Here is a 69,556-nt window from a genome sequence, read left to right on the forward strand (position 1 = left end):
CCCTGTGGTCTCCTTTGGCATGATAGATTTCCAGTTTGACGTCTTCAAAAGACGAGCTGGGAATTCGTAACTCCGCCAACCTCAGCTGAGTGCTGCTGGAGATAGACCTCATGTCAAAAGTCAGTTTCCAGCCATTCTTCCTTTCAATGCATCCTGGAGAAGACAAGAACAGCAGAGAAATCATGTTATGTCTTGGATGCAATCTGTCATTTACCTTCCACCTAAACATCACTTAGGATTTGAACTAAGGTTATGTTATATACTGTAAAATAGGTTATAAATAGCTGTCTGTAAAATGTATAAAGTATAGCCAGTGCTATCCATCTCATCTCTTGCACTACAATAGTTTATACCCGTGATCAACACTGAAGAGGCATACAGTACATCCTTAGCAATAACTATCTCTATAACAAAACCTAAATCATCTAAAGCATTCATACAATAAACATGAGATGGATCTGCCTTAGTAAGAGAATATTTATTTTTAGGTATATTCCCTTAATACTAAATAAATAGGAAGCTTATTTTAAAAAAGAGCATTAAGTTCATACTTTTTGGAATGAGACTCAGGACTGGATCCGATTCCCAGATGATGGAGCGTTCCAGTATTGGAAGGTCTCCATCGTTCCCTGTGATGAAAGTTTGGTAGAGCTGCATCATATAAAGTGCTGGTTTCATTGTCTGGGATGGATTGTTTCCATGAAGATAGGCTGAAGGTCTCAGATCCAGGATAGTTTCTGTAAGAGGAATATTCAGTTTCCCAAAGATCTCCTGGATGAGAGTGAGGAGCAAAATCATGTGCAGGAGGTCCATCTTTAAACAGGACCTGGACACTTATATCCAAGGAGATGACGCTTCTTCAGAAGCTCACCAGTAATGATCTCTTCCTTGAAGATCCTAGGACTTTATCTTGAGGTTGCGTCAAAGTCTGAAATGGTTCTTTACACCTATGGCTATTTAAAGATAATTTTTTACAGAAGCTTTGAAAGCCATGATCAGTTACTATTGTGTTATTGTGATGCTAATTAGAGTGATAACACATCTTTGTTATCTGGTATTTCAGAGTACTTCTGCTAAAGGGGAAGGGCACTGGAACAACCTTTCCTCCAACTGAGGTGGAAGGGGTGCCTGGATACTCTGCTCATTTGCGGAAATGGTCCAGGAGGCCTGGTTTACAGAGTTGATACCAGGGAGAAGTAGACAAAGAAAGAAGACAAAAGAAAGGAGACACAAGACAGTAGAACAAGAAGAGACACGAGAAAAAGCAAGGTTGCGGGAAACAAGACAGCTGGGCGGAAGGAGTCAGTGGATAGGGTAGGGAGACAATCACATGCAGTATTTTGACATCTGCAACTGATGATCTCCTGGGACACTGAAAGTACCGGAACAAGCTTCCAAGTCCCAGGACTGAAGTGTTTTGTAAGAGTTTTATGTTGTGTTTTGGTTTCCCCTTTAGAAAACTAACTAGTTGTACTCTAAGAACAGTTTGGATGAGTTAGGTAGATAATCCCCCATTTCTTGTTTCCCACTAAAGTATTTCGTTACTTTTAATGTGCGTGAGACAGTCTAATGCTGTTCTTGTCTTATCCAAGATGGACTGAAATAGATAATTGCTGGATATTCCTTTTAGACATGATGTCTACCTTCAGCAGCACTCAGATAAGGTTGGCAAAGCTACAAATCCTAGAAAACTATCATGCCAAGGGAGGCCAGAGAGGGGTCAGGAACTAGCTCCATCATGCTGAGAAGGACAGCATCTAAGAAGATAAGGAGGAAGATAAGGAGGCTAAGGATATGACAGGCAGAGGTGACGAGAGCAGCTGTATCGGAGAGGTTGCTAAAAGAGTGAGGCTCTTAGTGTTTGCCAAGGATAACTCTTCACCTGATGATGATGGGTCTCCGAGCCTCATCAAGACAGTGGAGGCCTCTAAATACACCGCATCGGTCAATGAGGTCTCCAGAAGAACTGTCAGTAGGAGTAGAACTAGGAATGCCCATAACCCCTCCATGCCGGTGGGAGATGAGAAGACTCTGTTCAGAAGGGTGGACATGTTTGGATGGTCACACCAGATCAACTCACCCAAAATATACAACTCATACAGATGTGAAGGAACTTGTCCTCTTCTAATAAGTCACACATTCAAGTCAATTAACCATGCTTAAGTACTTTTCATGTACTTTTAATTCCAATTTCATATGTTCTCAATTGATACAACTAGTCAGATATATAAATGTGTTTTAATGGTATAAAGAACAAGGGTTAATTCATTTTTTTTCTTCCAATTTCTTTGCAGAGTTTGGCCTAACTAAATGGAGTTGTCCATGTTACAGATCAAGGGGGGGGATATTTTGTTTGAAATTGCTAAATCTTCTATATTTTATTATATCGAATATATATCTATATTTCAAATAACTCAAAATGTATGTATCTTTTGAAAAAATATTTTATTACGCTAATTTTATATTGTATGTTGGTATGTGATTTGAGACCTTGCATGGGCTGTAATAGGCCTCTGAATGGCACAGAAACATTTTCCAATGTACTCGTTTGTGGTTAGTCTGGGAGCTTGTCATTACCGATCAGATGAGTCACTGGGAAAAATTTGCGTTTTATTTGCATAGTATGACTTGTAGGCGACAGTGTTCTTCAAGCTGTTATAAAATGGATTTTTCTGCACCCTAAAGTTTGAGAGAATGCCAGTTCGCAGTTCGGGTGAGTTTGCACAAGGAAACATGACCTAGGTGGAGAAAATTCTCACATTCACACTCAACTCAACCCATACTCGCTTCCCATGCTCCACTGCACCACCATCACAGTTTATGTCATCCACTAGATTGTTATTTCGTTTGGGGTGGGGCCCTCCTCACCTGTTATTTCTGTAAGTCGAATTGTTATTTTATATAATACTTGTTATGTCCTGTCTATCCATTGTACAGCGCTACGGAATATGATTGCGTTATTTAAAACAATAAATAATAATAATGAGAAAAATGACTTAATACTTTAAGAAATGGCTGCTGGTTGTGCTGGAGCCGACGACATCTAGTGGCTGAAATCTGAACTGCGTGTTCACTCACTGCTAAGAGTAAATGTTAAATTTAACATCTTCTCATAGGCTGCCCATTTCAGGTCCACTTACTAAATTATGATCTCTGGTGAGTTGCAGTAGCACAATCGCGCAAGTTGGCTGAAGCAAAAATAAAAAAAACTCATGTAGGAGATGCGAGTGCATGCGCGTTGAAAAAGAAAAACAAGACTAGACTTCCCACAAAGTGGATAAAAACAAAGAAAAAAGCTAAAAAAATTTGTCAGAAATTTGTCATTCACATTCTCACTTAGTCTATCACACTCTTGTTCACACTCTTTCTCACCCTGTTTCCATTACCTTCTCTGCCGAGCACGTCTCCTTTTGCTTCTGTTCCACTTCCGCATCTTCTTGTTCTTTATCTTTTATCTTTTATCTTCTACCTTTGTCCACATCCTCCACAGACATAACCTGGCACGAACTTCTGCCACAATGGCGGCATTTCCTTTGATGTCCTCTCATTCGATCCTCCAATTGAGGTGAGGACATCACCAAAACCAAAAGTTCACCTTAGGGCAAAATGCGGGGGCTCTTGGTAACATCCTCTCATTCATTGGATTGGACATAACCTGACCCCAAATCACGGTGTTTCCAGTGACATACTCTCCAGCAATTATTCAATCGTGGCAGAGGATTTAACCAAAAGTGCCACGATTTTGGTGGAAGGTCACCTTAAGGCGCTGCAGTTTTGGCAGAAATTCACGCCACATTATGTCCAATCCTCGTATCGTGGGAAATGTTTTCTCTTAGGTGAACTTACACCAAAATTACTGCACTTTGGTTGATGTCCTCCTCTCTGATTGGAGGATCGGGCGACAGGGTGTTGCCAGAATCGCCGTCATTTTGGCAGAAGTTCATTCCACTTTATGTCCGTGGAGATGCGGACGAAGAGACAAGATAAAAGAGACACGATACAAGAAGATGCGTTAGCGGCCGGTAGAAGTGGAAGTTGTTGGCAGAGAAGGTAGGGAAACATTTAGAGAGCGAGATAGAGAGAGGACATTAGAATGAGAGTTTGTCTGAATTCAAAATGCCAACCAATGACAGGGAATGTAATTTGTTGTCTGAAAACGAATGTGCCAAAACATACCGAAAAATTTGTCTAAATCGTTTTTGGCCCATTTGCACATTTCTACTGTAAACTTGTCATGTTTCACCAAACAACTCACAAATGTTCAATGAAGAATAAAATGACAGATCTCCTAAAGTTAATTTGCTTCAAACTGTATGATGTCAAATTAAGGTTTTGTCTAAATGGAACAGCACCTTCAATGTTATCCATGCCCTACCACTATGGGGACATCGTATTGTGAACTCGCTTGTTGTTTATTCAGTATCTCCTTATATACTTTATTTCAATTTTCTACTCACTTTTTAAACACAAAAACAAGGTTGTCATCTTAGTGGTTCTACAATCACAAAGCTGCCATGAATGGTGAAGAGTGTACTATGTACTGTGTGGGTTATTTATTATTTTATTTGTTCATGATTAATGTTACAACCCCGTATACCAACGGGTACTGGGTAAAAATAATTTCAAAAAACCTATAAAACAACAATTCATGCCCTCACCTGTAACTTACAAAATGTAAAGTTGCAGCCATTTGCAAGCCAGTCGTGAACAACTCTCCAGTTACTGAATCTTTGAGTTGTTTTATGAGTTATCGCATGTGAGGGGACTCTAAATACATCCTTTATTAATAACAAGTGCAACACCTGTATTTTAAAATATAAATTTTAAGTGCTTCATGGAAAATATAAATTGTTATGCACAGAATCATTACAGAAAGGTTTTTATAAATATCCAAGGAGATGTTTCTTGTTCAGAAGCTCTCCAGTAATGATCTCTTTCTTGAAGATCCAATGACTTTATATTGGGGTTGTGTAAAAATCTGAAATGGTTCTTCACACCTATGGCTGTTTCAAGATCATTTTGACCCAAACTTCAAAGGCCATGATCAGTTATTGTTGAGATATTGTGATGCTAATTAGAATTATAACAGGTGTCTGTTTATGATGACTTTCTGTTTTTTGTAGAATAAGAATTAATACCATCAAAGAATCTTCAATAAAGTTATTGATGTAGAAAATACTTCAAATGTATAAACACACATACACATTCATGATAACACACAAATACTTAAACATACACATTATGCTCGCACACCTAAACATAACATACATATTGATGTTCACACACACTTACAGATTGTTTGCTTTCCAAAAATATGTACTATGTGGGTTATTTATTGTTTTATTTGTTCATGATTACAGTTACAAACCCATATAAAAAATGTAAACACAATTTAAAAAAATACTAATGCATGCCCTCACCTGTAACTCACAAAATGGAAAGTTGGAGCCGCTCGCAAGCCCATCGTGAGCAACTTACCAATTACATGTTTGTGTTGATTTGTAAGTAATTGTGTGTGATGTGACTTTACTTACATTATACATCAGGACATAATGATCTCTTCCTTGAGGATCCCAGGACTTTACATTGGGGTTGTGTCAAAATCTGAAATGGTTCTTCACACTTGTGGCTGTTTAAAGATCAGTTTGACCCAAACTTCAAAGGCCATGATCAGTTATTGAGTTATTGCGATGCTAATTAGAATTATAACAGGTGTCTGTTTATGGTGCGTTTCTGTTTTCTGTAGAATGGGAATTAATACCATCAAAGAATCTTCAATAAAGTAATTGATGTAGAAAATACTTCAAAGTAACTCATGATAAATGTCATGTTACCAGAAACCCATTTTGCTTCCTTCCAGTGACTTTGTGTATTGTATACCAGGTGCTCTTGTTTGTGATACATTTTGTTTAAAATCTCCCCCATCATCGACACTTCAACTTCAATTGTTGACATCATATGGCCATTGATGACTTCATTTAAACTTTTTGTCTGATTCAGGTTTTGTCTAAATGGAACAGCACCTTCAATGTTATCCATGCCCTACCACTATGGGGACATCGTATTGTGAACTCGCTTGTTGTTTATTCAGTATCTCCTTATATACTTTATTTCAATTTTCTACTCACTTTTTAAACACAAAAACAAGGTTGTCATCTTAGTGGTTCTACAATCACAAAGGTGCCATGAATGGTGAAGAGTGTACTATGTACTGTGTGGGTTATTTATTATTTTATTTGTTCATGATTAATGTTACAACCCCGTATACTAACGGGTACTGGGTAAAAATAATTTCAAAAAGGTGCCATGAATGGTGAAGAGTGTACTATGTACTGTGTGGGTTATTTATTATTTTATTTGTTCATGATTAATGTTACAACCCCGTATACTAACGGGTACTGGGTAAAAATAATTTCAAAAAACCTATAAAACAACAATTCATGCCCTCACCTGTAACTTACAAAATGTAAAGTTGCAGCCATTTGCAAGCCAGTCGTGAACAACTCTCCAGTTACTGAATCTTTGAGTTGTTTTATGAGTTATCGCATGTGAGGGGACTCTAAATAATCACCTGTGCAACACCTGTATTTTAAAATATATATTTTAAGTGCTTCATGGAAAATATAAATTGTTATGCACAGAATCATTACAGAAAGGTTTTATAAATATCCAAGGAGATGTTTCTTGTTCAGAAGCTCTCCAGTAATGATCTCTTTCTTGAAGATCCAATGACTTTATATTGGGGTTGTGTCAAAATCTGAAATGGTTCTTCACACCTATGGCTGTTTCAAGATCATTTTGACCCAAACTTCAAAGGCCATGATCAGTTATTGAGTTATTGTGATGCTAATTAGAATTATAACAGGTGTTTGTTTATGGTGAGTTTCTGTTTTCTGTAGAATGGGAATTAATACCATCAAAGAATCTTCAATAAAGTAATTGATGTAGAAAATACTTCAAAGTAACTCATGATAAATGTCATGTTACCAGAAACCCATTTTGCTTCCTTCCAGTGACTTTGTTTATTGTATACCAGGTGCTCTTGTTTGTGATACATTTTGTTTAAAATCTCCCCATCATCGACACTTCAACTTCAATTGTTGACATCATATGGCCATTGATGACTTCATTTAAACTTTTTGTCTGATTCAGGACATGGTGAACCTAATTTAAAGATGGATCCACACATTGACAAAGAGATTGGGGGAGTATTAGAAGACAGCATTTACCGTCTACTGAATTACCTGTTAAAGGTTCTGTTCTGAAATCATGGAAAATTTTGCCTTGTTCATAATTTTGATGAGAAAAACATAATCATCACTTGACACAAAAATGGAAATACAAAGTTTCTGAAAAGCTTCTGTGTTGTTTTCATGCAATGAGATCTTCAGAGGGAGAAATACAATGACAGATCTGCTAACGGTTATTTACTTAACATACTAGAGATCCCAATTAATATTTTGTCGAAGTGGAACAGCTCCTTTAATATTTTCTATGTCCCAGCACTATGATTGCATCTTATTGTGATGGTTCTCTGTCTCCAGTCCTGTCTTACAGAGACATTTGAAACATGTGACCCAGTCCCTGACAGGCCACTGCTAACAATTTATGAAAATATTTAATTATATTCTCATTTATGTCCATTTACTATTAAGGATGTAAAATATGTATATTTATAAAAATTAGCTTAAACATTTTACGTATTCAATATAATCTTACATATCTTATTTTGAACTTTATATTATTTGACTCCTTAATAAAATAAAAAGATTGTCACCTCCTTGGTTGTTTGATGAAAAAGGTCGAGAGCCAACCCTCACATAAACGGGTAAAAGTGTAAAATAAAAAATGCAAAACATAATGTACATTACATCAAGATATTAAAACTGATTTAATATTTCTAATGGGTTTGTATAATTTCAGATTTTTTAAATTAAGTTTAACCCAAATACAGATAAAACCTTACAGTTTTACAAGATTAGATGGAAATATAACAGACATAAGTACGAAGTTAAGCATTTTGGTTTATTTAATTAAATGCAGTTCAGAGTTTCAGAGACATAACATCAGTATTTCTCTAATTAATATATATATATATATATATATATATATAGTATATTCTAATGATTTTTATTACTATATTAATATATGTTTGCAGATCTCTTTGAAGATTCTCTGATAGAATTATTCATAGTTCAGAATAAACATTGACACCCGTTGGCGTTAATAGTGTGAAAATGAAGTGTCAATGACTGGACTTTTGATCTGTCCCCTTTAATAAAACTTCAAACAGCCACAAGTGTGAAACACAATTCAGTTTATTCATCAACCCCAATATAAAGTCCTGGGATCCTCAAGGAAGAGATCATTACTGGACAGCTTCTGAATAAGAAACATCTCCTTGGATAGAAGAGGCCAGGTCCACAGCAGAAGACCTTTTTAAGGATGGACCTCCTGCACATGATTTTGCTCCTCGCTCTCATCCCGGAGATCTTTGGGAAGCTGAATATTCCTCTTACAGGAACTAACCTGGGACTGAGACCTTCAGCCGATCTTCATGGACACAATCCTTCCCAGACAATGAAACCAGCCCTTTATATAATGCAGCTCTACCAAACTCTCATCACAGGGAATGATGGAGACCTTCCAATCCTGGAACGCTCCATCATCTGGGAATCGGATCCAGTCCTGAGTCTCATTCCAAAAAGTAAGTAAGCTTTCTGTTTAAATAATCTGTTATATTACATAATTCTTAATGTACGATACATTAATTGTTATGTTAAATGTCCGAGAGCCTAATGCTAATGGGATGATGTTCTTGTCTTCTCCAGGTTGCACTGAAAAGGAAAATGACTGGAAATTGACATTTGACATGACATCTATCTCCAGCAGCACTCAACTGAGGTTGGCGGAGTTACGAATCCCCAGCTCATCCTTCAAATATGCCAAACTCGAAATCTATCATGCCAAGGGAGGCCAGGTCTTCGTAGGATCCTTAAATCATTTATCTTCTCACGATGTGGAGTCCTCCTCAATGGTTTTCAATGTCACCAAGATGCTCCAGAACTATCTCCATCATGCTGAGAAGAACAACATCCAAGAAGATACAAAGGATGTGCCGGAGAGAGGAGACAAGAGCAGCTGTATGGGAGAGACAGCTAAAAGAGTGAGGCTCTTAGTGTTTGCCAAGGATAACTCCTCTCCTGATGATGACGGGTCTCCAAGCCTTATCAAGACAGTAGAGACCTCTAAATACACCAGATCAGTGAATGAGGCCTCCAGAAAAGCTGTCAGTCAGAGGAGAACTAGGAATGTCCATAACCCCTCCATGCCGGTGGGAGTTGTGAAGACTCTGTGCAGAAGGGTGGACATGTTTGTGGACTTTGAGAACATTGGATGGGGAAACCAGATCATCTCTCCCAAGCGATACAACGCATACAGGTGTGAAGGAGCTTGTCCTCTTCCCTTAAATGACAACTTCAAGCCAACCAACCATGCCTATGTACAGGTGAGTTTATTATATATAATATTTATTGTGTAGATTTGGCTGACAAGCGACAAAACTATTAATTCTAATCATGTTCACGTAGTCTCAGTTCCAACATTTTGTTTAGAATTGCTAAAACTTCTTTAGTTGGATCATTTTAAATATATGAGTTTTGATTTATTTTGATTTATACTGTAAAGAATGAGCATTAATTTTTGTGTTTTTCTCATTTTTTGCAGAGTTTGGCCCATCTGAATGCCCCCCACACAGTGAGTTGTCCTTCCTGTCTCCCCGTGAAGTTGAGCCCCATGTCCATGTTACAGATCGAGGGGGGAAGAATTGTTTTACACAAACATGAAGATATGGTGGTTGAGGAATGTGGCTGCAGATGACGACGAGTCCTATTATTTTAAAAAACTTTTCTGTAAATATATTTTATATTTAAAAAGCTGTACGTGTTGCACTTGTAATTAATAAAGGATTTAAATAACATTTTGATTTGTGATTTTTTCAGTGCTAACGTGTAACGTAATTAAAGTCCCCTCATGTGGGATTACTTGCCAAATAATGAGATGGGAAACCATCTTTTTATTTATTTTGCATTTGAAAGATTAATTTACTGTGTATATAACTACTTTATAACTGTGATTTGTACAGTAACATTTTCCTGCGTTAGTGGTTTGGGTTAGGGAGCTTGGCATTAGCGGCCAGATTCTAGGCAGGGTCATTGGGTCATACCGAAAGCAATGCTCAAGTCATGGGGAGTGAGTGGTGCTAAAATAAATACATATATAAAAAAACATTGATGCCTAAAGGCAGCGATCAGTGCATGGAGGAGGCAGCTTACAGTGGCTGCCTGCTACCGTGTCATCAGAAGTTTTATTAAAAAAAAGTGTGCGAACGGAAGTCTCATGCGATGACGTGATCGCACCATACTTCCTTAGTGAATGGAAGCCTCGCATTCACACTAAAGGTGATGGTCCATTCATGAGGAGTAAGCACTGCTGATTGGTCAGAGACTGATCAGCAGACTTTATAACAAACAGACCAAATAAAATAAAAAATAGAAAGATTGATGCATAAAAGCAGTGATAAATACGTGGAGCAGGCAGCTTACTATGACTGGTTCTGGCTGACAGAATGAAAAAACTGTCTGATCCCTGCTGTCATTCAAGGACAGGGCTGGACTGGGAATTAAAATCAGCCCTGGAAGAAATTGAATACCAGCCTGGTATTTCATGGTGCCATTAATGCGCATGTGGCACACGTGTGCGGTCTCATCCCAGATCATGGGAGTTGTAGTCCGCAAAAGCACATGCTCCAGAAAAGCAAAAAGGTGGGCATATTACGGAATGCTGGCACCTTCTGGCCTGGGGGCAGGGAAAGACAGATGACCCCATCAGTAACTCACATAGGCACTGTCACACATATTTACATACACTCCAACATTTACATAACCCTACATTTCTTTTAATGATCACACTTTGTTCACGATTACAGTTACAAAAATGTTTAGGTATACTGTAAAAATAATTTAATTTAAATAATAAAAAAGCAATGCATGCCCTCACCTGTTACTCACAAAAAGTAGAGTTGCAGCCGCCCGCAATCCCGTCATGAATAACTGACCAATTATTACATGTTCATGCTGTTATGTGAGTTACTGAATGCGAGGCGGCTCTAATTGCATTAAAAGTTTAGACTGACAAAATCACAGACCAAAATATTATTTCAATCTTTTATTAATAACAAGTGCAACACATCCAGTTTTTAAATATATTATAAGTGCTTCGGGGAACATGTCAATTACAAAAAAAGAATTATGAATAATAGGATGTGTCGTCATCTGCAGCCGCATTCCTCAACCACCATATCTTCATGTTTGTCAGCTACATCTACAGAAAAAGTGAGAAATCTATATTATATTTATTATATTATATAATAAGCTCACCTGTACGTAGGCATGGTTGGTTGGCTTGAAGTTGTCATTTAGGGGAAGAGGACAAGCTCCTTCACACCTGTATGCGTTGTATCGCTTGGGAGAGATGATCTGGTTTCCCCATCCAATCTTCTCAAAGTCCACAAACATGTCCACCCTTCTGCACAGAGTCTTCCCGTCTCCCACCGCCATGAAGGGGTTATGGGCATTCCTAGTTCTCCTCCTACTGAAAGCTTTTCTGGAGGCATCATTCACTGATCTGGTGTATTTAGAGGTCTCCACTGTCTTGATGAGGCTGGAAGACCCATCAGCATCAGGAGAAGAGTTGTCCTTGGCAAACACTAAGAGCCTCACTCTTTTAGCTGTCTTTCCAACACAGCTACTCTCGTTTCCTCTCTCTGGCACATCCTTTGTTGTTCTCATTATTATGGAGATAGTTCTGGAGCATCTTGGTGACATTGAAAACCTTCGAGGAGGACTCCCAATTGTGAGAAGATAAGTGATTTAAGGATCCAATAAAGACCCCCCTCTGGCCTCCCTTGGCATGATAGATTTCGAGCTTGGCATATTTGAAGGATGAGCTGGGGATTCGTAACTCCCCCAACCTCAGTTGAGTGCTGCTGGAGATAGACGTCATGTCAAATGTCAATTTCCAGTCATTATTCTTTTCAGTGCAACCTGGAGAAGACAAGAACGTCAATGTTAGGGTCCCATTAGGCTCTCGGACATTTAACATTACAATTAATGTATCGTACATTAAGAATTATGTAATATAACAGATTATTCAAACAGAAAGCTTACTTACTTTTTGGAATGAGACTCAGGACGGGATCCGATTCCCAGATGATGGAGCGTTCCAGTATTGGAAGGTCTCCATCATTCCCTGTGATTAGAGTTTGGTAGAGCTGCATCATATAAAGGGCTGGTTTCATTGTCTGGGATGGATTGTGTCCATGAAGATCGGCTGAAGGTCTCAGACCCAGGTTAGTTCCTGTAAGAGGGATATTCAGTTTTCCAAAGATCTCTAGGATGAGAGTGAGGAGCAAGACCATGAGCAAGAGGTCCATCTTTAAACAGATCTTCTGCTCTGTTCCTGCCCTCTTCTATCCAAGGAGATGTGTCTTTTTCAGAAGCTCTCCAGTAATGATCTCTTCCTTGAGGATCCCAGGACTTTATATTGTCAAAATCTGAAATGGTTCTTCACACCTATGGCTGTTTGAAGTTTGGGTCAAAAATAATCTTCAAAGGTCATGATCAGTTATTGAGATATCGTGATGCTAATTAGAATTATAACAGGTGTTTGTTTATGGTGAGCTTCTGTTTTCTGTAGAATGGGAATTAATACCATCAAAGAATCTTCAATAAAGTAATTGATGTAGAAAATACTTCAAAGTAACTCATGATAAATGTCATGTTACCAGAAACCCATTTTGCTTCCTTCCAGTGACTTTGTTTATTGTATACCAGGTGCTCTAGTTTGTGATACATTTTGTCTAATATCTCCCCCATCATCGACACTTCAATAACTGTTGACATCATACGGCCATTGATGACTTCATTGAAACTTTTTGTCTGATTCAGCACACGGTGAACCTAATTTAAAGATGGACTGTACATTGACAAAGAGATTGCAGATATTTAGAAGACAGCATTTACCGTCTACTGAATTACCTGTTAAAGGTTCTGTTCTGAAATCATGGAAAATTTTGCCTTGTTCATAATTTTGACGAGAAAAACATAATCATCACTTGACACAAAAATGGAAATACAAAGTTTCTGAAAAGCTTCTGTGTTGTTTTCATGCAATGAGATCTTCAGAGGGAGAAATACAATGACAGATCTGCTAACGGTTATTTACTTAACATACTAGAGATCCCAATTAATATTTTGTCTAAGTGGAACCGCTCCTTTAATATTTTCTATGTCCCAGCACTATGAGGGCATCTTATTGTGATGGTTCTCTGTTTCCAGTCCTGTCTTACAGAGACATTTGAAACATGTGACCCAGTCCCTGACAGGCCACTGCTAAGAATTTATGAAAATATTTAAGTATATTCTCATTTATGTCCATTTACTATTAAGGATGTAAAATATGTATATTTATAAAAATTAGCTTAAACATTTTACGTATTCGATATCATCTTACATACTTTATTTTGAACTTTATATTATTTGACTCCTTCATAAAATGAAAAGATTGATCACAAAAGTCGAGAGCCAACCCTCGAGAGCCAATGTGAACAGTGCAACGAACGGGTAAAAGTGTAAAATAAAAATGCAAAACATAATGTACATTACATCAAGATATTAAAACTGATTAAATATTTATTTTGTTGGTTTTTTATTTCAAATTAATAAAATTTATGTTAACTCAAATACGGATCAAACCTTCCAGCTTTAGAAGATCAGATTGAAAATATAACAGACATAAGTACAAAGTTAAGCATTTGGGGTTATTTATTAAGTGCAGTTCAGAGTTTCAGAGACATAACATCAGTATTTCTCTAATTATTATATATATATATAGTATATTCTAATGATTTTTTATTATCCCGTCCTGAGTCTCATTCCAAAAAGTACGAACCTTTTTTTTTCCTTAAAATATGAATATTTTGTTATATGTTTATCTGAAAATAAATATTCTCTTATTTCAGATTTTTAAAATTAAGTTTAACCCAAATACAGATAAAACCTTCCAGTTTTACAAGATTAGATGGAAATATAACAGACATAAGTAAAGCATTTTAGCTTATTTTATTAAATGCAGTTCAGAGTTTCAGAGACATAACATCAGTATTTCTCTAATTAAGATATAAATATATATACCGTATTTGCTCGATTATAAGACGACCCTGATTATAAGACGACCCCCCAAAATCTGAATATTAACTTAGGAAAAAAAGAAAAAGCCTGAATATAAGACGACCCTAAAGGAAAAAAGTTTTACCAGTAAATGTTAATTCATGTAAACTATTTTTTTTAATAAAAGCTATGATTGAGAAAAATATTTTTTTTGTTTTTATTTCTTGTATTTTCCAACCTGTCCCCCAGTTACGCACATCTGCCCCCAGGCTTGCCGCTCCAATATGGCACTGTGGCCCATGATATGCCTTTTAACCCTCTATATGCCACTGTGCCCCATGGTATGCCTTTTGACCCCCTATGTGCCACTCTGCCTCCAGAAATGCCTTATACCCCTATATGCCACTCTGCCTCCAGAAATGCCTTATACCCCTATATCCCATTCTGGCATTTAGGGGGTTAAAATGCATATTATGGGGCAGAGTGGCATATAGGGAGGTATAAGGCATTTCAGGAGGCAGAGTGGCATTAAGGGAGTTAAAAGGCATTGTATAGAGCACTCTGCCTCCAGAAATGCCTTATACCCCTATATGCCACTCTGGCATTTAGGGGGTTAAAATGCATATTATGGGGCAGAGTGGCATATAGGTGTATAAGGCATTTCAGGAGGCAGAGTGCTCTATTAAATGCCCCCTTAACGCCACTCCAGAAATGCCCTATGCCCCCATTTAACACACACACACACACACACACACACACCCTATACCCCCATTTAACTAACACACACACACACACTCTCCCCTCCCCTCCCCTCTCAGCCCTCTCTTACCGGTGCTTCCAGCCGGGGCAGCGGGTTGACGTCGCCTTCTGCTGCAGCCGGAAGGAGGTGGAGTTGGCAGCGGGGGTTTGTCTGCGTCCGTCGCGTATACTTTCCCCGGCTGTCAGAGATCAGAGTTCCCCGCACCGGTGCGGGGAACTCTGATCTCTGACAGTCGGGGAAGGTTTGCGCGACGGACGCAGACAACCCCCGCTGCTAGCCACACCTCCTTCCGGCTGCAGCGGACGTTGTCTACGCGGATCGCGTAGACGTCAACCCGCTGCCCCGGCAATACAGCAGGAAGCACCGGTAAGTGTGTGTATGATGGGGGGGGGGTGAGACAGGAGGATCCAGGTCCCCTGCAGCGGTGCGGGGGATCTGGATCTTAGTCTCCTAATCAGACTCTATTTGAGGTCTGATTAGAAGACGACCCCGATTAGAAGACGAGGGGTATTTTTCAGAGCATTTGCTCTGAAAAAAACCTCGTCTTATAATCGAGCAAATACGGTATATATATAGTATATTCTAATGCTTTTTGATTATTAGATTAATAGATGTTTGAAGATCTCTTTGAAGATTCTAAGATAGAATTATTCATAGTTCAGAATAAACATTGACACTCGTTGGCGTTAATAGTGTGAAAATGAAGTGTCAATGACTGGACTTTTGATCTGTCCCCTTTAATAAAACTTCAAACAGCCACAAGTGTGAAACACAATTCAGTTTATTCATCAACCCCAATATAAAGTCCTGGGATCCTCAAGGAAGAGATCATTACTGGAGAGCTTCTGAACAAGAAACATCTCCTTGGGCAGAAGAGACCAGATTCACAGCAGAAGACCTGTTTAAAGATGGACCTCCTGCACATGATTTTGCTCCTCACTCTCATCCCGGAGATCTTTGGGAAGCTGAATATTCCTCTTACAGGAACTAACCTGGGACTGAGACCTTCAGCCGATCTTCATGGACACAATCCATCCCAGACAATGAAACCAGCCCTTTATATGATGCAGCTCTACCAAACTCTAATCACAGGGAATGATGGAGACCTTCCAATCCTGGAGCGCTCCATCATCTGGGAATCGGATTCCGTCCTGAGTCTCATTCCAAAAAGTAAGTAAGCTTTCTGTATGAATAATCTGTTATATTACATAATTCTTAAAGTACGATGTTCTTGTCTTCTCCAGGTTGCACTGAAAAGGATAATGACTGGAAATTGGCATTTGACATCACCTCTATCTCCAGCAGCACTCAACTGAGGTTGGCGGAGTTACGAATCCCCAGCTCATCCTTCAAAAACGCCAAGCTCAAATCTATCATGCCAAGGGAGGCCATCTATCAAAGTTCCTCGGGTCTTTATTGGATCCTTAAATCACTTATCTTCTCACAATGTGGAGTCCTCCTCAATGGTTTTCAATGTCACCAAGATGCTCCAGAACTATCTCCATCATGCTGAGAAGAACAACATCCAGGGAGATACAAAGGATGTGCTGGAGAGAGGAGACGAGAGCAGCTGTATGGGAGAGACAGCTAAAAGAGTGAGGCTCTTAGTGTTTGCCAAGGACAACTCCTCTCCTGATGATGATGGGTCTCCGAGCCTCATCAAGACAGTGGAAGCCTCTAAGTACACCAGATCAGTCAATGAGGTCTCCGGAAAAGCCGTCAGTAGAAGGAGAACTAGGAATGCCCATAACCCCTCCATGCCGCTGGGAGACGGGAAGACTCTGTGCAGAAGGGTGGACATGTTTGTGGACTTTGAGAAGATTGGATGGGGAAATCAGATCATCTCACCCAAAAGATACAACGCATACAGGTGTGAAGGAGCTTGTCCTCTTCCACTAAATGACTCCTTCAAGCCAACCAACCATGCCTACGTACAGGTGAGTTTATTATATAATATAATAAATATTAACAAAAATAGATTTCTCATTTATTGTGTAGATTTTGCTGACAAACGAGAAAAAATATTAATTCTAATCATGTCCACGTAGTCTCAGTTCCAATGTTTTGTTTAGAATAATTTTAACTATATGAATTTTGATTTATTTTGATTTAGAGTATAAAGAATGAATGTTAATTTGTGTATTTTCCTCATTTTTTGCAGAGTTTGGCCCATCTGAATGCCCCCCACACAGTGAGTTGTCCTTCCTGTCTCCCCGTGAAGTTGAGCCCCATGTCCATGTTACAGATCGAAGGGGGAAGAATTGTTTTACACAAACATGAAGATATGGTGGTTTAGGAATGTGGCTGCAGATGAAAAGTCCTATTATTTATATAAACGTTATTGTAAATATACAATATATTTAAAAAGCTGTATGTGTTGCACTTGTAATTAATAAAGGATTTAAATAACAATTTGGTTTGTGAGTTCTTCAGCGCTAATGTGTCATGTAATTAAAGTACCCTCACATGTGATTACATACCAAATAACACAAACATGTAATAATTGGTGAGTTGTTCACGTTGCTATTGAGAGTGACTGCAACTTTACATTTTGTGAGTTACAGGTGAGGGCATGCATTACTGTTTCAAAATATTTTTTTTTAAAGATCTTTACACTTATTATATGGGTTTGTAACTCTAATCATAAACAAATAAAACAATAAATAACCCACATAGTTCATAGTTTTGGAAATTAGACAATCCATAATTGTGTGTATGAGTAGATATGTATTGTATGCTAAGCTGTGTGAGCATGAATGTTTATGTGTAAGTATATCTGATCATGAATGCGTATGTGTGTTTGTGAGTTAGTGTGTATGCTTGTGTAAATGTTGGGGTGAGTGTAAGTATGTTTGCCAGTGCCTATGTGGATTGCTGTGTGTGTTTGTGTGGGGAAGGGGTCGATGGGGCCACTTGGCTTTACAGAAGGTACCAGCCCTCCATTGGATGCCAGCATTTTGCTCTACTGGTGCACCCACTTTTGGGGCCCATTTTGGTGCAATATGGGGTGATAATCATATGGGATGGAAATGATGGTGGGGAGGTGTGCAATGATGGAGGTATGAATTTGCTTATTGGGGGCATGAATTATGATGTGGGTGTGATGATGGTCAGGGTCAGCTCTACACTTAAACATTCATACACACACAGACACCCTAGGGTTTGCATGTGTTATCTAGTTGGTCTCTGCAGCTCTGCTGCTGCCTTGGTACCGTAGAATGCAGTGTTCCTGCTTTAAACTAGGGGGCTACATGACAGTAGGCATCAGACTTGTTGGCATACTACTTTGTTTTACTTCTGATGGCATGGTTGCAGGGAGCCATAGTAAGCTGCTTGCTCCACGCATTGATCGCTACCTTCAGCCATCAGTCTTTTTTTGACTTTTTTTTAGGCTGGTGAGCCATATCTGACCGATCAGCAGGACTCGCTCCCCATAAGTATTTCATTCTGTGAAATATAAACGCAAGACTTCCATGGATAATGCGGGACTTTTGGTGTGGGGAAGGTGAAGGTCCCCTACACTAGGAACTATTGGACAGTGGTGTGTATAGAAGTGCACAGCTCTACTCCATTAATGACGTACATTAACTGCAAACTGACATTCACTTCACCTTTACTGTGGAAGGGTTTTCAATCACTTTTACCAACCATAACTTATGTAACGGTATTTCTTTATGACAACCTCATGCTGATGAGTCCCATTAAGGATGAAACAGCTGTCCATGAGCGGTGATCTGGCTACTGCACCTCTTACCTGAGTCTTGTCTATAAGCTGTCCTGTACAGCGGGTGATTACTTTCAAGGGATCCATGTATAAAGTGGATATAGAGGTAAAAGGTGATCATTATTTGCATGCGCCTACCCAGAATCCCTTTTGCTCTGGCAGCACCATGAGATTTCTGAGGGAGAAACAAGCCTTCTGGCTTGTCTGGTGTCTGTAGATGAGTGTATAATAATGCTTATACTACCCCCTTATTTTTAAGTGGAAGGGTTTCCCATCACTTTTACCCACCATAACTTATGCAATGGGATTTCTCATACTACCTCAAGTATTAAGCAGGTATCACAAACTCATGCATTAAGGATAAAGTGAGTCTTTGATGTTATTTTTTTTTGGCTCACGGAATTTGCACTTTGTACGAGCATTCCGCCCTGGCAGTGGGACTGGGCTTTTTTGTCCTGGCAGGTAGAGGTAGTGCGATGCCTTGTGGCACCCTATCTTTTCCGTGCAGTGATTCTCGTTTTTGGAGGTGACCCAGAAGATCTGACCCTCCTGCAGGTCTTATGGCTGGGGAGGGAAGGAATTGTGTCTGACATATTCCAACGGGGAATGTCAGACGAAGACTTGAAAAAGTATCAGGCTTCTGCTGCTCCTATGCACAGACGCACGCACCTGTGAAGCACAACACCTTGGGCTTCCAAAAAAAAAAAATTAAGGATGAAACAGCTGTCCATGAGCGGTAATCTGGGTATTCCATCTCCACACATTGATCGATACCTTTAGCCGTCAGTCTTTTTTGTTATATATGTATTTATATATATATATATTTTTTTTTTAGGCTGGTGGTCCATATCTGACCGATCAACAGGACTCGCTCCCCATAAGTATTGCATTCATAATGCAAGACTTCCATTCATAATGCGGGACTTCTGGTGTGGGGAAGGTGAAGGTCCCTTCACCCGAGTTTTGTCTAAAGGCTGTCCTGTACAGCGGGCAATTACTTTCAAGGGATCCATGTATAAAGTGGACATAGAGGCAAAAGGTGATTATTGTTGACCTTATTTGCATGCGCCTACCCAGAATCCCTTGTGGTTGTGGCAGCACCATGAGATTTCTGAGGGAAAAACAAGCCGTCTGGTGTCTTTAGATGAGTGTTTAATAATTCTTCTACTACCCCCTCAATTTTAAATGGAAGGGTTTTCCATCACCTTTACCCACCCTAACTTATGTAATGGTATTTCTCATACTATCCCAAGCCCCAAGCATTAACCCAGTATTGTAACCTCATGCTGACAAGTTCCGTTAAGGATGAAACAGCTGTCAATTAGTGCTGATTGCTTCTCTGTCTTTTGGTTAAGATCAAGTGAGTGCCTCTGAGAGAGGGAAAATTTGGTGCTCTGTCCCTAGGGCTGGGAAAGCATGAAGCCCTGAGGTTGTTTTTAGGTAGTCTGTCCTTGGTCCCAGATTGGGGGCTGTGCACCGGGTGTTTGTGGGCTGTGGATATGCCTGCAGTAGTCACGGACTGTTACCTGCTCTCTCCTCAAGCCTAGGCGGTTCCTGGCAAACCATACAACCAGAAAAAAAACAGCTGTCCATTAGATATTATATCACAGCCAGCCAACCCCAGCTACACATTGCAAATTCAATCTCAAATAATACAAATAGTGTTAAGACCCTGCATCTATATTTTCTAATGATATACATATATTTTTTAACAGATGGGCTGATGACCATTTGTTAATTACTACTTTCATCACCCTCAGTCATGCTAATGGTGTAGAACTGTAGATCCTGGTAGTTGTATTCTGCAAAAGTGTTTGTGCCAGAAGTGCAAAAGGCTGGAATACAGGGGAGGGCTAGCACCTTCTGGTCTGGGGGAAGTAAATCTGGCAAGTCCCATCTGCTCACACCACCATAAATCACAAAGGCAGGGGCACACATATTTCCACACACTCCAACATTTATACACAGCTATACACTAACGCATAAACACACATACACATTCATGATAACACACAAATACTTAAACATACACATTTATGCTCACACACCTCAACACACAGTACAGCAGATTGTCTGATTTCCAAAAATATGTACTATGTGGGTTATTTATTGTTTTATTTGTTCATGATTGCAGTTATAAACCCATATAAGAAATGTAAACACAATTTAAAAAAATACTTTTAATGCATGCCTGTTACAGAGTCACCGTACCCAAGGCTGGGTACCCCTGTTTGAGGGCTGAGGAATCACCAGTCAGTCCCTCATACGGATAGCACTCAGCTATCCACGGATCATCCAGACCACCATTCGTAGCAAACCAAGAAGAACTCTCTTTATTACAAACACACAGAACTTATATACAATCTCAATGCAATGTGTACCGAACCCAACCCCCAATCCCATCAGCCACATCCCATCACAAATCCCATCAGTATACAGGGGATGTATCAGGTGAGGGGATTACAGAATACAATGGGTTCCCCCACCTGTGTTATCCCCCCTGTAGTGCGGGTGCCGTCTGGGCAGACAGGGCTGTGTTGGCTGATTAAGAGCCCCAAAAAGACACTAGGGGGCGCTCGTGTATACCGGTTGTAAAGAATGAGAGAATAAAAAAGAAAAAATATAATTGTGTAATATCCAACACAGGTGATTTCGCTGTAAGTCTATATAATGCACTTACAGTGTTCACTTGTATTCAGGCTTCAATAGATCATCCTGTCTTCCGGATGTGTATGCAATAGATATATGTAAGAAAACAGAGAGACAGGTAGGGACCCCAATGGTGTATTATCATGCACTGTTTGTAGCGCGCAAATACATAAATGCACTTACACTTTTGGAGGGGTTTATTAACCCTTACACGTCAGGTGCCTTTTCCTCTGCTCCTCTTGTAGCACTTTTCAAAGTTCTGTGTGTATGGGGCTGGGTCCCAAAATGGAATCAGGCTAAAACCACTTTTTGTATGTAATAAAAGCTATTTATTTAAGGCTGACGTGCCAAAATACTAAAAGTGTTCACATACATCCACCAAGGGATGCTATGAAAGTAAATAAAAATTCTAAATAAAAAGAAGTAGAGCTCTGTAAAATCCTCAACGCGTTTCGCCAGTTCCGTGGCTTCATCAGGAGTAGTTTTCACTATTGATGCGAGGTCCTTTTAAATTGTGTGCGGCGCCATCTTTTTCGCCGGCGTCCGACGTCAGTGCGTTCCTCGTCATCATCACGTCCGTCGCGCTGCCTTCCCATCTATCTTCTCCTCCTCTGACGTTTCGTGGGATCCAGGAGCGATCGGTAAGTACAAAAGACATGTATTAATGGTTCCGTATACAAACGATCGGATCTACCGATCAAAGAAAATCCCGATCCGTGCTCATCTAGTGTACGTGATGGGTACCTATAGATGTCGCCCATACTATTTATTTGGTGATCCGGAAACGGACATTATGTGGGGAGAAGGGAACGGAGAAAGAAGGTGGCTAATAAAGTGTAGTACACAGTGACGTTAATGTTTTAAAGAAACATGTGAACAGAGAGGTAAAGAAGAAAAGCTGTAATCCAAATATGTGTTTAGTGAGGCATGGTTGGAGTTATTATTAAGGTCTATTCTTTTATAGGGGTCATGGACACGAGGGATGGAGGATCGGGGACAATCTGCAGAAATGCCATTCATCCATGAGGAACGGATAGAAAAAATCCTACACTATTGGTAATAGGGAGTCAAAATGTTGGGGATCAAACATATGTATATGTAAATAAACAGTATGTGTGTCATCCTTAATAGCATATAACTAATGATGTGAAAGAGAAAATATATATAAAAAATAAATAAATACATAATAAAACATATATATACAAAAAATTGTGTCCTGTTTTATCTTAAGGATAGGTACCTAGCTAAAAAAAGAATTTATTTAAAAAAATAAAAAATAAGAATGGTGGATAAAAAATGGTATATGTAGCATTGGATATTTCTACTAGGATACTTCCATAGTGATCTTAAGTTACCCCTTACATGTACTCACATATAAGTAAATATGTCTAATTCCATGTTGAGGCCACCTTTTTTAAAGGTTTTTAATTTAAACAGCGAAATCACCTGTGTTGGATATTACACAATTATATTTTTTCTTTTTTATTCTCTCATTCTTTACAACCGGTATACACGAGCGCCCCCTAGTGTCTTTTTGTTCTTGTTTCTAAACACCTGGAGAGTGTTTTTGTACGGGCTGCAGCCGAGTATCCGGGAAATTCAAACAACATAAAGGGAAGTATTCTTTATTGTTTTTTTCTCTATATACCCATTCCACACTGGTTTTCATCACTTCTTTTTTCACATATGATTAAGAGCCCCAGCCAGATTATAGGATCGTCTCTTTGAAGGCTGGGGCTGAATCCACATCAGTCTCTGGGCCGGTTACACAATAAACACAATATAATATATTACCGGGTCACAGTATACAGAACCGGACACAAAAGTGCTCCGTGACCCGGCTAAACTTCATATGACACATGAGCCAGCTAGCCTGGCCCTGTCACAATGCCCTCACCTGTAACTCACAAAATGGAATGTTGGAGCTGCTTGCAAGCCCATGGTGAGCAACTTTCCAATTATTACATGTTTGTGATTTTTTCAGTCCTGATATGTAATGTAATTAAAGTCACATTACACACAATTACTTACAAATCAACAAAAACTAAAATCTTACTTAAATCCTTTATTAATAACAAGTGCAACACATACAGTTTTTAAATATATTTAAGTGCTTCAGGGAAAATGGTAATTTTTATGTACAGAATAATTTCAGAAAAGTTTTTATAAATAATAGGACTTGTCGTCATCTGCAGCCACATTCTTCAACCACCATATCTTCATGTTTGTGTAAAACAATTCTTCCCCCCTCGATCTGTAACATGGACATGGGGCTCAGCTTCACGGGGAGACAGGAAGGACAACTCACTGTGTGGGGGGCATTGAGATGGGCCAAACTCTGCAAACAATGAGGAAAATACACAAATTAACATTCATTCTTTATACTCTAAATCAAAATAAATCAAAATTCATAATTTAAAATTATTCTAAACAAAACATTGGAACTGAGACTACGTGGACATGATTAGAATTAATATTTTTTCTCGTTTGTCAGCAAAATCTACACAATAAATGAGAAATCTATTTTTTTTTATATTTATTATATTATATAATAAACTCACCTGTACGTAGGCATGGTTGGTTGGCTTGAAGTTGTCATTTAATGGAAGAGGACAAGCTCCTTCACACCTGTACGCGTTGTATCTTTTGGGTGAGATGATCTGGTTTCCCCATCCAATCGTCTCAAAGTCCACAAACATGTCCACCCTTCTGCACAGAGTCTTCACGTCTCCCACTGGCATGGAGGGGTTATGGGCATTCCTAGTCCTTCTCCTACTGACAGATATTCTGGAGACCTCATTGACCGATCTGGTGTATTTAGAGGCCTCCGCTGTCTTGATGAGGCTCGGAGACCCGTCATCATCAGGAGAGGAGTTGTCCTTGGCAAACACTAAGAGCCTCACTCTTTTAGCTGTCTCTCCCATACAGTTGCTCTCGTCTCCTCTCTCCGGCACATCCTTTGTATCTTCTTGGATGTTGTTCTTCTCAGGATGATGGAGATAGTTCTGGAGCATCTTGGTGACATTGAAAACCATTGAGGAGCACTCCATATTGTGAGAAGATAAATGATTTAAGGATCCAATAAAGACCCCCCTCTGGCCTCCCTTGGCATGATAGATTTCGAACTTAGCGTTTTTGAAGGATGAGCTGGGCATTCGTAACTCCGCCAACCTCAGTTGAGTGCTGCTGGAGATAGACGTCATGTCAAATGTCAATTTCCAGTCATTATGCTTTTCAGTGCAACCTGGAGAAGACAAGAACATCAATGTTAGGGTCCCATTAGGCTCTCGGACATTTAACATAAAAATGTATATATTGTACATTAAGAATTATGTAATATAACAGATTATTCATACAGAAAGCTTACTTACTTTTTGGAATGAGACTCAGGACGGGATCCGATTCCCAGATGATGGAGCGTTCCAGGATTGGAAGGTTTCCGTTATTCCCTGTGATGAGAGTTTGGTAGAGCTGCATCATATAAAGGGCTGGTTTCATTGTCTGGGATGGATTGTGTCCATGAAGATCGGCTGAAGGTCTCTGTCCCAGGTTAGTTCCTGTAAGAGGAATATTCAGCTTCCCAAAGATCTCCGGGATGAGAGTGAGGAGCAAAATCATGAGCAGGAGGTCCATCTTTAAACAGATCTTCTGCTGTGGACCTGGCCTCTTCTATCCAAGGAGATGTTTCTTGTTCAGAAGCTCTCCAGTAATGATCTCTTCCTTGAGGATCCCAGGACTTTATCTTGAGGTTGTGTCAAAATCTGAAATGGTTCTTCACACCTGTGGCTGTTTGAAGATTATTTTTGACCCAAACTTCAAAGGCCATGATCAGTTATTCAGTTATTGTGATGCTAATTAGAATTATAACAGGTGTTTGTTTATGGTGAGTTTCTGTTTTCTGTAGAATGGGAATTAATACCATCAAAGAATCTTCAATAAAGTAATTAATGTAGAAAATACTTCAAAGTAACTCATGATAAATGTCATGTTACCAGAAACCAATTTTGCTTCCTTCCAGTGACTTAGTTTTTGTATATCAGGTGCTCTAGTTTGTGATTGGCATACTGCCATTGGTGACTTCATTTTAACTTTTTGCCTGATTCAGGACATGGTGAACCTAATTTAAAGATGGATCCGCACATTGACAAAGAGTATTAGAAGACAACATTTACCGTTTACTGAATTACCTGTTAAAGGTTCTGTTCTGTTATCATGGAAAATTTTGCCTTGTTCATAATTTTGACAAGAAAAACATAATCATCACTTGACACAAAAATGGAAAAACAAAGCTTCTTAAAAAAAGCTTCTGTGTTGTTTTCAAGCAATAAGATCTTCAGAGGGCAGAATAAAATGACATTTCTGCTAACAGTTATTTTCTTAACAGTTAAGGATGTAAAATGTATATTTATAAAAATCCGCTTAATCGTGTTATGTATTCAATATAATCTTACATATTTTATTTTGAACTTTGTATTATTTGACTCCTTCAGAAATTAAAAAGATTGTCTCCTCCTTGGTTGTTTGATCACAAAGGTTGAGTGCCAACCCTCAAATAAGTGAACAGTGCAACGAACAGGTAAAAGTGTAAAATAAAAAATGCAAAACATAATGTACATTACATCAAGATATTAAAACTGATTAAATATTTATTTTGTTGGTTTTTTATTTCAAATTAATAAAATTTATGTTAACTCAAATACGGATCAAACCTTCCAGCTTTAGAAGATCAGATTGAAAATATAACAGACATAAGTACAAAGTTAAGCATTTGGGGTTATTTATTAATTGCAGTTCAGAGTTTCAGAGACATAACATCAGTATTTCTCTAATTATTATATATATATAGTATATTCTAATGATTTTTTATTATTATATCAATAGATGTTTGAAGATCTCTTTGAAGATTTTCTAATAGAATTATTCATAGTTCAGAATAAACATTGACACTCGTTGGCGTTAATAGTGTGAAAATGAGGTGTAAACGACTGGACTTTTGATCTGTCCCCTTTAATAAAACTTCAAACAGCCACAAGTGTGAAACACAATTCAGTTTATTCATCAACCCCAATATAAAGTCCTCGGATCCTCAAGGAAGAGATCATTACTGGAGAACTTCTGAACAAGAAACATCTCCTTGGATAGAAGAGGCCAGGTCCACAGCAGAAGACCTGTTTAAAGATGGACCTCCTGCACATGATTTTGCTCCTCGCTCTCATCCCGGAGATCTTTGGGAAACTGAATATTCCTCTTACAGGAACTAAACTGGGTCTGAGACCTTCAGCTGATCTTCATGGACACAATCCATCCCAGACAATGAAACCAGCCCTTTATATAATGCAACTCTACCAAACTCTCATCACGGGGAACGATGGAGACCTTCCAATCCTGGAACGCGCCATCATCTGGGAATCAGATCCCGTCCTGAGTCTCATTCCAAAAAGTACAAACCTTTTTTTTTCCCTTAAAATATGAATATTTTGTTATATGTTTATCTGAAAAGAAATATTCTCTTAGTGAATGTAAGTCAATGCCATGTTTATTTTATGGATGTTTTAGATGTTTTATTGCAAACTAAGAACAGTTTAGATGAACAATGTAGATAATGTCTTATTTTTTATTGATTGGTAAACATTTCCAAAAAGCTCTGTTGTTTCATCTTACGAACCGAATGTGACCCTAACATTGCTGTTCTTGTCTTCTCCAGGTTGCACTGAAAGAGATAATGGCTGGAAATTTACTTTTGACATGACATCTATCTCAAGCAGCACTCAGCTGAGGTTGGCGGAGTTACGAATCCCCAGTTCGTCTTTTGAGAATGTCAAAGTGGAAATCTATCATTCCAAGGAAGACCAGAAGGGGGTTTTCATAGGATCTTTAAATCATTTTTCTCCTCATGATCTAGAGTCGTCCTGGAAGGTTTTCAATGTCACCAAGATGCTCCAGAACTATCTCCATCATGCTGAGAAGAACAACATCCAAGAAGATACAAAGGATTTGTCAGAGAGAGGAGACGAGAGCAGCTGTATGGAAGAGACAGCTAAAAGAGTGAGGCTGTTAGTGTTTGCCAAGGACAACTCCTCTCCTGATGCTGATGGGTCTCCGAGCCTCATCAAGACAGTGGAGGCCTCTAAATACACCCGATCGGTGAATGAGGCCTCCAGAAAAGCTGTCAGAAGGAGGAGAACTAGGAATGCCCATAACCTCTCCATGCCTGTGGGAGACGGGAAGACTCTGTGCAGAAGGGTGGACATGTTTGTGGACTTTGAGAAGATTGGATGGGGAAAGCAGATCATCTCTCCCAAGCGATTCAACGCATACAGGTGTGAAGGAGCTTGTCCTCTTCCATTAAATGACTCCTTCAAGCCAACCAACCATGCCTACGTACAGGTGAGTGTAATATTTAATAAATACAATAAGGTATAGAGTTTCCATTTTTATCTAGATTTTGACAAATGATAAACACATTAAGTCTATTAATTTCCATGATGTCTTGATCCCAAATGTGTGTGTGTTCAAATTAGTCAAATTTCACAAATTTCAATTTATACATTTGTTTTTTGATTTAGAGTATAGAGAATGAATGTTAATTTGTGTATTTCTTTCATTTTTCCAGAGTCTGGCCCATCTGAATGCCCCCCACACAGTGAGTTGTCCTTCCTGTCTCCCCGTGAAGCTGAGCCCCATGTCCATGTTACAGATCAAAGGGGGAAGAATTGTTTTACACAAACATGAAGATATGGTGGTTGAAGAATGTGGCTGCAGATGACAAGTCCTATTATTTATAAAAACTTTTTCTGAAATTATTCTGTACATAAAAATTGCCATTTTCCCTGAAGCACTATATATGAAAACTGTATGTGTTGCACGTGTTATTAATTAAGGATTTAAGTAAGTATTTGGATTGTGATTTTTTCAGTCCTAATGTGTAATGTAATTAAAGTCACATCACACACAATTACTTACAAATCAACACAAACATGTAATAATTGGTAAGCTGCTCACGATGGGCTTGCGAGCGGCTCCAACTTTCCATTTTGTGAGTTACAGGCGAGGGCATGCATTACTGTTAAGTAATTTTTTAAATTGTGTTTACATTTTTTATATGGGTTTGTAACTGCAATCATGAACAAATAAAACAATAAATAACCCACATTGTACATATTTTTGGAAAGCAGACAATCTGTAAGTGTGTGTGAACATCAATCTGTACTGTATGTTGAGGTGTGTGAGCATAAATGTGTATGTTTAAGTATTTGTGTTATGTGTTAGCGTGTAGCTTTGTATAAATGTTGGAGTGTGTGGAAATATGTGTGCCCCTGCCTTTGTGATTTACTGGGGGTGTGAGCAAGGGGCAGATGGGACTTGCCAGATTTACTTGCCCCCAGGCCAGAAGGTGCTAGCCCTCCCCTGTATTCCAGTCTTTTGCACTTCTGGCGCAAACACTTTTGTAGAATACAACTACCAGGATCTACAGTTCTACACCATTAGCATGACTGAGGGTGATGCAGGGGGGCAATTGCCCCCCAGGCCGCCCTAAATGCGGGCCGGCAGGCTGGCCGGGCGGCCGGCAGACGACCATTCATGGCAGCTGCAAAGTTAAAAACTAAGCGGCTGCCACCGGGACTGGCCGCCGTGCCTGGTGGGGGGCGGTCCGCCTGGAGTCCGCTCACTGAGGGGTGCTGGCACGCCTCCGAAAACGAGGCATGCGGCAACTGTGGCTGTGCGTCAGAACTTGATGTCAAATCCCGGCGCACAACACTGAAGCCACGCCCACCGTCTTCCGCACACCGGAAGGACAGGACACAGAAGAGGAGGAGGAGGAGGAGGAGGAGGAAAAGTGACAGTGCCAGAGGAAAGGTAGGAAAATATTAGTGTGTGAGAGTGATGGGTGTTATGCTGTAGTTTATGATGAATGTTTGTGAATGAGGGTTTCAGATTGCATGGAAGTGTGGGGGGATAGCATGGCATAGGGAGGCTGTCTAGGCATGATAGGAGTGTGATTGCTGTTATCAATTTTTTATTTTTTTTCGTCCAATAATTCAATAACAGTATTAATAGATATATATGGTTGCAAACAGCAATCACACGCCTATAATGCTAAGTCAGCCAGTACATGCTAGAACCTGGGCATGATAGGATTGTGATTGCTGTTAATTATATGTGTATATATATATATGTATATATATATTAATATTGTTATTGATTTTTTTTTGTCTAATTTTGGTGTGTTACTTTTAATAAAGTATTTTAAACGGTTTTTTTTCGGTTTTGGCCAAATGAATGCTGAATTTTCAATTTTAATTTCGGTGCATCCCTACTATATACTAAGCCAGTCACTGAAGTGGTAGGCCTACACCACATCAATGTTTGGCTTAGTATATAGTGATAGGGGGTTGTAGTGCAGTATTGTCAGTGTCTGGTGGTACAGCGTAATCCCTAAGTATATAATGATAACAGTTATGCTGTACCACCGTCAATGTGTGCCTCAGTATATAATGATAACAATTTTGCTGTACCCCTGTCAATGTTTGCCTAACCATAGAAACTATGCAGTGTTATGCTGTACCACCGTCAGTGTCTGCGCCGGTATATAATGGTAGAAGCTATGCAGTTTTAAAGTGTGTGTGGGGGGGGGTGCCACATACAGGATCTGCCACAGGTGCCAAATACTCTAGGTACACCCCTGCATCATTCCTCAGCTCTTCATCCCACGTCTTAAAAGGGGTGGGATAAACGGGGTGTCTGACATATCCCCGTTGGAATATGCCAGACACAATTTTTTCCCTCAGATCTTCTGGTCCACCTCTGAAAACGAGGACCGCTGTAGGAAGAAGTAGGGAGCCACAAAGCATCGCGCTACTTCTACTCGCCAGAAGAAAAAAGTCCAGTTCCACTGCTGAGATGTACTGCTCATACAAAGTGCAAAGTCTGTTACCCATAAAGAATCAAATTCACATCTTTGCCTATCTATCTTTGCCTATCTTTGCCTATCTTTGCCTATCTTTGCCTATCTTTGCCTATCTTTGCCTTGCCTTGCCTTGCCATGAGTAAAAGTGATGGAAACCCCTTCCACTGATAAATAAGGGGGTAGTAGAAGCATTATTATTAAACACTCATCTACAGACACCAGACAAGTCAGGATGCTTGTTTTTCCCTCAGAAATCTCATGGTGTTGCCACAACCACAAGGGATTCTGGGTAGGCGCATGCAAATAAGGTCAACAATGATCACCTTTCGCCTCTATATCCACTTTATACACGGATCCCTTGAAAGTAATCGCCCGCTGTACAGGACAGCCTTTGGACAAAACTCAGGTGAAGGGACCTTCACCTTCCCCACACCAGAAGTCCCGCATTATGAATGGAAGTCTTGCATTATGAATGCAATACTTATGGGGAGCGAGTCCTGTTGATCGGTCAGATATGGACCACCAGCCTAAAAAAAAAATATATATATATATAAATACATATATAACAAAAAAGACTGACGGCTAAAGGTATCGATCAATGTGTGGAGCAAGCAGCTTACTATGGCTCCCTGCTACCATGCCATCAGAAGTAAAACAAAGTAGTATGCCAACAAGTCTGATGCCTACTGTCATGTAGCCCCCTAGTTCAAGGCAGGAACACTGCATACCAGGGCAGCAGCAGAGCTGCAGAGACCAACTAGATAACACATGCAAACCCAAGGGTGTCTGTGTGTGTGTGTAGAGCTGACCCTGACCATCATCACACCCACATCATAATTCATGTCCCCCAACCAGCAAATTCATACCTCCATCATCGCACACCTCCCCACTATCATTTCCATCCCATATGACTATCACCCAATATTGCACAAAAAATGGTCCCCAAAAGTGGGTGCATCAGAAGAGCAAAATGCTGGCATCCAATGGAGGGCTGGGGCCTGGGAGCAGGTAAAGCCAAGTGGCCCCATCGACCCCTTGCCCACACAAACACACGCGGTAATCCACATAGGCACTGGCAAACATATTTACACTCACCTCAACATTTACACAAGCATACACACTAACTCACAAAGACACATTTGCATTCATGATCGCATAAACTTACACATAAACATTCATGTTCACACAGCTCACCATACAGTAAAGCTCTGCGCGGGACGGCTTTTTTAATCCCGCTCCGGCCCGCTCCCGCTGATTTTTTGCCCAATCCCGCCCGCTCCAGCAATGTGGGTGTTCCACTCCCGTCCGCTCCCGCCAATCACGCCCACCTCCTTACCTGAACTGCAGTGTTCCCGCGCAGTCCCACAAGGCTGCCTTCTTGCTGCTCCCTCACAGTGTCTCTTCTCTTGCTCCGCCCAGGAACAAGGCGGAGCCACGGGAAGTGATGTCACATCACGTGACTCCGTTTTGTTCCTGGGCGGAGCAAAAGAGGAGACACTGTAAGGGAGCAGCGAGAAGGCAGCCTTGCAGGACTGCGCGGGATTATCGGGACCCGCAGGTACAGTACCTGACCGCCCGCAGCACCAGCAAGACCTCCCGCGCCCGCAAGTTTGTTGGCGGGACACGCCTCCCTCTAGCATACAGTACATATTCATGTTCATACACACACTTATGGATTGTCTACTTTCCAAAACTATGTGGGTTATTTATTGTTTTATTTGTTTATGTTTACCGTTACAACCCCATATAATAACTGTAAAGATCATTTCAAAAAATACTTTAAAAAAAACAGTAATGCATGCCCTCACCTGTAACTGTAAAATTTAAAGTTGCAGTCACACTCAATAGCAACGTGAACAACTCACCAATTATTACATGTTTGTGTTATTTGGTATGTAATAACATGTGAGGGTACTTTAATTACATGACACATTAGCGCTGAAGAACTCACAAACCAAATTGTTATTTAAATCCTTTATTAATTAAAAGTGCAACATATACAGCTTTTTAAATATATTGTATATTTACAATAACGTTTATATAAATAATAGGACTTTTCATCTGCAGCCACATTCCTCAACCACCATATCTTCATGTTTGTGTAAAACAATTCTTCCCCCCTCGATCTGTAACATGGACATGGGGCTCAACTTCACGGGGAGACAGGAAGGACAACTCACTGTGTGGGGGGCATTCAGATGGGCCAAACTCTGCAAACAATGAGAAAAACACAAAAATTAATGCTTATTCTTTACAGTATAAATCAAAATAAATCAAAACTCATATATTTAAAATGATCCAACTATAGAAGTTTTAGCAATTCTAAACAAAATGTTGGAACTGAGACTACGTGAACATGATTAGAATTAATAGTTTTCTAGTTTGTCAGTAAAATCTACAAAATAAATAAGAAATCTATTTATTATATTATATAATAAACTCACCTGTACGTAGGCATGGTTGGTTGGCTTGAAGGAGTCATTTAGTGGAAGAGGACAAGCACCTTCACACCTGTATGCGTTGTATCGCTTGGGAGAGATGATCTGGTTTCCCCATCCAATCTTCTCAAAGTCCACAAACATGTCCACCCTTCTGCACAGAGTCTTCACAACTCCCACTGGCATGGAGGGGTTATGGGCATTCCTAGTTCTCCTCCTACTGACAGCTTTTCTGGACACCTCATTGACAGATCTGGTGTATTTAGAGGCTTCCACTGTCTTGATGAGGCTCGGAGACCCGTCATCATCAGGAGAGGAGTTGTCCTTGGCAAACACTAAGAGCCTCACTCTTTTAGCTGTCTCTCCCATACAGTTGCTCTCGTCTCCTCTCTCCGGCACATCCTTTGTATCTTCTTGGATGTTGTTCTTCTCATTATGATGGAGATAGTTCTGGAGCATCTTGGTGACATTGAAAACCATTGAGGAGGACTCCACATTGTGAGAAGATAAATGATTTAAGGAACCTATGAAGACCCCCTTCTGGCCTCCCTTGGCATGATAGATTTCGAGCTTGGCGTTTTTGAAGGATGAGCTGGGAATTCGTAACTCCGCCAACCTCAGTTGAGTGCTGCTGGAGATAGATGTCATGTCAAATGTCAATTTCCAGTCACTATCCTTTTCAGTACAACCTGCAGAAGACAAGAACATCAATGTTAGGGTCACATTAGGCTCTCCGACATTTAACATAACAATTAATGTATCGTACATTAAGAATGATGTAATATAACAGATTATTCAAACAGAAAGCTTACTTACTTTTTGGAAGGAGACTCAGGACGGGATCCGATTCCCAGATGATGGAGCGTTCCAGTATTGGAAGGTCTCCATCATTCCCTGTGATGAGAGTTTGGTAGAGCTGCATTATATAAAGGGCTGGTTTCATTGTCTGGGATGGATTGTGTCCATGAAGATTCGCTGAAAGTCTCAGACCCAGGTTAGTTCCTGTAAGAGGAATATTCAGCTTCCCAAAGATCTCCGGGATGAGAGCGAGGAGCAAAATCATGTGCAGGAGGTCCATCTTTAAACAGGTTTTCTGCTGTGAATCTGGTCTCTTCTGCCCAAGGAGATGTTTCTTGTTCAGAAGTTCTCCAGTAATGATCTCTTCCTTGAGGAGCCCAGGACTTTATATTGGGGTTGATGAATAAACTGAATTGTGTTTCACACGTATGGCTGTTTGAAGTTTTATTAAAGGGGACAGATCAAAAGTCCAGTCATTGACAGTTCATTTTCACACTATTAACGCCAACGAGTGTCAATGTTTATTCTGAACTATGAATAATTCTATCAGAGAATCTTCAAAGAGATCTTCAAACATCTATTGATATAATAATAAAAAATCATTAGAATATACTATATATATATATATATATATATATTAATTAGAGAAATACTGATGTTATGTCTGTATGTCTCTGAAACTCTGAACTGCATTTAATAAATAACCCCAAATGCTTAACTTCGTACTTATGTCTGTTATATTTCCATCTAATCTTGTAAAACCGGAAGGTTTTATCTGTATTTGGGTTAAACTTAATTTTAAAAATCTGAAATTATAAAAACTCATCAGAAATATTAAATCAGTTTTAATGTCTTGATGTAATGTACATTATGTTTTGCATTTTTTATTTTACACTTTTACCCGTTTATGTGAGGGTTGGCTCTCGACCTTTGTGATCAAACAACCAAGGAGGTGACAATCTTTTTATTTTCTTAAGGAGTCAAATAATACAAAGTTCAAAATAAGATATGTAAGATTATATTGCATACGTAAATAGTTTAAGCTAATTTTTATAAATATACATATTTTACATCCTTAATAGTAAATGTACATAAATGAGAATATAATTAAATATTTTCATAAATTGTTAGCAGTGGCCTGTCAGGGACTGGGTCACATGTTTCAAATTTCTCTGTTACACAGGACTGGAGACAGAGAACCATCACAATAAGATGCCCTCATAGTGCTGGGACATGGAAAATATTAAAGGAGCTGTTGCACTTAGACAAAATGTTCATTGGGATCTCTAGTATGTTAAGTAAACAACTTTTAGAAGATCTGTCATTGTATTTCTCCCTCTGAAGATCTCATTGCATGAAAACAACACAGAAGCTTTTCAGAAGCTTTGTATTTTCATTTTTGTGTCAAGTGATGATTATGTTTTTCTCGTCAACATTATTATTATATATGATTTCAGAACAGAACAGGAAATTCAGTAGACGGTAAATGCTGTCTTCTAATACTCCCCAATCTCTTTGTCAATGTGCGGATCCATCTTTAAATTAGGTTCACCATGTCCTGAATCAGACAAAAAGTTTCAATGAAGTCATCAATGGCCGTATGATGTCAACAGTTATTGAAGTGTCGATGATGGGGGAGATATTAGACAAAATGTATCACAAACTAGAGCACCTGGTATACAATAAACAAAGTCACTGGAAGGAAGCAAAATGGGTTTCTGGTAACATGACATTTATCATGAGTTACTTTGAAGTATTTTCTACATCAATTACTTTATTGAAGATTCTTTGATGGTATTAATTCCCATTCTACAGAAAACAGAAGCTCACCATAAACAAACACCTGTTATAATTCTAATTAGCATCACAATAACTGGACGATAACTGATCATGGCCTTTGAAGTTTGGGTCAAAAATAATCTTCAAACAGCCACAGGTGTGAAGAACCATTTCAGATTTTCACACAACCTCAAGATAAAGTCCTGGGATCCTCAAGGAAGAGATCATTACTGGAGAGCTTCTGAACAAGAAACATCTCCTTGGATAGAAAAGGCCAGATCCACAGCAAAAGATCTGTTTAAAGATGGACCTCTTGCTCATGGTCTTGCTCCTCACTCTCATCCCAGAGATCTTTGGGAAGCTGAATATTCCTCTTACAGGAACTAACCTGGGTCTGAGACCTTCAGCGGATCTTCATGGACACAATCCATCCCAGACAATGAAACCAGCCCTTTATATAATGCAGCTCTACCAAACTCTCATCACAGGGAATGACGGAGACCTTCCAGTCCTGGAACGCTCCATCATCTGGGAATCGGATCCCGTCCTGAGTCTCATTCCAAAAAGTAAGTAAGCTTTCTGTTTGAATAATCTGTTATTATTTACATAATTCTTAATGTACGATACATTAATTGTTATGTTAAATGTGTGTGAGAGCCTAATGGGACCCTAACATTACTGTTTGTGTCTTCTCCAGGTTGCACTGAAAAGGAAAATGACTGGAAATTGACATTTGACATGACGTCTATCTCCAGCAGCACTCAGTTAAGGTTGGCGGAGTTACGAATCCCCAGCTCATCTTCAGAAAACGTCAAACTTGAAATTTATCATGCCAAGGGAGGCCAGAGGGGGGTCTTCATAGGATCCTTAAATCATTTATCTTCTCACAATGTGGAGTCCTCCTCAATGGTTTTCAATGTCACCAAGATGCTCCAGAACTATCTCCATCATGCTGAGAAGAACAACATCCAAGAAGATACAAAGGATGTGCCGAAGAGAGGAGACGAGAGCAGCTGTATGGGAGAGACAGCTACAAGAGTGAGGCTCTTAGTGTTTGCCAAGGACAACTCCTCTCCTGATGCTGATGGGTCTCCGAGCCTCATCAAGACAGTGGAAGCCTCTAAATACACCAGATCAGTGAATGAGATCTCCGGAAAAGCTGTCAGTAGAAGGAGAACTAGGAATGCCCATAACCCCTCCATGCCGGTGGGAGACGGGAAGACTCTGTGCAGAAGGGTGGACATGTTTGTGGACTTTGAGAAGATTGGATGGGGAAACCAGATCATCTCTCCCAAGCGATACAACGCATACAGATGCGAAGGAGCTTGTCCTCTTCCACTAAATGACAGCTTCAAGCCAACCAACCATGCCTACGTACAGGTGAGTTTATTATATAATATAATAAATGTTTAAAAAAATAGATTTCTTATTTATTGTGTAGATTTTGATGACAAGTGACAAAAATATTATTTCTAATCATGTCCACATAGTCTCAGTTCCAATATTTTGTTTGGAATTGCTAAAACTTCTATAGTTAGATCATTTTAAGTATATGAATTTTGATTTATACTGTAAAGAATGAATGTTAATTTGTGTGTTTTTCTCATTTTTTTGCAGAGTTTGGCCCATCTGAATGCCCCCCACACAGTGAGTTGTCCTTCCTGTCTCCCCGTGAAGTTGAGTCCCATGTCCATGTTACAGATCGAGGGGGGAAGAATTGTTTTACACAAACATGAAGATATGGTGGTTGAGGAATGTGGCTGCAGATGACGACTAAAAACTTTTCTGAAATTATTCCGTACATAAAAATTACCATTTTCCTTGAAGCACTTAAATATATATGAAAACTGTATGTGTTGCACTTGTTATTAATAAAGGATTTAAGTAAGGTTGTGGATTGTGATTTTTTCAGTCCTGATGTGTAATTTAATTAAAGTCACATAACACACAATTACTTTCAAACCAACACAAACATCTAATAATTGGTAAGCTCACGATGGGCTTGCGAGTGGCTCCAACTTTCCATTTTGTGAGTTACAGGCGAGGGCATGCATTACTGTTTCAAAGTATTTTTTTAAATTGTGTTTACATTTTTTATATGGGTTTATAACTGCAATCATGAACAAATAAAACAATAAATAACCCACATAGTACATAATTTTGGAAAGCAGACAATCTGTAAGTGTGTGTGAACATCAATCTGTACTGTATGTTGAGGTGTGTGAGCATAAATGTGTATGTTTAAGTATTTGTGTTATGTGTTAGTGTGTAGCTTTGTATAAATGTTGGAGTGTGTGGAAATATGTGTGCCCCTGCCTTTGTGATTTACTGGTGGTGTGAGCAAGGGGCAGATGGGACTTGCCAGATTTACTTGCCCCCAGGCCAAAAGGTGCTAGCCCTCCCCTGTATTCCAGCCTTTTGCACTTCTGGCGCAAACACTTTTGCAGAATACAACTACCAGGATGTACAGTTCTACACCATTAGCATAACTTAGGGTGATGAAAGTAGCAATTAACAAACGGTCATCACCCATCTGTTAAGAAATATATGTATATCATTAGAAAATATAGATGCAGGGTATTAACATTATTTGTATTATTTGTGATTGAACTTGCAATGTATAGCTGGGGGCTGGTCGGCTTTGACATAATATCTAATGGACAGCTGTTTCACCCTCAATTGAAATCTTCAGCGTAAGATTGTAATAATGGTTTACTAACACTTGAGGCTTGGGGTAGTATGAGAAATCCCGTTACGTTATGGTGGGTAACAGTGATGGAAAACCATTCTACTTAAAATTAAGGGGGTAGTAGAAGCATTATTAAACACTCATCTACAGACACCAGACAAGCCAGAAGGCTTGTTTTTCCCTCAGAAATCTCATGGCTGCCACAACCATAAGGGATTCTGGGTAGGCGCATGCAAATAAGGTTTTTGCATAAATATAACAGACATAAGTACAAAGTTAAGCATTTGGGGTTATTTATTAAATGCAGTTCAGAGTTTCAGAGACATAACATCAGTATTTCTCTAATTAATATATATATATATATATATATATATATATATATATATATATATATATATAGTATATTCTAATGATTTTTTGGGGGACAGCTGTTTCATCCTTAATGGGACTCGTCAGCATGAGGTTGTCATAAAGAAATACCGTTACATAAGTTATGATTGGTAAAGGTGAAGTTATGGTTGGTAAAGGTGATGGAAAACCCTTCCACAGTAAAGGTGGAGTGAATGTCAGTTTGCAGTTAATATACATCATTAATGGAGTAGAGCTGTGCACTTCTATACACACCACTCTCCAATAGTTCCTAGTGTAGGGGACCTTCACCTTCCCCACACCAGAAGTCCCGCATTATGAATGGAGGTCTTGCGTTTATATTTAACAGAATGCCATACTTATGGGGAGCGAGTCCTGTTAATCGGTCAGATATTGATCACCTGCCTAAAAAAAAAAAATATATATATATATATATAACAAAAAAGACTGATGTTTGAAGGTAGCGATCAATGTGTGGAGCAAGCAGCTTACTATGGCTCCCTGCTACCATGCCATCAGAAGTAAAACAAAGTAGTATGCCAACAAGTCTGATGCTGTCTGTCATGTAAGGGTAGAGCCCTAGAAATAATTGATTAGCCTCAAAAGAAATGAATACCAGCCCCCTAGTTTCCAGGGCAGCAGCAGAGCTGCAGAGACAATCTAGACAACACATACAAACCCTAGGGTGTCTGTGTGTGTATGTCTACAGCATCCCGTCCACTCCCGCAATGTGGGTGTTCCACTCCCGCCCACTCCCGCCAATCACCTGAACCTGAACTGCAGATTTCCCGCGCAGTCCCGCAAGGCTGCCTTCTTGCTGCTTCTTCACAGTGTCTCTCCTCTTGCTCCGCCCAGGAACAAGGCGGAGTCACGGGAAGTGATCTCACATCACATGACTCCGTTTTGTCCCTGGGCCGAGCAAGAGAGGAAACACTGTAAGGGAGCAGCGAGAAGGCAGCCTCGCGGGACCGCCCGCTCCCACCCGCAACCCCAGCAAGACCGCCCGCAAGTTTTTGGCGGGACCCACCTTCCAATGCAGTCCTCTAGCATACAGTACATATTCATGTTCATACACACACTTATAAATTGTCTACTTTTCAAAACTATGAACTATGTTATTTATTGTTTTATTTGTTTATGATTACAGTTACAAACCCGTATAATAACTGTAAAGATCTTTAAAAAAAATACTTTAAAAAAAACAGTAATGCATGCCCTCACCTTTAACTCGCAAATTGTAAAGTTGCACTCACTCTCAATAGCAACGTGAACAACTCACCAATTATTACATGTTTGTGTTATTTGGTATGTAATCACCCATGAGGGGACTTTAATTATTTTACGTGTTAGGACTGCAAAAATCACAAATCAAAATGTTATTCAAATCCTTTATTATTTATGCAACACATACAGCTTTTTAGATATATTTTATATTTACAGAAAAGTTTTTTTTAAAAATAATAGGACTCGTCGTCATCTGCAGCCACATTCCTCAACCACCATATCTTCATGTTTGTGTAAAACAATTCTTCTCCCCTCGATCTGTAACATGGACATGGGGCTCAGCTTCACGGGGAGACAGGAAGGACAACTCACTGTGTGGGGGGCATTCAGATGGGCCAAACTCTGCAAAAAATGAGAAAAATACACAAATTAACATTCACTCTTTTACGGTATAACTCAAAAAACAAATTCATATATTTAAAATTAACTAACTATAGATGTTTTAACAATTCTAAACAAAATATTGGAACTGGGACTGCATGCACATAATTAGAATAAATATTTTTCTCATTTGTCAGCAAAATCTACAGAATAAGAAAGAAATCTATATTATATTTAGTATATTATATAATAAACTCACCTGTACTTAGGGATGGTTGGTTGGCTTGAAGTTGTCATTTAATGGAAGAGGACAAGCTCCTTCACACCTGTATGCGTTGTATCGCTTGGGAGAGATGATCTGGTTTCCCCATCCAATCTTCTCAAAGTCCACAAACATGTCCACCCTTCTGCACAGAGTCTTCCCGTCTCCCACCGTCATGGAGAGGTTATGGGCATTCCTAGTTCTCCTCCTTCTGACAGCTTTTCTGGAGGCCTCATTCACTGATCGGGTGTATTTAGAGGTCTCCACTGACTTGATGAGGCTGGAAGACCCGTCAGCATCAGGAGAGGAGTTGTCCTTGGCAAACACTAAGAGCCTCACTCTTTTAGCTGTCTCTCCCATACAGTTGCTCTCGTCTCCTCTCTTCGGCACATCCTTTGTATCTTCTTGGATGTTGTTCTTCTCAGCATGATGGAGATAGTTCTGGAGCATCTTGGTGACATTGAAAACCATTGAGGAGGACTCCACATTGTGAGAAGACCCCCCTCTGGCCTCCCTTGGCATGATAAATTTCGAGCTTGGCGTTTTTGGATGAGCTGGGAATTCGTAACTCTGCCAACCTCAGTTGAATGCTGCTGGAGATAGATGTCATGTCAAATGTCAATTTCCAGTCATTATTCTTTTCAGTGCAACCTGGAGAAGACAAGAACATCAATGTTAGGGTCCCATTAGGCATAATTAAGAATTATGTAATATAACAGATTATTCATACAGAAAGCTTACTTACTTTTTGGAATGAGACTCAGGACGGGATCCGATTCCCAGATGATGGAGCGTTCCAGGATTGGAAGGTCTCCATCATTCCCTGTGATTAGAGTTTGGTAGAGCTGCATCATATAAAGGGCTGGTTTCATTGTCTGGGATGGATTGTGTCCATAAAGATCGGCTGAAGGTCTCAGTCCCAGGTTAGTTCCTGTAAGAGGAATATTCAGCTTCCCAAAGATCTCCAAGAGTGAGGAGCAAAATCATGTGCAGGAGGTCCATCTTTAAAAAGGTCTTCTGCTGTGAATCTGGACTCTTCTGCCCAAGGAGATGTTTCTTGTTCAGAAGCTCTCCAGTAATGATCTCTTCCTTGAGGATCCCAGGACTTTATATTGGGGTTGATGAATAAACTGAATTGTGTTTCACACTTGAGGCTGTTTGAAGTTTTATTAAAGGGGACAGATCAAAACTCCAGTCATTGACACTTCATTTTCACACTATTAACGCCAACGAGTGTCAATGTTTATTCTGAACTATGAATAATTCTATCTTAGAATCTTCAAAGAGATCTTCAAACATTTATTAATAAAATAATCAAAAAGCTTTACACTATATTATATATGTACATATATATCTATATTAATTAGAGAAATTACAGTTTTGTGTCTCTGAAAGTCTGAATTGCATTCATTAAAATAACCAAAAACGCTTAACTTTGTATTTATGTCTGTTATTTTTTCAATGTGGTTTTCAAAAGCTGAAAGGTTTTATCTGTATTTGAGTTAAACTTAATATCAAAAAGTAAGTTTTGTTAATGTCATATAAAGTATATTATGTTTTGCATTTTATATTTTACCTTTATTAACATTAAAGGTGCTGTTCCACATAATCAATAAATTCATTGGACTCTCCAGTATGTGAAGTAAATAACCCTTAGCAGATTATTTATTTTCCCTCTTCAATGACCTATCAGTGGCTGTTTTTGTATCACAGGATTATTATATTTTCCAGGTAAGAGTCAAACATGGAAAGGCACCCTAAACAGGTAATTCAGTAGACGGTAAATGCTGTGATCTAAAACTCCACAATCCCTTTCTCAATGTGCGGATCCATCTTTAAATTAGGTTCACCATGTCCTGAACCAGACAAAAAGTTGAAATGAAGTCACCAATGGTCTTATGATGTCAACAGGTAATGAAGTGTCAATGGTAGGGGAGATAATATTTTACCAGAATTTAAATATTATAGAATAGACAAAACATAACACAAACTAGAACACCTGGTATAAAATGAATTAAGTCACTGGAAGGAAACAAAATGGGTTTCTGGTAACATGACATTTATCATGAGTTACTTTGAAGTATTTTCTACATCAATTACTTTATTGAAGATTCTTTGATGGTATTAATTCCCATTCTACAGAAAACAGAAACTCACCATAAACAAACACCTGTTATAATTCTAATTAGCAGCACGATATCTCAATAACTGATCATGACCTTTGACGTTTGGGTCAAAAATAATCTTCAAACAGCCACAGGTGTGAAGAACCATTTCAGATTTTGACACAACCCCAATATAAAGTCCTGGGATCCTCAAGGAAGAGATCATTACTGGAGAGCTTCTGAACAAGAAACATCTCCTTGGATAGAGGCCAGATCTACAGCAGAAGAGCTGTTTCACCCCTTGATGACAATTGCCGGTCCGGGCACGTCACGGAAATTCAAGTCGATAACGACAAATGACGTGCCAGGACCGGCACGTCATTAAACGGGTGCAGAAAGCGATCTATTTTCGCTTTCTGCACCGAAACGGCGTTGCTGTAATGCCTCGACCTCGAGGCATTCAGCAACGCCATTATCGGCACAAAGGGGCCATCTCTGGCCCCTCCCCAGGGCGTCAACATCCGCCATACTTTGTATGGTGGCGGACGCCCGTTTTAAAAGCGTTACATTTAAACTTAAATGGTGTCGCTGGAATGCCTCGATCAGGAGGCATCCAGCGACACCAAACACTTACCTGGGGATGGACTGTGACCGCTCCGGAGAGCGGTCACAGCCGCAGCTGCCGGTGATCTTCACCATCAGCAAGATGGCGGCGGTCCGGGAAAATTCAATAAAGAAAAACAATAAAGTCTAAAAAGTTTGCTAGACGGTCTCCAGACCCTCTAGAGAACTCTGGCTCCACTTGCAGGTTGAATATAGGTACTGCATTCAACCATGCAAGTCAATGGAGCTCAGCTTTCTAATCACAGTGTGATTAGAAAAAATAAATTAAAAATAAAATAAAATTAATAATAATTAGAAAAAAAATAGTAAAAAACCAGTAAAATGTAAAAACAATTTCCCACTGATGTCACTATCAGGGGAACCTTCAAGTTGAAAAAAAATGTTAAAAAAATTTTAAAAAGGCAAAAAAACAAAATATATATATAAAAAATATATTTTTGTGAGCAAGTCCTAAAATTAGCATATTAGCTTAAAACAATTCTCGCATGGAAAGAGTTAAAATACTGGCATATTAAATGCCCATGGGGTGTCTACTTTTAAAAAATGTATGATTTGATGGGGTAAATTGAAGTGGCCGGGTTCAACAAGGTCCCAATTAACACGGGGGGAAGGATGGCCACACATCTAATTTCCAATTAGAAAAATGCACACGTACCAAATGTGGCCTTTTAGTTCCCCCCAAAAATGACAAACCCATGCATGTGGGGTACCACTGTACTCAGGAGATGGTGCTGAACACATATTGGGGTGTCGTGTGACAGCGGCATATACCAGGAGCTGTAAATTCATACATAAAGTAGGTGTGTGTGGGAAAAATACACACACAAAAATACTACTGCAAACTTTGAAAAATTGCTGGTGGTAAAATGTGTGCATGCAAAGAGTTAAAATACCAGCATTTAAAATACCCTGGGGTGTCTAGTTTTCAAAAATATATGGTTTTGTTGGGCACACTGAAATGGCCCGGCTCAAAGATGTACCAAATAGGGCATGGGCAGTGGATCCCCAAATGCCAAAGTTCAACATTGAAAAATGTGCATGCCCCAAATGTGGCCCTTTTGCCCCCGAACAGCCAGGCAAAATCATTCATCTGGGGTATCACTGCGCTCAGGAGATGTTGCTGAACACATATTGGGGTGTTTTGTGATAGTGACATATACGAGAACTTTTTAATTCATACCTGAAGTAAAATGTGTGTGACAAAACAAATGCAAAAAAATGACTATCACAAAGTTTGACAAAGACTGGTGGTAGATATGGTGCATGGAAAGAGTTCAAATACTAGCATTTGAAATACCCTGGGGTGTCTAGTTTTCAAAAATATATAGCTTTATTGGGCACACTGAAATGGCCCGGCTCAAAGATGTACCAAATAGGGCATAGGCAGTGGATCCCCAAATGCCAAAGTTCAACATTGAAAAATGCGCATGCCCCAAATGTGGCCCTTTTGCCCCCAAACAGCCAGGCAAAATCATTCATGTGAGGTATCGCTGTACTCAGGAGATGTTGCTAAACACATATTGGGGTGTTTTTTGATAGTGACATATACCAGAACCTGTTTATTCATACCTAAAGTAAAATGTGTGTGAAAAAACAAATGCAAAAAAATTACTACCATAAAGTTTGACAAAGGCTGATGGTAGAATAAGTGCTTGGAAAGGGTTGCTTGGAAAGGGTTAAAATACCAGCATTTGCCCCCCCCCGGTCCTGTCCGTAAATTGGTTGTCCATTTTTTTATAGCTGTAAAGCTATGTATTGCACGCTCGTGGAAATCTGCCGCCCCTCCGCTTTTATCTGAGGTTTTGACTGTCTTGGATAGGCACTGCTCCCCAGAAAAAATGTCACATCAATCCTCTCTTTCCTGTGAACTTTATCAAAAAATTTGGTCTCCCTGGCTCAATAATCGTGATAATATTTCCCTTGATGATTGAGTCACGCATTTATTTACATTAAGTCCATTACTGTGATTATTGCTTACAGTCCCGCCCGATTTTCCTATGTTTTGTATTACCTTTTTATTTACTCTTTTTACTTACATCATTATGTTCAATGGCTCCTACACTCATCATGAGTGGTCCTACGGTAGGGGTTGACGGCGCTCTCGTACTTGACATATTTTCCTCCCACGCCATCTCTCCCTATGCCATGCTTTGTATATTGACCAATTGTCGCCGGGTTATTAGAGTGGTTCCTCGCACTGCATGGTAATATGACGATTCTACACCTCACTTGGTTTCTTTATTTCGCCATATGTTTTAATACATGTGTTGCCTTAACATGAGTCACTTTGCATTTCCAAAGTTGTTTTAGTTTTTTTTATTTTGTTAGCCCCTTGGGCCTCTAGTTTGCGGGGTTTTTTGTTTTTGTTTTTTTTCTCTGTTTCGAAAAACTGAAAAAAGATTTAATTTGGATTCATCATTTTTCACTCTGTACTGATTTAGTGACAACATACCGCACCAGCTTGCTGGCTCACTCACTTTTATTTGTCGATATGGATCCAATGTATCTTTCCTTGTTTCTTTCTGTATCATTGTATCTTATTATGGATTCCTCTGTACTTATTATGCAGCATTCTATGGGATCATTTTCCTTTTTTGACTGCGGACACTAGATGTATGTATTTTCATTCTCTTGTCTAAGAATCCGAATAAAAAATGTTATTAAAAAAAAAAAAAATACCAGCATTTGGAATACCCTGGGCTGTCTAGTTTTCAAAAATATATGATTTGATGGGGTAAATTGCATTGGCCGGCTTCAAAGATACCCGAAATGGCACATGGGGGGAAGAATTACCAGATTTGGAAAAAATGGCTTTGAAATAGCAAAACGCTACCTGTACTTTATTGCTCCATAACGTGCAGAAAAAAGCAAAAAAACATAAAAACATTGGGTATTTCTAAACTCAGGACAAATAGTAGAATCTATTTAGCAGGTTTTTTTATTACCTTTTATAGATGAGTAAAAGATTTTTCAACTAAAAGTTAGAAACAGTCATGTTTTTCTAAATTTTTCACCATATTTTATACTTTTTTTAATAGTAAATAATATGATACAATCAAAACAATGTCATCTAAAGAAAGCCCTTCTTGTCCTGAAAAAAACAATATCTAATGTGTGTGGGTTCAGTAAACGGGAAAGAAGAAAATTACAGCTAAACACGAGCAGCGCAGAAATGTTAAAACGGCCATTGTCACGAAGGGTACAAAAAGTAAAATCAGCCTTTGTCACGAAGGGGTTAAAGATGGATCTCTTGCTCATGATTTTGCTCCTCACTCTCATCCCGGAGATCTTTGGGAAGCTGAATATTCCTCAGGAACTAAAATGGGTCTGAGACCTAGCGGGACCCTTACATTGCTGTTCTTGTCTTTTCCAGGTTACACTGAAAAGGATAATGGCTGGAAATTGACATTTGACATGACGTCTATCTCCAGCAGCACTCAACTGAGGTTGGCGGAGTTACGAATCCCCTCATCTTTTAAAAATGTCAGACTTGAAATCTATCATGCCAAGGGAGGCCAGAGGGGGGTCTTCATGGAATCTATAAATAATTTTTCTCTTCAAGATCTGGAGTCCTCTTGGAAAGTTTTTAATATCACCAAGATGCTCCAGAACTATCTCCATCATGCTGAGAAGAACAACATCCAGGGAGATACAAAGGATGTGCCGGAGAGAGGAGACGAGAGCAGCTGTATGGGAGAGACAGCTAAAAGAGTGAGGCTCTTAGTGTTTCCCAAGGACAACTCTTCTCCTGATGCTGATGGGTCTCCGAGCCTCATCAAGACAGTGGAGACCTCTAAATACACCCGATCAGTGAATGAGGCCTCCAGAAAAGCTGTCAGTCGGAGGAGAACTAGGAATGCCCATAACCCCTCCATGCCGGTGGGAGACGGGAAGACTCTGTGCAGAAGGGTGGATGTTTTTGTGGACTTTGAGAAGATTGGATGGGGAAACCAGATCATCTCTCCCAAGCGATACAACGCATACAGGTGTGAAGGCGCTTGTCCTCTTCCATTAAATTACTCCTTCAAGCCAACCATGCCTACGTACAGGTGAGTTTATTATATAATATACTAAATATAATATAGATTTATCATTTCTGTAGATTCTGCTGACAAACAAGAAAAATATAAAATCTATTATTTCCATGTCATCTCAGTTTCAATGTTTTGTTTAGAATTGCTAAAACTTCTATAAATGGTTAATTTAAATGTGTGAATTTGTGTATTTTTCTCATTTTTGTATTTTCCTCATTTTTGCAGAGTTTTGGCCTCACACAGTGAGTTGTCCTTCCTGTCTCCCCATGAAGTTGAGCCCCATGTCCATGTTACAGATCGAGGGGGGAAGAATTGTTTTACACAAACATGAAGATATGGTGGTTGAGGAATGTGGCTGCAGATGACGACGAGTCCTATTATTTATTCTGTATTTGAAAGACTGTGTACATAACTACTTATGCTTTTGCTGAAGCACTCGAAAAAAACGTTAAAATATTTTATTGTACCTGTGACGGATCGTCCTGTGCCCCAGACTGGACACATCCGCCCGTCAGCTCCTTCCCTCTCCCAGTAAGCGGACGCGCTGCGGCTGTCCGAAGAAAGCAGTCACAGACCAGCACTCCCCTCAATCACGAGACAGAACTTCATGCTTTGAGGTTAAAACAGAACTTATATACAATCTACATTCACTGTGCACCGAACCCAACCCCCAATCCTATCAGCCACATCCCATGACAAATCCCATCGGTATACAGGGGATGTATCAGGTGAGGGGATTAAAGGAATACAATGGGTTCCCCCACCTGTGTTATCCCCCCTGTAGTGCGGGGGCCGTCTGGGCAGACAGGGCTGTGTTGGCTGATTAAGAGCCCCAGCCAGATTATAGGATCGTCTCCTTGAAGGCTGGAGCTGCAGCCACATTCAAACGGTACAAATAAATATAATAATAATAATAATAATAACAGTGAAGATCAGACATAGTTTCTTCACATTACTCCCCTCTTGTGCAAACGTCCGGCAGACACAGCCAGATCCCTAACGGATCGGCTTGGGGATGACCGGGCCTCTACTGTCTCTAGTCCTGCGGGGTAGGGAGAGCGGGCGTGCGGCTTCTGGGGCACCCTGGCAGCCCCATGTCAGTCACCCAGGCTCCTAGGCCTGGCCCGTAGTCAAAGGGTAAGAGGCCAGCCCAGAAGCCTCTCCAGTGGGCAGCCCTCTTTAGTCTCCTCTGCAGGCATGGGAGACCTTTCTCCAGGGCTTCCTTTCCCCTCTGGGCCCTCAGCCCAGACTCGGCTCCCTCCCAACCTGATGGAACCCTCCCATGGTTACCCTGACTACGGGCTTGTCCCGAGTCAGCTCCACATTCCCCCACCCAAACAACAAGAGCCCACTCCAAAGCAGCAGCAGTTTCACTTACCCCTACCTGGCTCTCCGAGCTGGGGCTCGTTTTGCCCACTGGACCATGCCGCTGGGGAGGAGTGCCGGTTTCCCTTCCTCCCATAATTGGTGACAGCCGCTGGGGAGGGTCGCCGCCTGTGCCCCCCTCCCGGATGCTCGTGCTGGGGAGCGCCAGATAATGGGGGTGTAAGCAGTGCAGGGCAGAGGTCAGCGACTCTCTGCCCGGTTGCCAGTGCTTCTGCTGGTGCAGGGAACGTTGCTGGGCAGAGAACAGCGTCACCCTGCCTTGTGGCCAGCTCTTCCGCTGGTGGTTCCATGCTAGCAGGTTGGGACCCTTCGCTGTGGGGCGGGCAGAGGCCAGCAGCACTCTGCCCTGTTGCTGGCGTTTCAGCCACAGGGAGGATTGCTGGTGCAGGACAGAGGTCAGTGACTCTCTCTCCGGGTGCCAGCACTTCTGGTTGGTCCTCGTTAGCCGGCGGGTACACTGTGCTGGGGATGAGCAGAGGCCAGCAGCACTCTGCCCCGTGGCCGGCTCTTCTGCCGGTCTGGCATTTTGCGGTGCTGGGCAGAGGATCGCGTTGCACTGCTCTGGTGGGTCCCTGCTAGCAGGCAGGGACCTTTCACTGTGGGGGGGGCAGAGGCCAGCGGCACTCTGCCCCGCTGCCGGCGCTTCAGCCGGAGTAGGAGGGGCGCATGGTGCTGGGCAGAGAACAGCGTCCCTCTGCCCTGTTGTTGGCGCTTCTGCCGCCTCTAGTGGAAACCCATAGACTGCTGCCTCAAATTCCGGCGACTGCATGAGGTCCATAATCGCCCTGAAGACTTCCTCCCAAAAGTGATTGCCCACTTTCACCTCTTTGGGCTCTGGCTGCAATACCAGGGGCAGAGTGGCTGAACCTTCAAGTCCGGAGGCTTGCCAATTACAGTGAGCGGCCTCCGGAGCTCACTCTGTGACATCTGTCGGCTCACACTGCAGGGCGTAGCTCCCCTTGAACAGTGCCAGGTATTCTGCCTCAAGGCACCATTCTCTGTCTACTAGTCTCTCAAGGTCTTGGCTGAGTTCACTTGTTGCAGTGGGCGGCAGGGCTCTCCGGCGCTTGTCACTAATGTCCCACATTTTGACATGTGGTCATCCTGCCTCCATGTGTTATTTAGGACATTTTTAAAGCCGGCCAATTCAATTTACCCCATTAAACCATACATTGTTTAAAACTAGACACCCCATGGGCATTTAAAATGTCAATATTTTAACTCTTTCCCTGCGACAATTTTTATAAAGATATAGCGCTAATTTTAGGACTTGCTAAAAAAACACTTTTATATCTATATGGACTTTTTAAAAATTTTGTTGGAATCAAATTTCTTATTTTACTAATCACATTGTGATTAGTGAGCTGGGCTCCATTGACTTGCAAAGATAAACCCTTTGTGAACTCATTAGTGTTTGAGTTAGTGCCACCATCTTGTGAGCAGTAGCAATGTCACTCACTGATGACACTTGTGGTTGCTCTTCGGAGCAATCACAATGCGATTGGTGTTGGGGGGTTGTGTTGCTGAATGCCACGATATGGAGGCATGTCAGCCAGGGGCGTACCTAGAGAATTTGGCACCTGGGGAGGATCCTGTATGTGGCACCCCCCCACACACACACACTTTAAAACTGCATAGCTTCTACCATTATATACCGGCGCAGACACTGACGGTGGTACAGCATAACACTTACTGTTATCATTATATACTGAGGCAGACATTGACGGTGGTACAGCATAACACTTATCACTATATACTGAGGCAGACATTGACGGTTGTACAGCATAACACCTTCCACTATATACTGAGGCAGACATTGACAATAGTGTAGCATAACTCCTATCACTATATACTAAGCCAAACATTGATGTGGTGTAGGCCTACCACTTCATTAGTAGTAGGGATGCACCGAAACGAATTCTGGACTGAAACCGAAAATGCAGCATTTACCTGGCCGAAACCGAATATGACCCCCCCCCCCCCACACCATAAAAAAAAAATCTAACACTTTTATTTAAAGTAAGTAACACACCAAAATAGGACAAAACAATTAAATAACAATATTAATATATATATATATATGATTGTTAACAGCAATAACATTCCTATCATGCCCAGGCATACCCAGATTCCAGGATGTACTCGCAGACTTGGCATGATAGGAGTATGATTGCCCTATCTACCCCTTCTCACTCCCTTTTGTCCTACCTACCCCTTCTTACTCCCTTCTCCCTATCTACCCCTATCCCCCCATCTCACTCCCTTCTCCCTATCTACCCCCTCCTAACTATCTACCCTCTCCCCGTTTGAAGTTCACTTACCTTTCAGGAGTCCTGCGGTGGGGGTGCAAGGCCTCTGACTCCCAGCTCTGCCACTGTATGGAACAGTATAGAGTGATGGGAGTTATGATGTACTAGAGCATAATTATATAATGAAAAATACATTGGAAATGGTACAGCATAACACCCATCACTCTCACACACTTACCAATCCGCACATATACCAATCCACACATATACCAATCCACACACATACCAATCCACACACATACCAATCCACCCACATACCAATCCACACACACACCAATCCACACATACACCAATCCAGACATACACCAATCCACACATACCAATCCACACATATACTAATCCACACATATACCAATCCACACATATACCAATCCACATATAAGCCAATCCACATATATACCAATCCACACATACTAATCCACACATACAAATCCACACATACCAATCCACACACATACCAATCCACACACATAGAAATCCACACACATACCAATCCAGACATATACCAATCCACACATACTAATCCACACATACCAATCCAGACATATACCAATCCAGACATATACCAATCCACACATATACTAATCCACACATACCAATCCACACATATACCAATCCACACATACCAATCCACACATACCAATCCACACATACCAATCCACACATATACCAATCCACACATACCAATCCACACATATACCAATCCACACACTAATCCACACATACCAATCCACACATACCAATCCACACATATACTAATCCACACATACCAATCCACACATACCAATCCACACATACCAATCCACACATACCAATCCACACATATACCAATCCACACATACCAATCCACACATATACCAATCCACACACTAATCCACACATACCAATCCACACATACCAATCCACACATATACCAATCCACACATATACTAATCCACACATACCAATCCACACATATACCAATCCACACATACTAATCCACACATACCAATCCACACATACCAATCCACACATATACTAATCCACACGTACCAATCCACACATATACTAATCCACACATACCAATCCACACATACTAATCCACACATACCAATCCACACATATACCAATCCACACATACCAATCCACACATACTAATCCACACATACCAATCCACACATATACTAATCCACACATACCAATCCACACATATATACCAATCCACACATACACCAATCCACTCTCACTCACTGAATGCTTTCCTACCTTTCCTCTTTTCTCCTTACAGCTTCTTTTCCTCCTCTTCGCTCCTCTTCTTCTGTCTTCTTCCGGTTCAGAGGGCACGGACAGCGGTGGGCGCGGCTTCAGTGTTGTGCGCCGGGATCTGACAACAAATCCCGGCGCACAGCAGCTGTTGCCGCGTGGATCGCAAGGGAGCGATATCGGAGGTCTTTAACAGACCTCCGGCTCCCTTGAGTGATTTTAAGCCGGTGTAAGGTTGTCTTACCAGCAGGAATCCGATATGCAGGACTGGAACACACTTGCTCAAAAACAGAACACACGCAAGGGGCCTGGTGAGGATAACAGGGCACTTGGTGGTGTAACTGTAAGCACGAGTGGTCAGAGGGAAACCGTTTAGCAGACCAGGGTCGGGACGCCAGAGGTACACGTAGTCGGGTCGGATAGCCAAGGTCAGGATGCCAGAGGTACACGTAGTCGGGTTGGATAGCCAAGGTCAGGATGCCAGAGGTACACGTAGTAGCAGGGAGAGCCAGGGTCAGGAAACCAGAGAAACACAGGAAGCCGTTTAGCAGACCAGGGTCGGATACCAGGAGAACAGGAACAAGATAAATATATATAGGATACGGGAGGAGCTCACGTAATACGGACAGAACCAGTATAACTGAGCACTGTGGATACTGTGCTCGAGGTTTAAATAGCCCGGGGGGGCGTTCCCCGACGTCCGGGACGTGATCGCGTCCTGCGTCGCCATAGCGACGCAGCGGAATCCAGCCGGCGGTCAGCTTCATGAATATTCATGAAGCGGCCGTGTGCGCGAGCGGCTGCTTCAAGCTCCAGTCTGCGGTGCCGGCGTTTCTGCCGGGGAGGAGAAGAGGACGGCCGGGAGCTGCTTAAGGTAGGTGCCTTACAGCCGGGTTCAAGGGTTGATACCGCTCCCTTGCGAGCCTGCTCCTCCAGCGGCGGACATTACTGTCCATCTCTGGAGGGGTGCCGGGTGCCGGCAAGTTGGCACCCCCCTGATGAGTGGCACCCGGTAGGTACGCTAGGTACGCTACTGATGTCAGCAATACCAATTACGCTTAGGAATCGATTACTGATGGCTTCATAAAGCTCTGTTTCAGCCGGCCAAAAAATGAGCGTCGCCGAACCAATCAACAAAGATGTCGCAGCCTTTTTGTTTTGGGGGCTTTTCTCCTCCTCGCATGAATGCTCTGCCGATGAAAATTCCTCTTCTTCTGGATGTCCTTCAGCCACCCAGCCGTCAGGGCCCCTTGTTGTCCCTGCTGCTGAGCCTTTTGCCCTCTGTCACAGGTGTCGACGGCTTCTGTAAGGCTTAGAGCCTACCCCACGGTGTACAGAGGCTAGAAGCATGGCGCTTCGGTGCCCAGGGACACTGCTGCCAGATGACACACCAGATCCGCTCCTTCTTCTAACAGCGCTGGCGTTCCCGCGGACTGCTATTGCCTCATCAGACCTGCGATCCCTTCTCTGGAACACTCCTTTGTTTTTTCACCTGCGGAGGATCTCAAGATGGGCTGGGGCTCAGTCTGGAAGGAGGCCTTGACCTCCTGGCCCTCCTGCCACTTTGCCGTGTAGCCTCTCCCTGGTCCATGGCCCTGGAGGTCGACTGCGCCATCTCTAGAAGATCGTGCAGAGGCACATCCATGCTGAGCAATATAATCCTTCATGAGAGGCTCTAGTTGCCCTATTAATACTTTTTTTTGTTGCAGAAGTACACTGTCAAATGAAGTAAAGTGCCTGTCATTAAGTTCCCGGAAAGTTGCTTAGTTTGCAGCCACCAAAGCCAGGCAGCGCAGCTACCAAAGCCAGGCAGCGCAGCTACCCAATGGCCCAATGTATAAGGCACTGGCCTCCTAAGCCAGGGATTGCAGGTTCAAGTCCCATCTGGGATGCTGTGACCCAAGCAAGAGCCCGCCTCAGCCCAGTGTAACACCATTCCCAAGACATCTGCTGGTGTTTAAGTTTTTATGCCAGGAATCCATTCCACTCGATATCCATGTCCCAAAACCACCCCTTTAAGCATGGCTCTACAAGCTTGCATGGGAATCAGAAAGCTTTCCACAAGCCTATTTTGAAAGAAAAAAATAGACAATTGGCTTGTGAACTGAAAAGGCTTCAAGCGAACTTTGGTCAAACTACCTTTCTTAATGTGCAAGAAGCCTTTCATCAATTTTCGCTGTCCCACAGAGGAGCGTTAAGTTTGCAAGTGACAAAACAAGAAAACCGAGTGTAAGGTGACCCAGCATGAAGCTCCAGTGGCGCAATCGGTTAGCGCGCGGTACTTATAAGGCAGTATTTGTTGAGCAATGCCGAGGTTGTGAGTTCAAGCCTCACCTGGAGCACATCCCTTTAAGCTTTCAAGTTTTATTTGAAAGATTTTTTAAGGGATAATGTGCAGGAATATATTTTCTCCAATATTTTCATTAGTAGACGTTAACACGCCTTAACGAAGCACTGACCGCGGTTAAGAACTGCTTGGAGAGTTCATGGTTTCGAACCAGCAGACAGCGATTCCCTGGTGGTCTAGCGGGTAGGATTCAGTGTTCTCACCGCTGCGGCCTGGGTTCGATTCCCAGTCAGGGAACGTTTTTAATAAAGTACAGCAAAGATGAGGAGAAATGTTTACATGTTGAGGAACAGAGAAGTTGGTCCCAATGGTCCCGCGAGCTTTTCGAACAAGTTGAAACGGCTGCGCATCTGGTTTCAAGTTTTAATCCTGAGAGATCAATATTGGAACAAGGAATTTTACAATCGTCAAGGAGTCTCTCTCATTTGGCATGGTGCCAAAAGTTTGGCAAAAAGCATAAATGGTGCTAATCTTTAAAATGAGACCAAAATCCCCGCCACTGGATGAAAGACTTAGTGAGCCTCAACATCTGTGGTGTGGAAGTTATTTGAAAGATTTTTAAGGGATAATGTGCAAGGATATATTGTCTCCCACCTTATCAGTAGTAGACGTTAACACGGCTCAATGAAGGACTGATCGGGTTTAAGAACTGCTGGGAGAGCTCATGGCTTCCGAGCACTCCCCAGCGATTCCCTGGTGGTCTAGTGGCTAGGATTCGGCGCTCTCACCGCCGCGGCCCGGGTTCGATTCCCGGTCAGGGAAGGTTTTTAATAAAGATCAGGAGAAATGTTTACATAAAAAGGAGCAGAGAAGTTGGTCCGAATGGCACCGCAAGCTTTTATAACAATTTGAGATGGCTGCACATCTGGTTCCAGGCTTGGGACAGAAAGTTGAAAAGAGCATCACCAGAGTGGTGTTTGCACTGTTGTCAGAGTGCAAGTTATGACATCGTGACAGGAAGCTCAGTCTGGGAGAAAACAGGAGTCCTTCAGTCCAGTCCCCCAAATTGCAGATTGATATTTTAGTGCACGTTAGGGTCCGTTTTGCCTGGACTCCAAATGTATTTGCTGCATGCGTTCTTTGGTTATTGGACTTTGAAAATGAGACCTGTGCCTCCTTGACGTGCTCACCTTGAAGCGTCTATTGAAAACCAGGAAGTCTTAGTATGCAAACGTCTTGCACATGCTCAGTAGCACTCCCTGTAGAAGTCAACCAGGCAAATCAAGCAGGTGCCAAAGAGAGTTATCCTTTCCTCACTTTTTAGCCCCTCTGCCATTAACCATATCCCCTTTTCCAGTTCCATAATATGACCTGTAGGTGGCAGTGTTCTTCATAACCCTATGAGGTTCTTTAAAAAATACAAAGGATGGCAAAGATATACAGCCAACAGGATGATGTCATTACGGCAAATAATAATACAGCCAACTGTATGTAAAATAACGGAGGTCGATGAACGTGGCTGCAGACGACACATTTTATTATTTACTATGTGTTTCGAAAGTTAAAGTTTTTTGTTTTTATAAAAAGCACTGAAATCCGGTACGTTTCCGTTTTACTTTTAGCTACTATTCAAACCAATAAATGGTTTAGATTGAATCTCCTCATAACCCACATTTAATAAAAATTTTCACTTAGCGTTTAAAGCCCAAGTTGCATTACCCATTATCTTCCAGTAAATTCAAACTGGTTATGTCCTGTTGACCCATTGTACAGCGCTGTGGAATATGATGGCGCTATATGAATAAATTACATTTTTAAAGGGAATTAAAGCTGGGAGAACTCACACACTGTTTAAGGAAAGAAGAATAAAATATCCTGAAAAGTTTATATTAATATTTATTGTTATTTTCGGCACTAAAGGGAAGGGAGGAACGTAAACAGACGAGTAATAAACGGAATCCGCCGCGAAATCTAACAGCGAAAACTGGAAACATCCCTGAGAGTCTTTTTGTATCTTTAAGATCCGTTAATTATCACAATTATAATAAAATAGTTTAGTGGGGACAGAAGCGTGTAGAGCGGGAAGGAGGACCGGGCTTCTCGGGGTCTTCTGCTCGGTCGGGTCTTGTCTGGTAGATTCACGGTCTAGAGATCGGAGGACTCTGCCGCAGGAGGGACTGGACGGTGGTGAACAGGTTGCGGACTCCGTCGCAATCCAGGATGTCATGAGGAGAACAGATGGAATCCTGCGGGAATGGGGAGGAAAAAGATGAAGGACAAAGCCAAGGTGGAGGATCAAGATGAGAAGATAGAATACGAGCAGTGGGTGAGGAGCCCCCAACTGCACCCCCAATACGCTAGGTGAGGAAAGGGGCACGTTCTCGGAAGACTAGTAGGAGAGATGGTGGCAGAGAAGGTGTGATGAGAGGGAAGGGGGACAGCACAAGGAGATCTCAAACATCCCTAGGTGCAATTAACGAAATAATTCGCTCCACTGCTTAGTCTGCATTACGTTTTAACACGTAAGTAACGTTACCCGTGTCGCAGAGCTCCTCCCAGGCTGAGCTGGAAGCACATTCCCCCGAGGAACCACTTTTTCTTACCTTAAGGGTGGTTAACGGGTCCAGTTCAGATGGGTTAGTAGGCATAGAAACACAGAACCTGCCGGCACATCAGACCCATTAGGCCCAGACTCAATCTTTAATCAGTTGTTGGTCTCGTGATTCAGGAGCCGTATGTCTATCCCATGCATGTTTTATACCCTCACTGTATTACCCTCTACCACTTCTGCTGGGAGGCCGTTCCACTTATCTACCACCCTCTCTGTAAAGTAAAACGTTCCATGCCAGTCTCTGACCCTCTAGTGTTAGATTCCGTCCTCTTGTAACTTTTCTCCTCCTTTGAAATAAATTCCCTGCCGTCTTTTGTTAAATCTCTATGCATTTCAATGTCTCTCCCATCCCACCTGTCGCTTCTCTCCCCGGTCTCTCTCTCTCCCTTGTTTCTCCTTTCGCTTTTCTGTCTCTCTTCTGTCCACCAAGCCGGACGTATGGAGATCCCTCAGTATTTCCTGATAAACCATTCCCCTATTTTAGTCGCCTTCAATATTCTTCTGGAGATGGGGGGTCTCCAGAACAGCACCCCCAATACTCCGAGACCTCACCAGATCTGTAACGAGGCAGAATCTCCTCCGTCTTCTTGCCACCAATAACTCTCGCGATACACCCAGCGCCGTGCTTGCTTTTTTTTCATCCCTTTGTTGCATTGCCTGTTTATCTTCCCCCATTCCGCCGCGCTCTCCCCCATTCCTCTAACATAAAACTGCAGCCGCTGCACTCTCCCCCATTCCTCTAACATTAAACTGCAGCCGCCGCGCTCTCCCCCATTCGCCTAACATTAAACTGCAGCCGCTACGCTCTCCCCCATTCTTCTAACATTAAACTGCAGCCGCCGCACTCTCCCCCATTCTTCTAACATTAACCTGCAGCCGCCGCGCTCTCCCCATTCTTCTAACATTAAACTGCAGCTGCCGCGCTCTCCCCCATTCCTCTAACATTAAACTGCAGCCGCCGCGCTCTCCTCCATTCCTCTAACATTAAACTGCAGCCACCGCGCTCTCCCCATTCCTCTAACATTAAACTGCAGCCGCCGCGCTCTCCTCCATTCCTCTAACATTAAACTGCAGCCACCGCGCTCTCCCCATTCCTCTAACATTAAACTGCAGCCGCCGCACTCTCCCCCATTCTTCTAACATTAACCTGCAGCCGCCGCGCTCTCCCCATTCTTCTAACATTAAACTGCAGCTGCCGCGCTCTCCCCATTCCTCTAACATTAAACTGCAGCCGCCGCACTCTCCCCCATTCTTCTAACATTAACCTGCAGCCGCCGCGCTCTCCCCATTCTTCTAACATTAACCTGCAGCCGCCGCGCTCTCCCCATTCTTCTAACATTAAACTGCAGCCACCACGCTCTCCCCATTCCTCTAACATTAAACTGCAGCCGCCGCACTCTCCCCCATTCTTCTAACATTAACCTGCAGCCGCCGCGCTCTCCCCATTCTTCTAACATTAAACTGCAGCCACCGCGCTCTCCCCATTCCTCTAACATTAAACTGCAGCTGCCGCGCTCTCCCCATTCCTCTAACATTAAACTGCAGCCGCCGCGCTCTCCCCCATTCTTCTAACATTAAACTGCAGCCGCCACGCTCTCCCCCATTCTTCTAATTTACATAAATCATTTGAGTTGTTCCACCCAGAATGTCTACCTGGCGGCAGAGCTTTATACCATCTGCAGAGACATTGACCTCAGCATTAACAGATTCTGTAATATCCCTAATATTAAAAAGTACGGGACCCAATATTGACCCCTGACAGACCCCACTAGTTACAAGTCCATCCCCCGAATATACCCCATTAACCCCAACCTACTGTCACTCAACCATCGCCTCCTCCATTCAACTATTTACCATCCAACCCAAAGACTGCAATTTATTTACGAGGCTTCAATGGGGGACAGAATCAGACACCAGATAGACCGTACCTACTGCCCCTCCCAGGGGTATTATTTCTTACTGAATCCAGATAGACCACACCTACTGCCCCTCCCAGGGGTATTATTTCTTACTGAATCCAGATAGACCGTACCTACTGCCCCTCCCAGGGGTATTATTTCTTACTGAATCCAGATAGACCGTACCTACTGCCCATCCCAGGGGTATTATTTCTTACTGAATCCAGATAGACCGTACCTACTGCCCCTCCCAGGGGTATTATTTCTTACTGAATCCAGATAGACCCTAGAGAGTGTCTTCAGTTTCATTATTCGTGGTTTATGTTTCCTTTGTTCACTTTTTCCCCCTTTTGTTACCCTGTATTTAATGTGTTTTGCCTCATTAAGCTTAGTTATATATTTGCTCCCATAATCCTCGCTCTGATCCTCGGCGGTCTCCTTTTGCTTTTATTCTTGGTGATGAGTTTAAGGCCAGGAGGCCATGTTTTTATTTCTTTTTCTCCTGGATTCAATGGCCAGACCCCCAGACTCTTACCGATTCTGTAGCCGCCTCTGCACTTTTCCAAGCTCCGTAAGTTTATTTTTTAAGGTTAGGAGTCCAGACCGGCCCCTGCATATTCAAGGTGGGGTCTTGCCATTGGCTTATACAGAAACGCAATCCTATTCGCCTCTCGTCAGTCAATATACATTTCTATACAGCTCCGCATCTCACCGGCCCTCGCAGCAGCCGCCTGACATTGAGCACTTACTTCATCCTCGGCAATTATCCCCAAGTCCTTCTCCTTTAATAGATAACCCTATTTAATGTATCATTCGTACATTTATTTATTTCATGCATAACCTTGCATTAGTCAACATTAAATCTCGTCTCCGATTGGTCGCTAAGTCCTGCCATTTTACCAAATCCGCTCGCAGGGAAGTAACATCTGTATTTACCCAACATGGTGTCATCGACAAACGCCGATCCGCGGCTTTCACTACCCGCCCCAAGCTCATTAATAAAATTAAATGGCAGCCCTGGGCGGCCCCCATTTACCGCTTTTGTCCAGTCGTATAATAAATTATTTAACAGTCACTCTCTGGATTTAGTTTGCAATCGAAATGCAAACAATATAAGCCTCTATCTTAACTTCTATAGCTTCCCTTTATGAACCGTACATTGCTTTCTTTCTCTGCCCCTAACTCCTCTGAAATAATTACCCCTAAGTGCCTTTCTGCTGTTGCCCCCGACAGCACAGAACCCCCCCCCATGCTATTTTCTGTCTTGGGATTTTTACATCCCAAGCGCATTCTTTTACATTTATCAACGTTAAACTGGAGCTGCCGGCTCCCGATCCTACGTCCTTTATGTCGGTTTCCATTAATTCCCCGGCTACCAATGTAAGACTTACCGGCCCGCAGTCGGCCGAGTCTTTCCCGTTACCTTTTCGTAAAGCGGTTCTACTCTTGGCAACTTTCAGTTTGGACTACTCCAGCCAATAGTGCCCGGTTAACTAAGTCTGCTGATGCTATTGCCAGGCTTTTGTAGTAATCTTAACCCATCAAGTCCCACAGGTTCAACTCCAAACCCAGCTGGAAGGTAGCTTGGGACATGCGCGCATTTTTACCGAAATAAACAAAAACAGGTAAATAAAGTCTTTGAAAAATATATTTGCATCAGAATAACCATTTTTTGGTGTTTCACTTTTTTTTTTTTTGCTACAAGTTAATAAGGCTTTTTTTTTCTTTTCTAAATACAACAGAACCAAAAATAATTTCCAAAAAACTGTGATTTTAAAAAATAAAAACGTTAGAATAAGCCACGCGTTTATGTTCCGTAAATCAAAAAGATAAAGCTATTTAACTATTTCTATCCCAAAAAAAAAACTTATATTACAACCAAAGATACTCCTAATTCTTTACAAAAAAATAATAATAAATCATAAATAAAATATTTTGGTTAAATTACAAACTCAGAATCGGTGTACAGAGGCCGCTCTCCCAGGGTGTGGAGATATATGGGGCGGCCCGTATACATCGGCTCGGGCGCTCAGTGCTAATTACCCATTACCACAGCATATACATTAATCTATTTTAAACCCACGGCCCTCGCAAAGTCATTTTGCGGCCCTCGCTTAAGAGGGTCGACTGGGTGGTTAAGAAGCAAAAAAAAATACCCAGTGAAGGGAGGGGGTTGAGAGAGGAGGAGGAAGGCACTCTTTGCAGTCATTTCCTGTGACATCATAAGAAAACAGGATGTGTAAGCCACGCGCGACGTAAAAAAGATCCACACCGTGGGACTTACAAAGCTGGGTTCCAGGTGCAGTTTACCCCCCACGTACCAAATAATTATGCCACGGATATAAAAGAAATAAAAAGACTCCAAAGGGAGAAAGCGGTGAGAGAGACCAAGCGGCGGTCCGCAGCACGGGGGAGACGCAAGCCGAACGGCCAGGGTAAGGTACGAACGCAGGAGGCCGGATGGCGGAAGGGGCAGATAACATGCTACGTGCCCGTGAGTAAGGACGCAATGCACTTTAAGGTGGACAAAGCACTAAAAAGGCACCGGTTTGGCTGATGTGAGCAGGAGAGACCGCGCCGTCCCCTCCCTGACTCATCTCCGAAGTAACGCGCGGAGCCGCATCTCTAACCTGCGCGCTGCTCTAGAAGCTCCCGCGATCACATGGCTACGAAAGCTAAAAAGTTGGCACATATAATCAGCCACTACGCTGAGGAAGCCCTTCTTCAGAACATATATACATCTTCCGACGGGTCCTTCTACTACCCTCTCTTTCTCCAACATGTCTGTCAACGCAGGTTTTGGCCCATGTTCAAGACTAGAGGTGGAGACCAGCCACGGTACAGCGACACAGCGCCGCCGCAACGTGCCAACAGCCCAAACACCTCCGACTTATTTTTCGGGGGAAATCATGCTCTGTACTTCCTTTTAAAAGTGGCTTTTAAGTGACCCTTTTACAGTAACTTCCAACGCAACAGCGCGTCCCGATTTACCGGCCTCGGGGCTTTGACCAGGTCCCACTCGGACATTAAAAGGCACCCAAAGTCAGGGACCGGCGGCAAGTCCCGACACACACAGTGGTAGTCGTCGTCTACTTGGGAGTCCGTTTAGGTTCAGCCGAAACCAAAGCAGACAATCCGCTTCGAGCTCACAGTGATGTGGCTCCTCATGGGAGGAGCCAGCATTTTGTTGAGGTAACCGAGCTCAGGAGCGGACAGAACGCCCTCTGGCTCTTCAATCAAAGGGGGACTAAAGATAAGGCAATGATCCAGTGCAGCAAGCTGTGTAAATAGCCAAAGGACAATCCCAAATTGTGAACCTATTAGCCGTTACCGCGGGTAGGGGGCAGACAAATACCCCATGAGGGCCTACAGGGCACAGAGCCTGCTGTAGGCGGCATATAGCGTCAGCATGAACAGAGCATAGAAGAGCAGGAAGCCGCTGTACGGGGGCAGAAGGGAAGGAGCAGGCGGACAGGGGGCTGCTCCAGGGGAAGGGGCAGAGTTCGAAGGAACGAGGGCAGCTTCTCCTCGGGCCAGCCTCAGGAGAGAGGAGACCGTCCTCTGCATGTTCAGTAGATGCGTGTCTCCCAGGATGTCAGAGGCCAAGCACAGATCTCGCTGCATGAGAAACACAGTCCGGAGAGAGGAGATGGGGGAGAGAGGAGAGACGTGATGGGAGAGGGGAGAGACGTGATGGGAGAGGGGAGAGACGTGATGGGAGAGGGGAGAGACGTGATGGGAGAGAGAGAGGAAAAGGTTATACAGGAACATGCAGGAGAAGAGATGTATTTACCAAAACAGGGAAAAGACAGGAGGAGCATGCAGGAGAGGAGACAAGACATATTATATATATATATATATATAGATATATAGATATAGATATATATGACAGGGGAAGTGACAGAGGAGCGTGCGGGGGGGGGCCGAGGGCATGCGTCAGAAGGAATGTAACAATTATGGGATGGAGACAGAAAAGGGAAGAAGGTGTTAGAGGAATGAAGGAAAGGGGAGATTTAGGAAAGGAGAGAGAAGATTGGAGAAAAGCAAGAGAGACAAAAAACAAACACGTTAATACATTGAAGCGATGGCGTAGCACATACACAAGCATCACGCAGATCAGCAACTCCCATGACTCTCAACCAGCCCCGGGCTTCATTACAATAATAAAGCGCTTTATATGAAATACGCTATAAGCCCTGTGTAATGATTGGGGCAGATAGGGCAATTACTCATCGGGTGTTACCTCGGGAACTCCAAGCTTGCGGCAAGCCTCCAGAAAACTGTCCACGTTCCGACGCCTCTTCACTGCGTTCAGCTTCGGCTAAAGGGGGGGCGCAAAATACAAAAGGAGTAATGAACTAACCCGCTAATACTGCCCACCAACACAGAATAATGAATATCCCCGACGGGAGCGGCGCTCCTTACCACAGCGGGGGACGGCACATGAATGGAGGGGATGGAGCGGGGGCGCAGGTGGTTGAGCAGCTGGCACAGGGCGACCCCGTTAGACAAAGCTTCACACAGGGGCTCCTGGAGAGTCACCTTCAGACGAGACTCGATGTCCTTCGGAGACAATAAAAGAGGGCATTTAATGAGGAGCGGGACGGGCGAGGAGGGACGGGCGAGGAGGGACGGGCAGTACCTGGCGGAGCTGCTCCAGCAGAGCTTTTTCATCCGGTAACGGCTGGGAACTTCGTAACCGGACAGGGCTGTGAGACTCCGGGACGCTCTGCTCCGAGGGGCCCGAAGCTGAAACCGGCACAGCAGGGCGAGATAAAGACACGGCACGCAGAGGGTCAGGGCAGGAAGGGCGAGATAAAAACACGGCTCCGCGGAGGGTCAGGGCGAGATAAAGACACGGCACGCAGAGGGTCAGGGCGAGATAAAGACACGGCACGCGGAGGGTCAGGGCGAGATAAAGACACGGCACGCGGAGGGTCAGGGCGAGATAAAGACACGGCACGCGGAGGGTCAGGGCAGGAAGGGCGAGATAAAGACACGGCACGCAGAGGGTCAGGGCTAAAGACACGGCGCTACGACAAAAGGCTTTGAGGCGATGCAGAGCGTTACCTTGCGCCATCCGCACGGCTCCTCGGGAACACGATCTGAAGAGGAAGCTGCTGGGTTTGTGAGTGGAGCCGGCCGAGGGGTCTGAGACGGCGGAGGGGAGAAAATAAATAAATAAATGCTTAAATTTTAAATAAAAAGCCGGTGCGGCCCTCCGGAGACTCTCTTACCTCCGATCCTCCCGGTGGACCCGGCGGGGGGCGAGACGGAGTTTGCGGTCTGACATCCCTGTAAAGATGAATAGAAAATATCAATCAATACAAAGCGTATAAAGCGCAGCCGGTATCACACCAGATAACGCCGCCCCCCCCATCCGCCTGTCCGCCCGCCGGGGGCCAGACCCCGCGTAAGACGTGCTCATTAGTTACCTGATCCTGTGATCTGCAATTATCAGACGAGCTGCTGGGGGGGAAAGAAACATAAATCACATTGTAATCGCTGCCGCTGCTCCCCGACTTCCAAACCCCTCTGCCAGAGAAGCATGGCCCTCCCTGCCCCGGCAGACTGCCCCCCACTTACTCCGTCTGGGCGCCGCGCGCTGGAGGTGGGGTAGATGGGTACGACGGCACTCTCTGTATGCTGTAAGAGTCAGAGAGGAGACGAATGATACGAGCGTCCAGAGAGCATGCGCCGCACTTCTACCCGCCAGCCGCGGCTGCTCACCTCTCGCCCCGCGGCACGGACGCCCGGCGCACGCTCTCCTGCTTCTGCTGCAGCTGCTGCCGCTCTCTCTCCTTCCAGATGAGAAGCGTCTCCGGCGGACGTCGCTCCTCCGCGGCGAGGTCCTGTCGGGTGCTGGGGGACGGAAGGGAAGCTGCAGCCCTGCAGGAGAAGACATGACTCAATCCCTCAAACCTCCATCAGAAGACCAAGCGGAGAATTCAGATCAATAAAGGAAAAAGACACGTTGCTACTCGATAACCTCCTCCAGAAACCATGAACCTCAGCCGGGGGGATCAGGAGGCCGAGACCCCCTCAGAAACAAATAATCTACGGCAACAACATCCTCCAGAAACCAGCGCAGGGCCACCGGAAAGCTACCCAGGGACCAACACGGGGAGCCGGAGCTTATCCAGGTACCTAGACCGAGTACATCAGCCCCTTCAAAAGCCGTCCTCTAGAACAGACAAGCAAACCCCTCCAGAAACAGGACCAAGAAATAATCTATACACACATCCTACATACAGCAACAAACGCCATAATCCCATCCAGAAACCATACGGAGCGCTAAACCAGAGAGCAAGCCAATCCAGAAACCATACAGAGCGCTAAACCAGAGAGCGAGTCCATCCACAAACCATACAGGAGCTCTAAACCAGAGAGCGAGTCCATCCAGAAACCATAGAGCGAGCCCATCCAGAAACCATACAGAGCGCTAAACCAGAGAGCGAGCCAATCCAGAAACCATACAGAGCACTAAACCAGAGAGCGAGCCCATCCAGAAACCATACAGAGCACTAAACCAGAGAGCGAGCCCATCCACAAACCATACAGGAGCTCTAAACCAGAGAGCGAGTCCATCCAGAAACCATAGAGCGAGCCCATCCAGAAACCATACAGAGCGCTAAACCAGAGAGCGAGCCCATCCAGAAACCATACAGAGCGCTAAACCAGAGAGCGAGCCCATCCAGAAACCATACAGAGCTCTAAACCAGAGAGCGAGTCCATCTGGAAAGTAATGGGAGTACGGCGGCTGCTGACGTGTTTCATGTTTCAGCGCATGTACTTTTCATGCAACTTGTGGGCAGAACCTACAGCAAAACACGGAGACCCCCGGAACTCCATGACTGCGGGCAATAAAATCACATTCAGTGAACCCACCCATAGATCAGGGTCTTCTCCTCTGTCCGGGGCGTAGAATGATTGTCGGGTCTCCGCTTATCCTATAAAATAAATGCGAGCGTCACTGAGGGGGGAATCATACGACGGCCACCGAGGGGGGGGGGATTATACGGCCACCGGGGGGGGGGGGGATTATATGGCCACCGAGGGGGGGGGGGGGACTCATACGGCCACCGAGGGGGGGGGGGGGTGACAGGATACCTGAGGTGTGACCATCATCTGAAGGCCGCTCTCTGGCCTGGCGTCGTCCTCTTCCTCCCCGTTTGTGCCGCCGTCGATGAAGTCCGTGTGCTCGGCGTCTCCCTCTGGTGGTGAAACGAGAGATCAGCAACGTTCACAGCAGAGACACGTTGTGGGGGGCAGAGACACGTTGTGGGGGGCAGAGACACGTTGTGGGGGGCAGAGACACGTTGTGGGGGGCAGAGACACGTTGTGGGGGGCAGAGACACGTTGTGGGGGGCAGAGACACGTTGTGGGGGGCGGAAAGCGGGGGGCCGCATCTTACCGAGCCCGTTGTGCCTCTCGGCGGACTGCCTTACGTCTCTGCCCAGCCCCGCGATCCTGAACGACAGGTCGGAGAAGTCGTCCGCGGACTGCGAAAGATACAGACGGTCAGACACATCGGTACGGAGTCTCTCCGGCCCTCAGCCCCGGGGGACGCCTTTTACCGGGCGACGTTACATGCCCCCGGGTATTAAAGCTCGAGCGAAGGGTCCACACGGGGCATTTGTCTGCCGCGCTCCTACCTCGTTGCCCGACCACCTCTTGCTGCCGCTGTCCACGCTGTTGAAGCCGGAGTCCAGTCCCCCGTACGTCCGCGAGGAGTAGATATCGTCCGTCAGGCTGGGGAGAGAGAGGGGGCAACTCCTCAGGAAGACAAGAGTAACGGGGTGAAAAAACTAAATACGTCACCCCAAATAAAAAGCCCACTGAAAATTGAACAGAATTTCAGAAGTCAGGGAATAAAATGAAAAGGAATAGTTAAGGACCAATACTGAGAGGGTAGTGGATAACTAGAACGGCCTTCCCAGCAGAAGTGGTAAAGGGTAATACAGCGAGGGTATTAAACACGCATGGGATAGGACGAGATGAACGAGCATATTTCACAGTGACTGCCGCTACGGAGCCGAGCTCACTGATCACAGCGATCAGCGCACTTTGGGCACTTAAAAAATAAATAAAAATAATAATATTAATAATGATAATAAAAAATAAAAAAATAATAATAATTAAAAAAAATAATAATAATAATGATAATTTAAAAAAAATAATAATGATAATTAAAAATTACACTGTTTTATTAGAATTATTTTCAATAATAAGTTATTATTATTATTATTAATAATTTTTGTTATTGAGGAGAGAAACTCTCTGCCTCTCCTTCTCCATTATCTGTGATGAGCGCGATCGGCCAGCAGGGGGAGCGATGAGATCTCGGCTAAAAACCTGTAGCACTGAAGGGGTTAAAAGCCCTCCCCCTCGGTGAATTGCCCTTCTGCCCCGGGGTGGGTCACTCACCACGCGTTGAAGCTTGTGGGGCGGCTCAGCTTGCCCGCGTCCGCGCCGGGTTGGCTGCAGGCCTCGAGGTTCAGGTATTTGAAGATGTGAACTTTGCCTTTCAGACAAACCTGCCAAGAAAAACAAAACAAGGCAGGGTGAATGCCCTGGTCCTAACGGGGAGGAATAACCCCGCAGACCCTGAGAACAGGAAGTGAAGATGGCAGCTCCCACGGGATACGCAGAAAAGTGGGGGGGGGGGGTCTAATGAATTTTAAACATGCAAACATTTTCTTTAAACATCCACGTCCAGTCTGCGCTGAGCCAGACCACAAGCACATAAGACTCAGCTCTACTGGTAGATGTTGCCCATGCTCAGTAGCTGCAGCCAATCACATGATGCGTTCAGACAGCATGCGTGTGATTGGCTGCTGCTACACCCTCTGATTTCAGCTCGTACTGGGAGCCCCACTGAGCATGTGCAGGAAGTGTACTGAAGAACACTTCCTGGCTGCAGCGGAGGCGGCCGGGGGGAGGAGTTACAGGACACAGAAGTCTCATTTTAGAACGCCAATAACTAAAGAACGCCGTCACCGATCTGCTGCACGCGAAAGGGACTCCAACATGCGCGTAACGCGAAAGCGAGGCTGGCGGGCTCCTGAGGCGCTGACCTGCGCAGGGGGGAACTGCAGCGGGTTGTTGTCCAACGTGACGGTCTGGAGGTGGCGCATGTGCCGGTAACAGATCGGGATGCGGGTGACGCGGTTACAGGAGAAGTCCAGGCGCGTCAGAGGCAGCTCTGCAAGCTCTGTGGATGAGAGTGATGAGATTATACGGGAAGTCGGCGTCTCCACCAGGGCAGGCAACCGGTAACTGCCCCCCCCCAGGACACCCCGCTCTTACCCTCGGGCAGCGCCGACAGCTGGTTCCTGCGGACGTTTAACTCGCGGAGAGACAGCAGAGAGCCCATCTGTGCCGGCAGCATCTGAATTTCATTGCAGCTCACGTCCTGGACACGGATAAAAAACACACGGATAAAACACGCAATGCCAGCGCTCACCGACAGGGGGCGCTCTGACAGCGCCCGGCACTCACCAGTTGGCGTAGCGTTGTCATGGCGCCCAGCTCCTCGGGCAGAGACGGCAGCCGGTTGTTGGAGGCGATGAGGACGGTGAGCGGCAGGCGGCAGACGTGGGGAGGCAGAGAGGAGAGGAGGTTCCGGCTGCGGCAGAACACACGGATCATGAAGAGGGCCGGGATCAGGGGCCGCTGGGAGCCCAGGGCCATCTAGCACTGGTCTGCCCGCCCCGACGGACACGCGACACGCCTGCGAGGCTCGTCATGCAAACACACACACCCCCCCGGCACAATGTCCCGGGACGTTTAACCCCTCGCTCCCCGGTGCGGGCGGCACTCACCTGACGTTCAGGTAGGTCAGCACCTGGAGGTGGGAGGCGGCCGGCGGGACGCTGCGGAGGCAGTTGTGGTAAAGATTCAGGGACTCCAGAGAGATGAGCCGGCAGACGTCGCCCGGGATCTCCGCAAACCGGTTCCTCGACAGGTCTGGGGGGAGGGGATCGGAGCGTTACAGTCTATCGCTGCCGGGAGACGGGGGGGGCGCTGCCGGGAGACAGGGAGGGGGGGGGGACGCTGCCGGGAGACAGGGGGGGGGGACGCTGCCGGGAGACAGGGGGGGGGGGACGCTGCCGGGAGACAGGGAGGGGGGGGGACGCTGCCGGGAGACAGGGGGGGGGGGACGCTGCCGGGAGACAGGGAGGGGGGGGACGCTGCCGGGAGACAGGGAGGGGGGGGGACGCTGCCGGGAGACGGGGGGGGGATGCTGCCGGGAGACAGGGGTCACGCCCCATCAGACGCTGTTCTGCGATCACAGATGATTTTTTTTGACATTTTCTTTAGATTTGGCGTTGCGGGTGGAACTGAATGCTGATTGGTGGAGGGCAAAACCTAAACACACAGACTCTGTTTTACATGGCTTTAACCCTTTCACTGCCACCGAGTCACAATTCTTAGTTCATTAGTTAGTTAATTAGTTAATTCATTAGTTAGTGGAGTTTAAACAATGCAGATTACAACCCGCCAGCGATACCCACACCTACATACACCGCTGCGGCGTACAGCGGCGCTATACACATCAATAATAGCCCCCGTCTACATACACCGCTGCAGCGTACAACGGAGCTATACACACAAACACACACACACCCCCCCCACGTTGGAAGAGAGGGCAAGACGAGGGACAGGGTGGTAAGAAGACGTGATGGGGAGAGACATTTAAGAGGGGGCAGCAGAGGTGGTAGAGGGTAATACAGTGAGGGTATTAAACACGCATGGGATTGACATACGGCTCCTGAATCTAAGACGAGACCAACGACTGATTAAGGTTTGAGTCTTTATTCCGCCCCACGCATGTACACTGGCACACAC

The 69,556-nt window shown here is 43.0% G+C and overlaps 8 protein-coding genes, 3 non-coding genes and 3 pseudogenes across 11 annotated transcripts in view; 8 read left to right on the forward strand and 6 right to left on the reverse strand.

Moving 5' to 3' along the window:
* Window positions 1–813, reverse strand: part of LOC149276285 (nodal homolog 2-A-like) — a 1,714-nt gene extending 901 nt beyond the window's left edge. Inside the window, exons 1-2 of the mRNA XM_089503694.1 lie at window positions 552–813; window positions 1–153 (exon numbers count right to left, since the gene is read on the reverse strand). The exon at window positions 1–153 is cut by the window's left edge and continues 527 nt beyond it. Coding sequence (XP_089359820.1) covers window positions 1–153; window positions 552–813 — 415 coding nt within the window. The remainder of the gene's footprint in view (window positions 154–551) is intronic.
* A 7,632-nt stretch (window positions 814–8,445) lies between these two features.
* Window positions 8,446–9,879, forward strand: LOC149276286 (nodal homolog 2-A-like). Its single transcript, XM_089503696.1, has 3 exons — window positions 8,446–8,707; window positions 8,832–9,508; window positions 9,727–9,879. Exons 1-3 carry the CDS (start codon window positions 8,446–8,448, stop codon window positions 9,877–9,879), a joined length of 1,092 nt encoding a protein of 363 aa, XP_089359822.1.
* A 570-nt stretch (window positions 9,880–10,449) lies between these two features.
* LOC149276287 (nodal homolog 2-A-like) lies at window positions 10,450–12,493 on the reverse strand (annotated as a pseudogene).
* Window positions 12,494–16,451: 3,958 nt separating this feature from the next.
* On the forward strand, window positions 16,452–17,302 carry LOC149276288 (nodal homolog 2-A-like). The gene is given in 2 exon segments (XM_089503697.1): window positions 16,452–16,925; window positions 17,150–17,302. Coding segments are annotated over 2 exon segments (627 nt in total).
* Window positions 17,303–23,546: 6,244 nt separating this feature from the next.
* Window positions 23,547–24,994, reverse strand: LOC149276289 (nodal homolog 2-A-like). Its single transcript, XM_089503698.1, has 3 exons — window positions 24,733–24,994; window positions 23,923–24,605; window positions 23,547–23,699 (listed from the first exon to the last, which is right to left on the reverse strand). The coding sequence occupies exons 1-3, from the start codon at window positions 24,992–24,994 to the stop codon at window positions 23,547–23,549; spliced, it is 1,098 nt and encodes a 365-aa protein (XP_089359824.1).
* Window positions 24,995–26,539: 1,545 nt separating this feature from the next.
* LOC149276290 (nodal homolog 2-A-like) lies at window positions 26,540–28,127 on the forward strand. The gene is made up of 3 exons (XM_089503699.1): window positions 26,540–26,801; window positions 27,066–27,748; window positions 27,975–28,127. Exons 1-3 carry the CDS (start codon window positions 26,540–26,542, stop codon window positions 28,125–28,127), a joined length of 1,098 nt encoding a protein of 365 aa, XP_089359825.1.
* A 4,199-nt stretch (window positions 28,128–32,326) lies between these two features.
* Window positions 32,327–33,785, reverse strand: LOC149276291 (nodal homolog 2-A-like). Its single transcript, XM_089503700.1, has 3 exons — window positions 33,524–33,785; window positions 32,714–33,396; window positions 32,327–32,479 (listed from the first exon to the last, which is right to left on the reverse strand). The coding sequence occupies exons 1-3, from the start codon at window positions 33,783–33,785 to the stop codon at window positions 32,327–32,329; spliced, it is 1,098 nt and encodes a 365-aa protein (XP_089359826.1).
* A 1,803-nt stretch (window positions 33,786–35,588) lies between these two features.
* Window positions 35,589–37,054, forward strand: LOC149276292 (nodal homolog 2-A-like). Its single transcript, XM_089503701.1, has 3 exons — window positions 35,589–35,850; window positions 35,982–36,664; window positions 36,902–37,054. Exons 1-3 carry the CDS (start codon window positions 35,589–35,591, stop codon window positions 37,052–37,054), a joined length of 1,098 nt encoding a protein of 365 aa, XP_089359827.1.
* Window positions 37,055–39,815: 2,761 nt separating this feature from the next.
* LOC149276293 (nodal homolog 2-A-like) lies at window positions 39,816–41,081 on the reverse strand (annotated as a pseudogene).
* An 8-nt stretch (window positions 41,082–41,089) lies between these two features.
* On the forward strand, window positions 41,090–46,991 carry LOC149276294 (nodal homolog 2-A pseudogene; annotated as a pseudogene).
* A 7,167-nt stretch (window positions 46,992–54,158) lies between these two features.
* Window positions 54,159–54,251, forward strand: TRNAI-UAU (transfer RNA isoleucine (anticodon UAU)). Its single transcript is given in 2 exon segments — window positions 54,159–54,196; window positions 54,216–54,251. It is a non-coding gene; the product is annotated as a tRNA-Ile (tRNA).
* Window positions 54,252–54,421: 170 nt separating this feature from the next.
* Window positions 54,422–54,493, forward strand: TRNAE-CUC (transfer RNA glutamic acid (anticodon CUC)). The gene has a single exon. It is a non-coding gene; the product is annotated as a tRNA-Glu (tRNA).
* A 453-nt stretch (window positions 54,494–54,946) lies between these two features.
* Window positions 54,947–55,018, forward strand: TRNAE-CUC (transfer RNA glutamic acid (anticodon CUC)). Its single transcript has one exon. It is a non-coding gene; the product is annotated as a tRNA-Glu (tRNA).
* A 7,053-nt stretch (window positions 55,019–62,071) lies between these two features.
* LOC149276298 (leucine-rich repeat and calponin homology domain-containing protein 4-like) overlaps window positions 62,072–69,556 on the reverse strand; it is a 10,560-nt gene continuing 3,075 nt past the window's right edge. Inside the window, exons 2-19 of the mRNA XM_089503703.1 lie at window positions 68,530–68,674; window positions 68,207–68,333; window positions 68,015–68,120; window positions 67,783–67,919; window positions 67,133–67,242; window positions 66,361–66,457; window positions 66,120–66,207; window positions 65,816–65,919; window positions 65,594–65,655; window positions 64,436–64,594; window positions 64,292–64,351; window positions 64,141–64,174; window positions 63,943–64,000; window positions 63,776–63,856; window positions 63,348–63,454; window positions 63,131–63,268; window positions 62,949–63,026; window positions 62,072–62,323 (exon numbers count right to left, since the gene is read on the reverse strand). Coding sequence (XP_089359829.1) covers window positions 62,072–62,323; window positions 62,949–63,026; window positions 63,131–63,268; window positions 63,348–63,454; window positions 63,776–63,856; window positions 63,943–64,000; window positions 64,141–64,174; window positions 64,292–64,351; window positions 64,436–64,594; window positions 65,594–65,655; window positions 65,816–65,919; window positions 66,120–66,207; window positions 66,361–66,457; window positions 67,133–67,242; window positions 67,783–67,919; window positions 68,015–68,120; window positions 68,207–68,333; window positions 68,530–68,674 — 1,943 coding nt within the window. The remainder of the gene's footprint in view (window positions 62,324–62,948; window positions 63,027–63,130; window positions 63,269–63,347; window positions 63,455–63,775; window positions 63,857–63,942; window positions 64,001–64,140; window positions 64,175–64,291; window positions 64,352–64,435; window positions 64,595–65,593; window positions 65,656–65,815; window positions 65,920–66,119; window positions 66,208–66,360; window positions 66,458–67,132; window positions 67,243–67,782; window positions 67,920–68,014; window positions 68,121–68,206; window positions 68,334–68,529; window positions 68,675–69,556) is intronic.

This window comes from Sceloporus occidentalis, unplaced genomic scaffold (assembly GCF_023333645.1).
Source record: "Sceloporus occidentalis isolate IW3139 unplaced genomic scaffold, rSceOcc1.0.p SCAF_242, whole genome shotgun sequence".
NCBI classification, from domain to species: domain Eukaryota; kingdom Metazoa; phylum Chordata; class Lepidosauria; order Squamata; family Phrynosomatidae; genus Sceloporus; species Sceloporus occidentalis.

Excerpts from the sequence above, each read along its gene's own strand:
- LOC149276291 (XM_089503700.1), bottom strand. The coding sequence starts at position 33,785 with ATGGACCTCCTGCACATGATTTTGCTCCTCGCTCTCATCCCGGAGATC. Across the intron at positions 33,397-33,523 it reads CCTGAGTCTCCTTCCAAAAA|GTTGTACTGAAAAGGATAGT; the intron begins GTAAGTAAGCTT and ends TGTCTTCTGCAG. Across the intron at positions 32,480-32,713 it reads CCAACCATGCCTACGTACAG|AGTTTGGCCCATCTGAATGC; the intron begins GTGAGTTTATTA and ends CATTGTTTGCAG.
- LOC149276290 (XM_089503699.1), top strand. The coding sequence starts at position 26,540 with ATGGACCTCCTGCACATGATTTTGCTCCTCGCTCTCATCCCGGAGATC. Across the intron at positions 26,802-27,065 it reads CCTGAGTCTCATTCCAAAAA|GTTGCACTGAAAGAGATAAT; the intron begins GTACAAACCTTT and ends TGTCTTCTCCAG. Across the intron at positions 27,749-27,974 it reads CCAACCATGCCTACGTACAG|AGTCTGGCCCATCTGAATGC; the intron begins GTGAGTGTAATA and ends TCATTTTTCCAG.
- LOC149276292 (XM_089503701.1), top strand. The coding sequence starts at position 35,589 with ATGGACCTCTTGCTCATGGTCTTGCTCCTCACTCTCATCCCAGAGATC. Across the intron at positions 35,851-35,981 it reads CCTGAGTCTCATTCCAAAAA|GTTGCACTGAAAAGGAAAAT; the intron begins GTAAGTAAGCTT and ends TGTCTTCTCCAG. Across the intron at positions 36,665-36,901 it reads CCAACCATGCCTACGTACAG|AGTTTGGCCCATCTGAATGC; the intron begins GTGAGTTTATTA and ends ATTTTTTTGCAG.
- LOC149276286 (XM_089503696.1), top strand. The coding sequence starts at position 8,446 with ATGGACCTCCTGCACATGATTTTGCTCCTCGCTCTCATCCCGGAGATC. Across the intron at positions 8,708-8,831 it reads CCTGAGTCTCATTCCAAAAA|GTTGCACTGAAAAGGAAAAT; the intron begins GTAAGTAAGCTT and ends TGTCTTCTCCAG. Across the intron at positions 9,509-9,726 it reads CCAACCATGCCTATGTACAG|AGTTTGGCCCATCTGAATGC; the intron begins GTGAGTTTATTA and ends CATTTTTTGCAG.
- LOC149276289 (XM_089503698.1), bottom strand. The coding sequence starts at position 24,994 with ATGGACCTCCTGCTCATGATTTTGCTCCTCACTCTCATCCCGGAGATC. Across the intron at positions 24,606-24,732 it reads CCTGAGTCTCATTCCAAAAA|GTTGCACTGAAAAGCATAAT; the intron begins GTAAGTAAGCTT and ends TGTCTTCTCCAG. Across the intron at positions 23,700-23,922 it reads CCAACCATGCCTACGTACAG|AGTTTGGCCCATCTCAATGC; the intron begins GTGAGTTTATTA and ends CATTGTTTGCAG.